At 42.2% G+C, this 72,089-nt stretch overlaps 1 non-coding gene and 2 pseudogenes across 1 annotated transcript; 2 read left to right on the top strand and 1 right to left on the bottom strand.

Moving 5' to 3' along the window:
* The first annotated feature begins 24,028 nt into the window (after positions 1-24,028).
* LOC129070964 (mitochondrial import inner membrane translocase subunit TIM16-like) lies at positions 24,029-54,181 on the top strand (annotated as a pseudogene).
* LOC129071024 (U6 spliceosomal RNA) lies at positions 44,455-44,562 on the bottom strand. The gene has a single exon (XR_008529185.1). It is a non-coding gene; the product is annotated as a U6 spliceosomal RNA (small nuclear RNA).
* Positions 54,182-56,609: 2,428 nt separating the features above from the next.
* LOC129070963 (GTP-binding nuclear protein Ran-like) lies at positions 56,610-57,794 on the top strand (annotated as a pseudogene).
* The last annotated feature ends 14,295 nt before the right edge of the window (positions 57,795-72,089 follow it).

Genomic DNA, 72,089 nt, shown 5'->3' with positions numbered 1-72,089 from the left:
ACAGGGAAGGTTCCTGCCCCCCAGCCCTGCACTGCTATCCGTGCCAGAAATGCAGCAGTGATTTTTCTAAAGAGCTAACTGCCAATTTTAACAGAGCAAGTTTGAAAATCTGTGCATGGATTTTGCTCAAGAGAAGGGGCCTGGCCTGGTTCACATTGCAGAGCCTGGTGGATGTCCCAGGAGAAGCATGTCACAGCCCCTGAATCCGTGGAGATGTCTCCCTTTATAGTGACCCTGCATATGAGACAATTCCTTCCTCCTTCACCTTCCAGCACAACCTGAACCTTCCACCCTCCCCCACCAGGCACCTAAGTGGATCCTGGGGGCCTCCTTCCAAGGACAGACCACACCTGAGGTGTGTACTCCCCTGAGCTTAAGGAATAGCCAAGAGCTGCTGCTAGGAGGGGTCTGGAAGGAGCTTGGACCGAAGGCTGGAGTATTCAGGCACATGGCAGCAAGTTTCCCATTGGTGTGGAATGCAGCCGAGAGTGGAAGGGAAGGAGAATAAGTGGGGGTCACAAGTTAAGAGGTCTCTTATCTAGGCACCAGTATGTTTTGGCTCAGAAATCCAAGGAATACAAGAATTCTGACATTGAACCTGGCCCTCCAAGTGACTCTAGAGATATACAGAAGATAAAACATTTTATTTACAGTCTGTTAGCTTGATTTATAACTTTAAGTATTAAGACTAACAGTTTGAGGGCCTCTATTTGTGTTCTTTCTCCAAGCCTCACAAATGTCCAAAGCAGGCCTGTAATTATACTAGGGACACGGAAGGAGCAGATCAGTGCCCATTTGGGTGTCCCCCTGGGTATCTGTGATGAGAAATCACAGGGGCATCTCCCAAAGCAGTGAGCATTTTAGGTCGGACTTGTTAACTCTGGGTCAAATTTTAGGCAGCTGCCAGCTTGAGATTAATCTTCCAATGCTCTCTCCAGCCCAAATTACATTTACTCATTTATTTTTTTTTATAAGCATGGTTTTCCAACCCCAGAATTTCATCTGAACAATACTGTGTACCTCATTCATTGATTTCAAATTTCCTGTACCTTCAAAATGACACAAAATCACCAGCATGGATCACTTTTTTATTAACAATAGGAGACAAGGAAAATTGAAGCAAAGATTTATTAGACACAAGAAGCCTTTACTCAAAGAACAAAAAATGAAAATGATGAGAGTGGGATTCCTGGGGATCAGAGGAGGAGGGGGCCGGTCTGGGGAAGGGCATACTGCAGGAGAAGCCTAAGAATCTCAATAGAGTCCCTTTTCTTATTTTTAATTTTTAATATATTTTATTGATTATGCTATTGCAGTTGTCCCATTTTTTTTCTCCCCTTTATCCCCCTCTGCCCTGCATCACTCCTCCCACCAGCATCCTCCCCCCTTAGTTCATGTCCATGGGTCGTACATATAAGTTCTTTGGCTTCTCCATTTCCTACACTATTCTTAACCTCCCCCTGTCTATTTTGTACCTATTACTTATGCTTCTTATTCCCTGTACCTTTCCCCCTATTCTCCCCTCACTCCCTTCTGACCTTCATTTCCATTATTCTATTCCTGTTCTTGCTGTTTGCTTAGTTTGTTTATGTTTTTGTTTTCTTTAGGTTCAATTGTTGTTAGTTTGTTGTCATGTTATTGCTCATAGTTTTTGATCTTCTTTTTCTTAGATAAGTCCCTTTAACATTTCATATAATAAGGACTTGGTGATGATGAACTCCTTTAACTTGACCTTCTCTGGGAAGCACTTTATCTGCCCTTAAATGATAGCTTTGCTGGATAGAGTAATCTTGGATGTAGGTCCTTTTCTTTCATGACTTTGAATGTTATTTCCAGGCCCTTCTTGCCTGAAAGGTTTCTTTTGAGAAATCAGCTGATAGTCTTATGGGAACTCCTTTATAGGTAACCATCTCCGTTTCTCTTGCTGCTTTTAACATTCTCTCCTTATCTTTAGTCTTGGGTAATGTAATTATGCTGTGCTTCAGTGTGTGCTTCCTTGGGTCCAACTTCTTTGGGACCCTCTGGGTTTCCTGGATCTCCTGGAAGTCTATTTCCTTGGCCGGATTTGGGACATTTTCCTTCATTATTTTTTCAAATAAGTTTTCAATTTCTTGCTCTTCTTCTTCTCCTTCTGGCACCTCTGTGATTAGGATCTTGGAACATTTAAAGTTGTCCCAGAGGTTCCTGAGCCTCTCTTCATTTTTTTTGAATTCTTGTTTCTTCATTCTGTTCTGGATGAATGTTTATTTCTTCCTTCTGCTCCCAATTGTGGATTTGAGTCCCAGTTTCCTTCCCTTTACTGTTGGTTCCCTGTATATTTTTCTTCATTTCACTTTGGATAGCCTTCACTTTTTCCTCCATTTTGCGACCATATTCCACCATTTCTGTGAACATCCTGATGACCAGTGTTTTGAACTGTGCGTCTGTTAGGTTGACTATCTCTTCATCTCTTAGTTCTGCTTTTGGAGCTTTGATCTGTTCTTTCATTTGGGCCATATTTCTTTGTCTCAGCAAGTCTGTTACATTGGGAGGGACAGAGCCTTAGGTATTTGCCAGGAAGAAGCAACCTAGTTCGCTGTATGTGGGGGAGGGGTCAGAGCGGGAACAGTGCCACTTGCTGGGCTTACGGCTGGCTTTCAGTCACTTCCCATGCTACCCACAAGCAAATTGTGCCCTTCTGGTGCTGACTCCTGGGTGCATGGGTTTGTGTACGTTCTAGGACCCCATGGGTCTCTCCAACAAACTCTCCCATGAGACTGGGTGTTTCTCCCGTTGCTGCCACCCCACAGGATTTTACAGCCAGAGATTTTAAGGCTTTCTTTTCCATGCTGGAACCCTAGCCTGTCTTGCTCCTCAGCTGTTCCTCATGGTTTATCTGCACACAAATGTGGGATGGCCCAGACCACCAGCCACAGCCTTGCCAGCCCAGACCTCTAGCCTCAGCCTTGCTGCATGTCCTCTCTACCCTGGCTGCCCATCTCTGCCTCTCCCACTAGTCTGGATGAATGTTTCTTCTTTAACTTCTTGTTGTCAGACTTCCATACAGTTCTATTTTTTGGCAGTTCTGGTTAATTTTTGTTTTTAAATTTGTTGTTTTTCTTCTTTTGGTTGTGCAAGGAGGCAAAGTGTATCTACCTATGTTTCCATCTTGGCCAGAAGCTGCCCAATAGAGTCCTTTTAAAAAGCCTTATTCTATTTTGACTCATAGAAGACTTAAATATTGAAATGGTAAATTAATAAAATCAAATATAAAACTACCAAGAGTAAAAGCACTGATGAACCAAGGCTAAGTGTTTCTGGATAGGGATCCAAGGGAAGTATTGTCTAAGGCAGATGTACACTTAGCACAAAGTAAAGGCAAGACATGAACAACTGCTCCATGACCACCTATCCATGAACTTTTGCTAACCAAGGTGTGTGCCTCAGACTTGCAGAATCAGCATCAACTGAGAGGTACTAGAAATGCTGAATCTTAAGCCTCATCTCCGACCTGCCAAATCAGAATCTGCCCTCTAACAATATCCACAGTGATTCCCATGCACATTAAAATATGAGAAAGCTGCCCTCAATCCTTTGAGATTTTTGTTTTTCAGCTCTGACTGCATTGTGCAAACTATAAAAATAGTCTGACTACAGGCTATAAAAATAACAGCCATTGAATGGAAAGCACCCCTCCCACTTTCCCTCACTATTTTACCCATTACCCTGTCAATATCTTTACTGCACCTCTAACCCCACTGCCTAGAATCCTGGACCCCTGGGCAGTAAGGTGGAGGTATTCTAGAGAGCAGGGCAGAGGGTCTGTCCTGAGGGCTTTTTGTCAGGCTGATAAGTCAGTCTGATCCCTGACTGTCTACCACAGAAATGGACACCCTGTACCCCCATCATTACATTCTTTCTGATCCTACGACCCTCCCTGTAATGAGGAAATCTCACATTGCAATCATCCAACAACTTCTAACAAGGCAGAAGAGATGACCAAAGCAGCAGCAATACTATCGGAAGATTCAGATACCTTCATGCCACAGAAAATTTTAAGAAAGATGCCCCTGATTTGAGCTCAGTTCAAAAGTCCTTGGAACAGTAAAGAATGCCTATTTTTGCTCCAGGGAAATTTCACTCAAAAAAAAAAAAAGACACCTCTATTCTAAATCTCATTTAGCTCATATTTTAAGTTACCTTTTCCCTATAGCTATTGCAGAAATGGCCACCCAATTTCAAATTTATAACATTAGTTTTGTATTATTTGTTTCTTTCTAATTAATACATCTTTGCCATATGTGTATATTTTGTTTTATTTTTATCATCAATTTTTATAATTTTGTGAAATCAATGGAGTCCAGAAACTGAACTCTAGTTTATAAAACTTTGTGCCTCTAGGAGATAAAGGTTTGATTTATGAAGTCTTGATCTGCAGCCATGGTTTGGGAATTTAATTAACTCATAAGTCAGGTGAATTGTGTTTCCTCTCCTAGCCCAGAGCCAGTCCCCGCATAGGCAGAGGGCACTGAGAGTGAATAGTGCTCTGAAGGGACCCCACATGCAAGCAGTGGGCCATCTGGGAAAGTGCCAAAGCCCTGTATCAGGACTGCAAGTTCTAGGGTCTGAGGCCACCTTTTTTTTTAACTTTAAATAATTTTTATTTTTCAATTACAGTTGACATACAATATTATATTAATATCAGATGTGCAACCCAGTGATTAGACATTATATAACTTGCTAAATGATCATCCCAATAACTTTTTAATAGCTATGTCTCCCCTCCATTTCATTATTTCTAGGATGAAGATATTGGTCAATGCAGTTACTAAGTAATGAGATTATCGATGTGAAGTGTTCATCACAGCACCTGGCACTTAAAAAATGTACAGTAAGTATCAGCTATTAGCCACCCTCCCCAGAGGGTCAAAAGCCATGTTTAAAAGAGAAAACAGGTTTCCCTGCTGCCAGGCACAATCCTGTACAAATACTCCCTTACAGAACTGAAATCTTGCATCACAGGTCTTGACAAAGTAGAACACTTTGCCTCATTCTTCTTCAGAAGTGACCAATGACAGATGGCCTCTAGGTGTCCCTTGGCCAAACCAAACACCCAGGCTGCCACTTGTTCTGTGTTGTCATGCAAGTGCCTTCTGGGGATTACAGAAAATTTGATGGAAGAGCTCTGGATGGAAGAGCTGTAGCTTCCCTGGATGGGACTTCATGGTTTTTGGCAGGAAGCAAACAAAACCTTTTCCCTATGACTGGATCAACACATATCTCACTATCAAATGCCCCCTGGGGCACCTGTATTCTAAAATGGTCTGCCCACAGTTTCTGGGATGTTAATCTCACTGAGGATGTATCCTCAATGTCTCCTTGCAGTGGACTCCACATGAATCGTATGGTAACCAAGTATCTGGGCTTCATTTTCCAGCTGCCTCTACTGAGACGGAAAGCATCCTGAGAAGCAGTAAGGGAGCCTTTGGGGAGCTGGAATGTTCCATATCTCAATTTGGGTGGTGGTCACATAAGTGAGTCCATTTGCAAAAAACATTTATTGAGCTCTGCACTTAAAAAATACATATTTCATCAGCTATACTGTATATATGTTAATAACTCAAACAAAAAAAATTAAAGAAAAATAAGGAGACCTAGAAAAGCTGTGAAAATCACCAGGCAGCATGAAAACACCCAAAACAAGGGCAGACTATCAGACAGAAGCTTCAGAAATTTGAGTGCTAATCACAGGAACTCTGGAGCTTTGTTTTTGGCTTTATTTTTGATTTTCATGGATTCGGCTTTTGACCTTAATTGAAAGCCAATGGCAAAGTTAACAACAAAGAGAGAGGAGCTTGTTGCTTCTCTGACAACTTGTTCCAATGAGACACTGAAAACGGTTCCTCTCCATACTTGAGTAATCCCCACCAAATTACTTCAAGAAGAGCTGTGGCATCACAGCCTCCAGGAGTTCTGATGAATTCAGAATCAGAAATCATTAGGACTTGAACAGCTACTTAAGCATTTTCTGTTAGAAGTCCTTTACCCCACACACAAATGGTGGGTTATAAATTATTTATGGACCCAATTAGGGATGTAATTGGAATAATCTGGCTGGTTGCCATAGCACTAATGCATCTAAAGTTTGCTTCTTTCAGTTAAACTTTTTTTCTGCTTTCTGTTACATCTCCTAATATCCTAACCTGCATTCTAGAGGTCAGTGAAAAATGTTCATGATTCTTTCAAAAATGTGTATAAAATTCAGCTTTAGTAAGGAGTCATTGACTATCAATGAGTTATCTCTGCTTCTTCATCTTCTCACAAGTATTAGCAAAAAGCACTGAGCTCAAATCACTTATGAAGAAATGGCTTCGATATGTTTATGGAGCCTCCTTCCTCCCTCCCTTTCAGGACTTTCATGTCACTTTTAACTGTCCTCATGGACTGTCTTGCTGTGAACTTTGTGAGATGTGCCAGTCCCTTGCAATGATATCCCTTGATTTAATTTAGCTTGGGTTTGGGTTTGTTTGCAACAAACTGTCCCTATGACAGAGTGAGTTTAAAAGTAATTTGTCCCATTTAAAACTCAAGTTGCTTCCCTGGCTGGATGGCTCAGTTGGTTGGAAGTTGTCCCATACACCAAAGGGTTGTCTGTTGGACCCCAGTTAGGGCACATATGAAAGAAAACCCATTGATGTTTCTCTTACCTGGATGTCTCTCTCTCTCTCTCTCTCTCTCTCTCTCTCTTCTTTCTCTAAAAATCAATAAACATATCCTCAGGTGAGATTTAAAAAAAAACAACAAACCTCAAGCTCTTTCATCTTTTTAATGCTCATTCCCATACTGACACATTCAATGGTCCCATGCTGACCTTAACTACTAGCACACCTGCCTACTCAGGGACATCTTAACCCATGGGGATTTTAATCATCATTGCTAGGATGCACCTCTCTTTGTCTGGATCCTTCTTTTCCATGAATTTCCTATAATTCTTGTTACCTGCATGGTTGGCTTCATCAAGCCCCACCTGGCTCCGCAGGGAGGAGTTGCTAAGAGGGACCATGTCTGTGGTAAAGGACTGGGAAAAGTGTGCTGGCCTCTCCCACAGCTCCCCACAAAGGGCCATTTCCTTGGTCTGGCCCTCAGGCTGCCAGCTCAGAAATTTGATCTTCTCATTTTCCCATAGGTGATGAGATTTAGGAATGTGCATGCCTACACAGTCCAGGGAGGGGCTGACTTCTCAGGACAGAATGCTACCACATTTATTTGGTCTTTGCAGCCTAGAAACATGTGAAGCCCAAATGCCCCCTGGGGACCTTGTGCCTAGATCAAGGCACTTGGTCTGGATAAGAGGAAGGCTGCCTGGTACTGGGCTGGGAGGGTCTTTGCAGCCATCTTTGGAAAGGGATACTAGTTATGCATGGTACATCTCTTCTATGGATAGTGCCAGCCCCTGTCTCGAGCTGTGCTTCTTTTATGCCCCCATCTCTATCCAAATTTATCAATCCAGGCTGGTTAATACACCTATTCTTTAAAAGTGTTAATAATGTTGTGGTGGATGCTGGAATTCACTTCCCAGAACCAACCACCACAGAATCAAGACACTCAATCCCCCAGCTACTGAAGTGTTACCTGCTGAGGGCTCACAGTTCAGTCCCTCCTTGGGAAGCTGCTTTGCCCAAGGTCATACTCCTTCCCTAGGGATATCAAGCATCCAATGACTGGTCCATGCAGAAGTATAAAAGCCCAATCTTTCACCTCAACTCACACTGAAGGGCCTGCTGGCTCCAGAGCCACCCATGAGATTGGCTGAGGCCTTTATTACAGCTGTGTCACTAGCCAACTTCTCCACCCTGTCCTCTTCACTCCTTCATAGGTGTCAATCTTCCAGCACACAAATTCTTGGAGTCTGTTTCAAGTACATCATGACCTAAGAAAAATGCCATTCTGATTTCAAGCCTAAAGGACTATAAGCTGACTTTTCTATGTCTTCACTTGGTCAGCATGGGTGCATTTAGAAACTGTTGTTAACTGTTGTTTCATCTTTTCACAGTCTTTGGGAGCACCCCTCGATGTTGGCTCCGGCATATGTCCAGAAGCCCTATCTGTATTTCAAGTGTTATATCTCCTTACTTATGTAACCTTAAACCAAGTTATTAACTTCTCTGTGCCTCAGATTCATCATCGATAGGATAGAGTTCAAAAGAACTTCCTCATACAGACACAATTTTGAATGAGATAGCAACAAGACAAGTGGTAGGCAGTGCATGTGTTTGTCCTATAAGTGAATGAATGAGTAGTATTAACAGTGTTAAGCAGATAAGACAGCCAGTTCTCCTTGTGGGACTGGAATCAAAAGGCTTGAGCCTCAGCTTGCTCTTAGGCATTTATTGATTCACATACTCACTCATGCATTTCTTAATTCATTCACTCATTCATTCAACAAATATTGTTTGAGCACAATGCTTGATGAACCACACAAGGAAAACACAATTCTTATTCTCAAATATAGTTGGGAAGCAGTAATCATACATTCTTAACACATTTTTACATTTACCAAATATTTTATATGTATTATCTCATTAATCTTTTTAACAATTTAATGAGGTCAGGACTATTATTTACATTTTCAGATGCAGTTAAATAATTTTCTCAAGACCTTGCAGGAAGAGGTTGTATATGGAAACCACAGTTTGGAATATAGGTCCAGAGGGCTTTCCATGACCAAGCTCCAGACAAACAGATGTAAAAAATTAACGAGTGTGTGGTTAAGTGCCAAGTGATTGAGCCAAAAAACATTTCAGGCAGGCAGACAATAAGTGGTAAGAGAGTTATATAAGGGATGGATTTCAACATTTGTCCTGCCTTCCTGCCATGACTATAGTGGAAACCACCCAGTTGTGATATTCTTTCCCTGCAGTGCCCAGACTTCCCTTTCTCAACAACCAAGATGAACTCTGAAATCTTGATTCATCTTTTAAAATGAATACACCTCCATATTTTTAGCTTTTCCCACAAATTATTCTGGCATTCTAGTTAGAAAGCCTATAATCTTTAAAAATATGCAAAAACCATTGATAGTAATAAAAGGTAAAGGCCAAATCTGAGAGGTTTAAATAAGGTCAAGAGATAGTTTTGGTGGAGTCTTTGATAGAAGGTGGTGGTTACAGAATATAATGTTTCAAGTAGCCATTTCAGAAGTCACGATGTAGGGTTTCACCATGGGACTGGATGTCCAAGTTGACATGCAGAAGTCTTTGGGCATGATTAAATTAAGAAAGTAAAGATCCAGGGTGGTAGATGATTCATTCATATGGGAGTGGAAATCATCCAAAATGAAGCAAATGTTGAAGGGAAAAGACCATGATGACAAAACACCACTTCTTTGGCAAATAAGAGAAAGTGATGAGGATGGTAGTGAATTATAACAATGAGGAAGCAGTGAGAGGAAATCAAGTGATCCTCAAAGGAACAAGGGCCTTCTAGGAGAAATGGTTAGTATGTGGAGATGGGAATTGAGAAGAACCTCAACTCTACCTCATGGCCCTAAAGAACTTGTGCTGTGTGAGGGAAAAAGAAAGAAATAAAATCCAGCCTCTGCTTAATAGAACTATCAGGAGAAAAAAAGAGTCCTTGAGAGAGAGCCTATTTAAGTCCAGAAAGAAGGAATGGTTTGAGGCCTTGATGACAGGAAGTTTCTTGGTATACCAGAGGGCAGGAGGAAGGCTATGGGATAGTGAGGGCATTTGGAGGTGTGTCTTTAGGACAGAACTGGAACCAGGACACTGGCCTTTTGGAGACCAGAATGTGGTTCAGGAACTGAAATGCCATTTGGGTACTCCTGCACTATTTTGTTTCTCCCTAGCTGGTTGTACATACTCATAGCTTTCAACCTGGATGTTTCACCATTATGATCATTCCAGGCCAATTTATCCGTGCTTTGTCCTTTGCTACTACTAAGTGCTCTGCCCCTTCCCTCTGCTTCTTGTCTCCTTTTGTCTAAATGATTTTCTGCTTCTGCTCCCTGCTGTCAACTGCTCATTATGTCTCCCTCTCTTATTAAAATGTCCCCCAAAGAAGCGCTCTGATGAGTTGAGCTAGTCAGCATCCAGTGTGGGCTTATAAGGGGTTTGAGGAATTTGGGGATGATTGAAGATAAAGATATGACCACAAGAGGCAGTAATATACATAGAGCTTCACTGGGCAGCTCTTGGGCATGGTTGCATGAGAACACATTTTTCTCATAGCAGGCTTTCTATCCAGAGGCTTATGGTGCAGGAACCACCATCTAGAAAGAGAGAAAGATAAGGGAAGTCTCAGGGAGAGAGGATTGGCAAGGAGGCTTACTTGTCTGGGTGATGTCACTCAGCAGCATGGTGGGAGTCTCTGGATTAGAGAGCTGTGAGGGACAGGAGCAGTTTTGGGGTCTTATAACCATAAGGCTCTGTCCTATCAATTGTCAGTAGATGCTGGCTGTAGTTTCACAGGGTATGAAAAGCAGGAGAACCTTAAATGTCTAAAAACCTGCTCATCTGGGCTATTTTTAAAATAATTTAAAATTGAGTTTAATGCCTGTGGGCTTTTGGGTGAAGGAGTCTCTGACTGCTGTGAAGACATAAACAACCTGAAGGCCAATACACAGAGGCCATTTTGGCTCACTTATAAAACAGGGCTGCTTTCATGCCAGGCCTCTCTTATGTCTCTGGCCAGCCTGTAGAATGGTTGTGTATCTGAACAAAAATAGAGGGTCAGCTGCCTATTGCCACAAAAGTCAAACTCATGAGACAGGTGCTGGTGCAAAAAGAAAGGGGTTTTATTCAGGTGTGTGTGATCTGGGAAAATGGTGGACTCCTGTCTCAAAGCCCATCTCCTCAACAAGACCAAGACAAAAGGCAGTGTCCAGAGTTTCTGCTCCAATTTAAAGTACAGTTCTTTGGAGCCTGCAGGTGGCTGCTAAGCGGTCATAGTCCTCATCCAGGTAGTTTAACTTATTCCTGGCTGTTCTCCATTTCAGGCTCCCTCCTACAGCCTATGTGTGGACCCTGCATGACCATGGTCCATGCGGCTGTTAAGGCTGAAAAGTCGTGTATTCCTAGGAGAGCACATGAATGCACTGGCAAAGGCATTGCCAAGCGAGAAAGAGAGAGCAATAGGCTCCCTCCTGGAGGCTATGGGCCTCTGCTAAGGGCACATGGCCTATGAAGAGCATGAGCCAGAGTCCTATGCCAGTGCAGGTCACAAGCCAGAGTGTTTCTTTGTTCCCCTGGGATTATATTAGCTTGGGTGCAGAATGGACCAGGTGCTTTCTAAAAATGATCAATCAACTTACCAAACTTTGGCACACTTCAGGTGGGTCCACCACCTCCAAACCAATTCTTTCTTTCCCCAGGCTAGACTGTCAGGCCTCTTTGGTCCAGTAACTCCCCTTGTGCCATTTTGACTGCTATGGTGCATGTGCCTGCCTTCCTGTGGTTGCACCGCCAATCTAGTACTGGAAGGGAGGGAGAGCTTTTTTATGTCCAATTATCTTACTAGCTTTTCACTCTTGGGTCCTATCCATTGAGATTTCTAGCTTTCCATGCACTCAATGTAAGAACCTCTCCCTGTTGTTGCCATCTTGGCCAACTGGGGAGACTGTGTGGTACTCTGGACAGATGGTCTACCAATAACAGATCTGGTACCCAGTACTGCTCTAATCAGCTGAGATCAGAGTGGGACAGCTGATGTCCTGGATGTGACATCTCAGAAAGCAGTTGCAAGTTTGACAGACCTCAGACACTCTTTGTTTTGAAATCCCAGAAAGCCTTGTATTCCTTATGATCTTTGCCTGTTCCATTCACTCATGAACAAAGTTAAATGCCATTTCTTACATGTTGCCTTTTCCCCTGACACCTGCTCACCATTGCCCCCACCTTAGCATTCAATTTAATCAGTTGCCTCTCACGTGCACTCCAACCAGGGACCAGGCCTGCATCCCAAGTGTGTGCTCTGACCAGGAATCAAACTGGTGACCTTTCCCTTTGTGGGATGATATCAGCCAACTGAGCCACAACAGTCAGAGCTAGATAGGGTTGTTTTGGTTTTTTTTTTAATATCATTTCATCTCATCTATGAAACTGCAAAGTATGAACTGCCAGAGTCACTCCTATGTCCCCAGGATATCTCAGAGTTCCTGGTACAAAGATACTTGGTAAGAAGCTGCTAAACAGATTGCTTTTAGAAAAAGATTAAGAAGGATCCACAGAGAAAGTGGTGCCAGAACAGTACTTTGGATGACTGTGTAGAAGTGACCCAGGAGATGAAATGGTGGATTTCAGAGAAGGAGAAAACAGCTTGGATAAAAGCCCAGGGGTATGAAACATGACATGATTGAAAAACCATGTACAAGTACTAAGTAGCTTGGGGTGAGAGTGGAAGTGGATGGTCACCAGAGGCTTCGAAGAATAATATCATCTGGGTGGATGGAGTCAGACCTTTGGTTTTGGCAGCATCTCAGATTCATTAATCCCAGGCAGGCCGAATTGCACTAACAAAGCTAGTTTAATAAAAAGGTATAAAACCAGAATGCCAATTTCTTAATTAACAAGAAGTATAAATGCCAGACAGAACAGAATGCTTGTGTCAACATGACCAGTACATTCTCTCCTTATATTAGAAGAATTCATATGTGAAGCCAATTTATAAACATAATCGATTTGGTAAGGATGAGATTGAGGCAAGTGCATTGGGATTTGAATGCTTAATGATATCAGGCCCTGATCAGGGACTCAATAGGAAACAGAAGGCACACTCAAATCAGGTAACTTGGGGAGCAGCACAATACCACCATTACTACCTGTAGGCCAGAAGGAATGGGGGATGGGAATGGCAATTGGAAGTCAGAGGGAAAGAGTTGTAGGAGAAGCCACAGTGCAGAAGCTGTGTTATTAAGTCAGGACAGTGAGCATGGGGTGGAGTTAGAAGAATCAACAATCCAACCTCACTCTACTCTCTCCCTCTGATCTCCTGACTATGTTCTCTATTAACTAATTCCAATGCATAGCCAGAGGACAAGGGGACCCATGGGTTCAATTTATTCAGGCCAGCCTCCCAAGGCTACAGCTGGGTAGAGAAGCCAACTGAGAATAACCTGAACATCCTATTTACCCAACAGAGATGCATCTGTGACAAGAAGTGAACAGTCATTCTGAAAGAGACTCAAACCAAAATTGCTGGCTCTCTCTCACAAACTCACTTTTCTATCATCTGCAAATGGTATTGTACCTCCCCACCCCTTGTGAACAACATTTTCTTCATAGACCTTCTTTAGACATGGACATGACCTTCACTCTCTCTGAGTTTGGTCTGGCTCATATAGATAGGTTTTGTTTACTCTTGCTGTTAGTGCTCTGAGAAATACTTTATCTTTGAGGAAGTTTCATATATATCATTCTCAATGATTATGGGTTGATATTTATAATTTAACTGTCAGAGAGTTCTGGAGTGCCTTACTGCACCTGCTCCCACTCTAATGACCTTGAATTAAATTTTATAGGAATTGGGGAGGGGGGTTGTTAATGGAAGCAACTGAGTGGCAAGGCATTTGAGATAAGCCAGCTAGGAAATCATTGCAGTGGTGATGGGAACGGAGAGAAAAAGGTGGTTTTAAAAACTATTCAAGAAGCAGGGCTGCCAAGACTTAGAAATATAAGAGTGAGAACACGATGTATAGAAGAAAACGAATCTTGTTTTGGAGGGTGAATTTTGAGAGGCCTGAAGGACAGCCCCAAAAAAACTTTCTCAAAAGCTGTTCTTATTCATTGTTTAGACTCTGCAGTGCTTCACAATCTCTGGTTAGTGCAAATTCAAAGTTAACCTTTCAGCACCACAGTTGAGAACAGCTCCAATCAGAGTTCTCACGGAGTCTCCCTTGAGAGTCAAGGTGCTGAACAACTGTTTGGAGGACCGTATCTATATCCTTCAGTACATTAAGGAGTGTGGTTGTTCAACTGCATTGATTCCTTGACCTTTTTTTTACTGGCACAAGTTAACTGGTTCTTCTACCTTGAGGTTTACTTTGGGGATAACTCCTTTTTATCTGCAAAATTTCCTATGCAAACTATCTTGAAGGTCCTGTGATTATCCAAATATGCCAACTAAGTTCCTTTGAAAACTGGGAGTTTTATAATTTCCACATATGTGAGTGTGTGATTCTCACTAGGAAAGTTCCGGGGGGGCGGGTAACATATGTTCTTCATCTTCAAGGAGCCTATAAAATCTAATTGAATGGACAAGACATTCACAAACTGAAGTGGTAATTATATAAAGCAACACTAACATTCTGAGGAGGGGGAGACCACCTTTAGGGATGGCTTAAAAGAAGATGCTTCTAGAACATGTAGAATTCAGATATGCTGGGAAGCTCAGGAAGGACAAGCATTCTAGGTAAAGGGAAGGACCTCAGCAAAAGTATGGAAATAGGGATGTTCTATGTCTTGAGGTATGGGAGGGTAAAGAGTGTCAGTAAGTAGACATCTATAATTAGGTCATTGAATAAATATGGTAATTATAGGAATCAAAATTTGATGATGTCCATGGACTTTGGTTTCTCTCACCCTAAATCTGATTCCAAGAAAAACAAAAAACAAAAACATTAAGCCTAGTACTGAAAGAGCTTAAGGGAGGGATTTTGAGATCACTTTATTTTTTATTAAAAATATTATGAGGACCTGCTGAATAAGGCTTCATGGACACAAAGATAAATGTAATTGAGTATTTTCGTATTTCTCTAACCCATTTGATTACAAAAATACTTTTGTAAGTAGATAGAAAGGAGAAGGTATGTACAAGTGTTCAGAGGAGAGAGATGAGCATGGAAAGTTTAAATGGCTTAACTAAGTCCATGAGGTTATTTAGGGACAGAGTCAATACCATCATCCGGGTCTCTTTTTTCCCACTGGGGTGTGATTGACCCCAAACTTCACAAGCAACCATGAGCCTTTCTAGAGAGGAATGGGTGGCCAAAAAGTAAGAAATGGTTTCTACTAAACACCAATAGGTCATATCGAGTGCCTACTATGGTAAGAGGTGTGGGATTCAGGTGTGAACAAAGGATACCATGGTCCTGGCATCATAGGGTTTGGTTTAGACTTTAGCCTAATGTAGGATTCTGTATTAATTGTTAATCCATACAGTGGTAGACTCTTGCAAAGTCTGACACATGTGTTCTACATAGTTAGGGCATGCTGGGATATGGGACAGTCACAGAAGCTGATGTCTACCTCTTTCCTGCTTGGCTCTTTGCAATCAGCCAGTTTGGAGAGACCTCCCCAGAGATGGCATCAAACCTTACACTCTAATTGGCTTGATCAACCATACAGACATCTAAAGAGATATGTTCCCCAAGTGAATTGATGCCATGTTTAAAGAAGGTTGGACATATGGGATTCCCTTCTCTTAGGTCTAGAGTCAATTGGTGATTGTGCAGGAGATGTAATTGATCCCTCAGGATTCTCCATGCTTTTGTAACTCAGTCCTATTATCCACTGCTTGCTTTTTTTGCCATTTAATTAGCACAATCAATCAAGAGTAGTCAAGGACATTAAAGTGAGGAAGCCATGGTATCCATTTCAGCACAAGCTTTGGCAGTGCCACCACCAAATCCTTTGAATCACAATGCATAGGCAGAACTGTTAGCTACATGATTTCTTGAAATGACTTTTAGTAGAGGAGTATATTAAAGCAGAAACCATGTCATATTCTTCTTGCTTACCCCAGAACCAATATTTTGTTTCATTAGTAAATTTTTTTAAAATAATAATGAGAAAGTGATGAGAACACCTAGTAAGAATTGTCTGAGCAAATTACAGAATTTAGGAATCCGCAATCTGAGATCTAACCTACCACTTCAAATTTAAAAGAACCTTTCTTATTGGCTCACCTTTATATTAGTCAAGATAGAGCTATGCTCCTATTTCTTAATAAATTTTTCTAGAAACACATGCACCCTTGAATTATTGAATTATTTACATAAGTGCCTCACTAGATTAAATATGCAAACGTCCTAAATCTAATATTTTCCTTAGGTATATTTTCTCCCACCATGGATGTGACCAAAACAAATTGTTATGCAGACACAGAGAATTTTAGAACTAGAATGGATCGCTAGTCTCAACTTCCATTTCTAGTAAGTTACCTGGTTAAACACTCTAAAATGATTTTTAAGAAATTTTCCCTTTGATTTTTTTTTTAACATACCTTAATCTGTCTCTGGGCATGGAGACAGAAAAGGGAGTCAATGTACTGAGTTTAGGGCATCTCTAATTCCTTGTCTTCAGGCTGCTGTCTCTTTACCAACTCATATGATCCCTTAAACAAAATAGATTTTTTCATAAGCATCTTTAAAAACTGCAGAGTTCTTCTGCGGAAGTCAAGACAGGTAGTGTTATCTGAGTTCCTCTAGCAACCTAGTTATTAGAACCCAATTCAAAATGAAAGTCTAGCAAGAGTGGCTCAGGTAACTGAGTTGCTCTTATTTGTTGTTCATGGTTTTATTGTCACTCAGAGCAGGAGATTGGAGCTCAAGGAAGGGAGATGCTAGTAGAATAAACTCACAAACTTAGGTTTTCTGTCCAACAACTCTATATTGCCTGTAGATTCAGGGTGTAAATTATTGTAAAAAGAAAAAAGAGAGAGAAAGATTACTGTTAATATATCAACCAGTAGATCACTGATATTTTGTTTTGGTTTGGTTTACCAGCAAAAGGTTCCCTCTCAGCTGGCCCCTAGGCTGGGAAATTTAGAAGAAGAAGATGGTTAGAACGTTGGTTTTTAACCTTGGCTGTGTATTACATTCACTTGGAGAAACATTTTAATCCCCTGTGCCCAGGCTGCATCCCAGATCCATTAATCAGAGTCTCTGGGGGTGGGACCAGGCATCAGTATTTTTTAAAGCCTCCCAAGAGATTCTAAATGTATAACCAAATTTGAAAACTACTGTCATCAAAACCTACTGATTCCTAGGTCCTATTATAAACATTCAGATGAAGATAAGTCCCAGCTGGTGAGGCTCAGTGGACTGAGCACTGGCCTGTGAATCAAGTATCACTTGTTCGATTCCCAGTCAGGGCACATGCCTGGGTTGCGGGCCAGGTCCCCAGTAGGGGGCGTGTGAGAGGTAACCACACATTGATGTTCCTTTCCCTCTCTGTCTCCCTCTGTCCCCCTTTCTAAAACATATATAAAATCTTTTTTAAAAAAAGAAAAGAAAATGATCTGGGGTACAGCCTGGGCACCGGGATTCCTACAGGCTTCCCAGGTGATTTCAATGGAGTAGCCAGGCTAAGAACCACTGGTTTAGAGAAGAGTGAGCAATGCAGTGGCTGTATAAAATGAAAGACGTTCTATATGTTGTGAGCACACCTTGTCCATGTTATTCACCTCCCTTTCTCCCAGCCAGGAGAAAATAACTATGCATTAAGAACAGTAATTTTGCATAGAGCTTTTCCTTATCAAGCTATTGAGAGAGAGCTTTGAAACGTAATTGAGGAAGCGGGTAAATAATTCTACTATGTATATCTTCTGAGGATTTCCAAGAAACTACCGCTAGCAATATAGGCTATATGTGAGTTTTAAGCTCCTGGGGAAAAGGGAAAAGTTTCTACCCAGAGTAGAGGTGTTAAAAGCCTCTCAACCTGTTCTTCCTATGTAGGGACTTTGAGGTCCTGTACCTGGCAGAGACCAGATACCTCTAGTTCACATCAGAGGCCACTAGAAGCTGCAGAATTAGTAAGACCCAAGTTGGGGTAGGATCATAATGCTTCCTGCTGGAAGGGAAAGAAGAGTTTGAATCTTCAGGGAGGATGAGAAGACAGAAAGGTAGAAGAGAAACTGCCAGGAAAAAAAAGGGTCGTGCATCTCTGTTGGGCACCTGGGAGTAGAGAGGCCAGGTGAGTGATCAACTTAGTGACATATCAATATTGAAGTTGGTTCCAAACTCTGTTACGGGAAAATCACAACCAAAGAGCCACAAAGCTGACACTTGGGGCAAGGCTTTCAGGCCTTTCCCCCACTTTGTTCCATTTATCTATGTATTCATTGGTTGCTTCCCGCATGTGCCTTGATTGGGGATCGACCCCCACAATGTTGGTGTATCAGGATGCTGCTCCAACCAACTAGACTACCTAGCCAGAGCCCTCCTTCTTCTCTGAATAGAAGCAAAGCCCTGGAGACCTATTGAGCAAAGGAAAATGTTTGAGTCAGTACTTGGATGTCATCGGAAAGCTGCAGGATTTCACACAGGGCAGGAGGAAGAAAACCTGCTGTAGTTATATTTGTTGTTTCTTCTCAACCTGCATAGCTTATGAGGCCAAAACACAGAACAAAAATTCTTTTTTCAATGCCCCAAATACCTGTTTTCAAGCATAAAGTGAAAGTGTGATACTTGAGTGTAAATAATGCTTTTTTGTGTTCTCTCTGAGATAGCATGTGGCCAGAGGAGGCCTTTCATACAAGCCCCTTTTTCTCCCTGCCCTGCTCAGTCAGTTGGTTTGGCCTTGGGCCCAGGTGGCATTCTTGGTGGGCAGGGCCTCAGTCTTTGGAATGGTGAGATGGTGATGTGGCAAAGAAGACTAAGAGAGGTGGCTGGCATTATGATGAGATGAGAGTTGTGCCATAACTCACTTTAAATAATACTCTCATCCTGGACTTCTTTACTGACGTGTGTTCAAAGCCAGTCGTTAGCTAACACCATGGACATCGAAGACACTGTTCTACCCTCTCACCTGCTCTCCCCAACATTACTCATTAGGCAGCATGATTTTCAGGACTTTCCTTCCCCTTTTGATTAGCTTGTTATCTGCCTTTGAAGCGAAGCCCTCATTATTGAATTCCCAGATGGGAGAAGAAGCCTACCCATTGCCAGCATAATCTGTCCCTTGGGGAATCCTTTCCTTTCCATCAGAAAGGGGCAAACGTTTGGCTACTGTCCAGCCTAGGGCTTTACAATTCCACTTTGATAAAGCCTTGAAGAGTTTCTCTCCCTCTCTCCCCCCGCCCCCCCGCACCTCCTTTCTCAATCACAAGCATTTCAGGGCTAATTACACTGATTTAATGCACCTGGCTTTCTCTTACACTGAAAAACCTCAATGGGACAGAAAATAACTCTGATCAGCATTTATCGGAGAGCCAGAGAATCAATGGTGCAAGTCAGTTTCCTGGCATATGCTAGGTCAAAGGGAGCAGTAGTCACCCTCAGCCCCAGAGAGAGTTTCTACCTTCTAGTGCTAAAGGGTCATAAATCATTCTGAGAGTCTTAGTGCTCAGGCATTTGTGGGCTCTAACACGTGAGGGTCTTCATTCCTCAGTTAGCAATAATGGATTATAAGCTGGTGTCATCTCTGTGGGAGGCCACAGAGAACAGTGGTTAAAAGAATGGACTCTAAAGCCAGACAGCCCTGGGTTCAAACACTATCTCCACTGCTGACTGTATAGGATTTAAGATAAAGTAATTACTCTTTCTAAGCTTTAGTTTCTTCAGCTGAAAGGCAAGGGGACCCGTACCTAGTGCGTAAAGCAGTAGTTCTCAACTTCGGCCTGTATTAGAGCCCCTTGAGTCTCACTCCCAGGGAAGCTGACAGGATTAGTAAGGCCTGCAGCAGAGGATTAAAAGGCTCCACACCCTCCCACCTTCGCCACCACCAGGTGCAGTTAGGATGGAGTCCTGTGGGTTTATTGTGAGTCTGGATCAAGGCGGTGCATATAAAGCTTTTCTACTCTAAGTGTGGTCTGTGGACCTACAGAGTCAGCATTAACAAAGAATTTACTTGCTTGAAATATAGACTCTCAGGCCCCATCCAGACCTGCTGAATAAGGTGATTGGTATATTTTAACAAGATTCCCAGGTAATTGATGTGAATATCCCAGCCTCAGAAGCACTGGCATAAAGCACTTAGCTTTAGCCTGGCCCAGGCAAGGCAGTGGCAGTGTAACTATTACTAATGTAAATGCAGGGCATGAATTCATAGTGTATTAGATGGAGAGCCTGCTTGGAATAAGAGGCTCTGACTGGAGCCTGACAATTTCCTGGCTCTAGAGCCTTAGCTTTTCTGAGCCTTTTTTCCCTCAACTCTACAAAGGGAAGAATCACAACGGCCAGCACCCCCTCTCACTTGTTGAAGGGCTGTCGAGATGAGTCAATGAAAATAAATCTGCTCATAAACTGTCCAACTTCATCATAATGAAAGGACAAAGAGCTGCTAATAGGGCAGTCTTGTCACTTTCCCCCTTTCCTAGTGCACCAAAAGAACCCTAAAACCAAAGCCTCATTCCCCCACCTTCTCTTCAGGAAGAGTCTTTCATCCTGGAAGAGGACTAAGTTGATCTATGTATGTAAAGAAGTGGCAAGAGAGAAGAGATAAGAGGGGCAGTCCAATGGTGTTGAGACTGGGGTGGCATGGAGATGCCTCCAAACAATGAACATGTAAAGAAAGTAAGTAGGAGAAGCAAGGCTTTTCTGGAGATGTGGTGTATTTAGAGCTCTTTCATACAGATTGGATTTTGTTGTTGCTGATTTTACTAGACTCTAATTTCTGGAATGGAACATTACTCAGAGGTTTGACTACAAGAGTCCCACGGTTTGATTCATGCAATGACATCTGTGAGTGCCCACCAGTCAAAGACGACCAGATACATTCTGTAGTCAAAGATAAAATTAGATTTTCTGGGCTCAGTACAGCAAAAAAGGATACATACCCAAGGAATCATAGAGGAATCATGGGGCACCCCAGTAGGAGTGAGCTGGGAGGAGTTTGCACTTGGAATTTATAACAAGGGCTTAAGAAAGCAGGGCCAGTTCACGAGTGGGCTGCTTTTCACCTTCTGAGGTTGTTATGGACTTTGCTGCCTATCAGAGTATGGATCATTCTTTTCCTGGCTCATGTTCATTACAGGCTTGGTTCATTCATCAAAATAAAATCGTTTTTCAGAGTACAAATGTAATATCATCAGCTTTTCTTTTCTAATTTGTTATGATAGTCCTGATAAATCACGTTTTAGGAGAAGGGTCTTCTCAAGGTGTCTAGGACATCACTGCAATTTATTTTGATCACTTTCTCTATGTAACTATCTATCATAGAAGATTTATGATAGGCTTTTAATACTTCCCCATTGGAGTCGCTTTGGTAAATTGTATTTTTCTAGAAATGTATTAATTTCATTAAGATTCTCTAATGCATTTACTTAGAGTTGAGCAAAGGAGCTTCTTAATGGTTTTTTAAAATTTCCTGTTTTGATGGTTTTTCCCTTTAACATTAATGTTATGTTTGTTTGCTTCTCTTTTTTACTAATTAGGTTTGCAGTTTGTCTGTTTTATTGATTTTTTTAAAGTATATTTTATTGAATATGCTATTATAGTTGTCCCATTCTTTTCTTCCCTTTATCCACCCTTGCCCTACACCCCTGTCCTACCAGCATTCTCTGCCACCTTAGCTCATGTCCATATAAGTTCTTTGGCTTCTCCCTTTCCTATACTATTCTTAACCTCTCCCTATCTATTTTGTACCTACCAATTATGCTTCTTATTCCCTGAACCATTTCTCCCTTTCTCCCTCCACCCCTCCCTGCTAATAACCTCCATGTGATCTCCATTTCTGTGATTCTGTTCCTGTTTTAGTTGTTTGCTTAGTTTGTTTTTGTTTTGTTTTTAGGTTGTTTTGATAGTTGTGATAGTTTGTTGTCATTTTACTGCTCATAGTTTTGATCTTCTTTTTCTTAGATAAGCCCCTCTAACATTTTAGTTTTCAGGCTGGCACTCAACCCACTGAGCCACACCAGCCAGGGTTATAATGTTTTATATAATAAGGGGGTGGTGATGAGAAAATTCTTTAACTTGACCTTATCTGGGAAGCACTTTATATGCCCTTCCACTCTAAATGATAGCTTTTCTGGATAATCTTGAATGTAGGTCCTTGCCTTTCATGACTTTGAATACGTCTTGCCAGCCCCTTCTTGTCTGCAAGGTTTCTTTTGAGAAATCAGCTGATAGTCTTACGGGAATTCCTTTGTAGGTAAGTCTCTCCTTTTCTCTTGCTGCTTTGAAGATTCTCTCCCTATCTTTAATCTTGGGTAATATAATTATGATGTGTCTTGGTGTGTTCTTCCTTGAGTCCAACTTCTTTGGGATTCTCTGGGCTTCCTGGGTCCCCTGGAAGTCTATTTCCTTTGCAGGATCAGGGACGTTTTCCTTCATTATTTGTTCAAGTAAATTTTCAATTTCTTGCTCTTCCTCTTCTCTTTCTGGCACCCATATGATTCAGATGTTGGAACATTTAAAGTTGTCCCAGAGGTTCCTAAGTCTCTTTTCATTTTTTTTTTTTTAATTCTTGTTTCTTCAATCTGTTCCATTGAATGTTTATCTCTTCCTTCTGCTCCCAATCATTGATTTGAGTCCCAGTTTCCTTTCCTTCACTGTTGGTTCCCTGTGTATTTTACTTTATTTCACTTTGCCATTGCCTTCACTTTTTCCTCTATTTTATGTCCATATTCAATCATTTCTGAGCATCCTGATTATCAGTGTTTTCAACTCTGCCTCTGATAGGTTGGTTATCTCCTCATCACTTAGTTCTTTTTCTGGAGTTTTTATCTTGTCTTTCATTTGGGCCATATTTCTTTGTCTCAGCATGCCTGTTATATTTTAAGGAGAGGAGCCTAAGTATTCACCAGGGTGGGGCAACCCACTTCACTGAGTTGTGGCACTGTATGTGGAGGAGGAGTCAAAGAGGGAAAAATGTCTCTTGGTCAAGTTTTGCCCCACTTTCAGTCACTTCTCCCCCTTCCAACAAGCAAATTGGGTCCTTCTGGTACTGATCTCCTGGTGGATTGGTTTGTGTATGTTCTAGGACCTTGTGGGTCTCTCTAACAAACAACCCTGTGAAGCTAGGAGTTTCTCCTGCTGCCGCAACCCCCATAGATTTTTACAACCAAAGGTTTTGAGGTTTTAGTTTCCTGTGCTGAAATCCTGGGTTGTGCAGTCTGTCTTGCTCCCCAGTTGTTCCTCCTGGCTTATCTGCCATGAATGTGGGGCCTCGTGGTCTGCCAGCCACTGCCTCACCCACCTGGTCCATCACCATGCCAAGTGTCCTCTCTGCCCACCCCTTTCTGACCCTCCTACCAGTCTGGATGAATGTTTCTTCTTTAACTCCTTGGTTGTCAGACTTCCATAAGTTCAGTTTTCTGGCAATTCTGAGGGGTTTTTTGTTTGTTTTTAAATTGGTTGTTGTCCTTGTTTTGGTTGTGTGAGGAGACAAAGTGTATCTACCTATACCTTCATCTTGGCCAGAAGTCCTGATTTTTTTTTTAAAGAACCAGTTTTTCTTAATTTATTTCTGCTTTCATCCTTATTAATTTCTTCAGTCTGCTTTTTCTGGCTTATTTTTTGTTCTTCTTCTGTGTAAACTTGGTTACTCAATTCATTTCTTTAAATTTTTACTGATATAGTTATATAAATATATTTTTCCAAGAAATTCTAGTTTTATTTAGTATTTCTTCCTTGACTGAAGCATTTAACAGTGGGTTTTTAAATTTCCAAGTAGGAAATTTGATAATTAATTTATAACATTTTGATCAGATTGCAGTTCTTTAGAATTTCTTGACTTTTTTTGTGGCCTAAGATGTGCCCACTCTTTGTGAATGTTCCATGTAGAGTGGAAAGTTATGTTTTTCATTATTGACGTTGAGTTAGACATTTGTAAGATCTATTTGTTATGTTGCATAAATCTTCCACGCTCTTACTGATTTCCCCATAGTATGATGTGTTTGGAATTGAACAAGTTGTGTTAAGAGTTTTCTACTGTCAGGATAATTTTCTTTTCTCCTCACATTTCTTCTAGTTTTTGCTTTATGGAAGTTGTTAAAGTAGCATTTGGTACTTAAATAGTAATAACAATTATATATTTATAAAGACTTTAGCCTTATAAAGTATCCTTTGCTCTTTTTTAAATGCTTTTGGGGTCCTTTGGCCAGAACAATAGAGCCAGGAAGCCAGAGCTGGCACCCCAGGGACAGAGCAGTCGCCATGGCCAAGTGACTGGCTCAGTTCATTGTGATGGGAGCACAGGTGGTGGGCAAGGTCTTCACCCGGCCTCTGCGGCAGGAGTTTGCAGCCACCTGGACACAAGTCTGCAGCCTCCTGTAACCTCTCTGGCCTCAGCCTCCACGAGGCACAACAGATTCTCAGCATCTCCAAACTGAACTCCAAGAAATCCAGAAGCTTCCCCTGCCTCTGCAACCCAGGGACTGCACAACCCTCACTGTCTCCCCTTCTCTGCAAAACTATGAACACCTATTTAAAGTGAATGGTAAAGCCGTAGGCGATTCTTAATACCTGCAGTGAAAGGTGGTCAGAGCAAAGAAGGCCTTGAGGAGGAGCTCAGAACCCTGGCCCAGGAGGACAGAGAGATAAAGCAGAGGCCCTCAAACATGACCACTTGTTATAGCTCGGTATTCAATGTCTTTTCCACAACTTAAAATACTTTTGGGTCTTAGTTATTCCTTGTCAGATATCAAGATTAAGACCTCTACCTTCTGAGGGAGGGGGTAATGGGGAAAAGAAGGGAAAGGGCCAAATCAAGGAACATGTATAAAGAGCCCATGGAGACAGACAAAGTGGGGAAGGATTGAGGGTGGGAAGTGGGGATGGGTGGAGGAGGAGTAAGGGGTGGGGGGGAAAGGGAGACAAATGTATCTCAACAATAAAAAAAATGTTTTTTTAAAGTCACAAAACAGAAAAAAAAAAGACCTCCACCTTCTTTTAATTTGCATATGCCTGATAGATTTTTGTCCATCCTTTTATTTTTACCCATTTGAATCTTTTTGTTTTGTCTTATATACAAAATATTGTTAATTTAATTTGTTGTTCAATTAGAAAATCTTTTTGATTACATTTATTAACATAATTAATATATTTGAACTCAAGTTTTATATTGTTTTAGTATGTATATTTAAATATTTGTGCCTTTTTAAAAATATTTTATTTATTTATTTTTTAGAGAGGGGAACAGAGAGAGAAAGAGAAGGAGAGAAATATCAATGTGTGGTTGGCTCTCTGTGGTTGCCCTACTAGGGACCTGTCCTGCAACCCAAGCATGTGCCCTGACTGGGAATTGAACCGGCAACCCTCTGGTTTGCAGGTTGGTGCTCAATATACTGAACCACGCCAGCCAGGACTGTGTCTTAAATATAGTCTTTATATGGTTTACTTTATCTGCTCTCTCTTTGGGAGAGTATAAATTTTGCAATTTTGAAAAGTGTGCATTATTGTTCTAATGTTTACCTTTATATTATTATCTTTATGCAATACTATTAACCCCCTCTTTTTTTACTATTGTCTATTGGTTTTCTATTATGAGCAATACTGAAATTATTTAATAATCTCATTTTCCCCATCCCCTTTCTCTCTTCCAGTGTTTGATTTCAGGTACTTTTTTTTTAACTTCCAATTAATACCCATAAGGCAAGTAGTATGTTTATTTTATTCTCAGTATGTATATATTTCCTCAAGACCCCTTATTTTTTATAGTTGAACTATATTTACACTGTTAGGTAATCTAGCCATTACATACTATTCTACCTTTAGTCTTAGTTCCACAGGTGAATGAATATATGTTTAATGTTCATCACCAATCCTTATGTCTATAATTCCTTCAATCATTTTGGTTGTATAAGCCCATTCTATAGTAGATTCCTCAAAAATGGCTGAAGGGAACTATGCTTTCTGAGTTCTTACATGTTTGTAAGTTTGTTTGGAGCCTTTGGAACTTAAAGGTAATTTTGACTGAATGTAAAATTTGGGCTCATATTGTCTTTCCTTGACTATCTCAGCTATATTATTTCATTGTTTTTAGGCATTAAGAATTGCATCAAAAATCTAATGGCAGTATTATTTTCTTTCTTTCTTTATAAGTGACTTGATCTTTTTGCCTGGATGTCCAGGGTTGTTTTTCTTTTTTCTTTTTGTTTTTTTAGTTTTGGCCATTCTAGGTTGATTTTTCTATGTTCATGATGTATCCACTCAATATTTAGTTTCTTACAAATTTTCTTGAGTTATAGTTTTAGTATTTGTCTATTCCATTGTATTGGATTTCTACTTTGGGGCTTCCTATTGTGCATATGTTGAATCATTTTTGCTTGTCTTCAATATCTATCACTTTCTCCTGAATCCTTCTTATCTTTTTATTTATTTTAAAGATTTTCTTCCTTTGCAATTTTTCTCTTAAACCATTATCTATGGTAATTTTTTAGTCTTGGGTTCCTTCTAGTTTAGTCTTTAAGCTTCAAAAATATTTTTTCTATTTTTAATTTGCACTTTGTTTTGTCCCTTTCTTTTCAAAACTTTCTTTTGTTATGTCATGTATTTTCTGAGTTTTTCTAACTTTGATTTATGCTTTTATCATTTCATTATTTCCTTTAGCTTGTTTTAAAATATAGTTACAAGTGTTATCTTCTTTTGAGCATGTATTTCTGGCACACCTTTGTTGCTTATGAAAGCATTATTCTGTTCCACATTCTCTTCTTTCCTTATAGTAATTTTTCATAAGAGTCAAACTTAGTTCTTTTCTGTGGTTCATTTTCAAAAGTGATTGAGTTGTCTCTTAAGAGGAAAAGATAGGCCAGGATAGTTTTTATCACTTCACAACACTAAAGCTTGCTTTTCTGTTGTCTTTGTCATAAATTTGGTCTCACTCTGAGAGAGATATGGCTGCCTCTCCCCTCCACCACTTTTATCTAGTCCTTCTCTTTCTTTTGCTCCTATCACCCCTGTTCTGATCAATTTAGATTCTATTGCCAGTGTTTTTTCTCAGCACAGACTTTCCCTGACAGAGAGTCTAAAGAAAGCATCTGAGCCTAAGGGTCAGTCTTGCAGAGAAGTGACAATTGGGGCCAAGATGGTGGAGAACTGGACAACACAGGCATGAAGCTAGAAGGAGCCCTACAGTACACCTAGAAAAATAGGAGAAAAGACCCACATCCCATGTCTGGGGAGAGGAAAAATGGGGAGGCCAGGGGCCCAGGGCAAATAGGACAGAATATCCCTGCATGTTTTGGGTGACTGAGGTCATTTCGTGAGCCCAGTCCCTACCTCCTTCTCCCTCAAAACACAGTTCTCCCTCTTTCCCTCCAGAAACCCACTCTATACCTCTTTAGATATACTTCTTCTCAAAGAAGAGAAGTTGGGTGAAGGGGCACTTTTGAACACAGAACATGCCACAAATGTACCGGTAAATGCCCTTAAAGACAGTGGTGTACGTTTTACTTATTTAAATGTATATTAAAATCATACTGTGTCCCAAGCACTGCCTAGGTGCCACAGATTCAACCTTTGATAAGATAATTGTCTAGAAGAAGATAAAATACTTTTGTAGTTTTAGAAACAATTCTTTTTCAAAAAATGCAAATAAAAGCATATCTATTTAGTGAACAACTAATATATGACAGGCATATATATACATCATCTCTTTTAATAATCCTCAACAGTCCTGAAAACCAGATAATATTATTCATATTTTGTCACTCATAATGGGTTCAGAGAGGTTAATTAACCAATCCTAGACCATAGTAGGTAGCAGAGCCTGAATTTCAAAGCCAGATCTGTCTGATTCTAGAATCTGTCCTTCTGCCATTTCATCAATTTGCTTCCCCACTGGTCAACATAAAATAATATTGGATAATAACTACACGAACTTTACCTCATTAGCATCCTTAGTTAACTATCTGGACTAACTGAGCTAAAACCAGTAAATTACAAAATACCCTAAAAATGGGGTTAGGGAGATGGTGGGTATTTTTGAAAGTTGTTTTGCCAAAGCCGACATTAAATGACCAGCCTGAGGTTATTGTTCCATTGCTTTCCCTCTCCCTGACCTTGCACTGAAAATGGCTAAAAGCCTTCCTCCCCTTCATTATGCAGGAGCAGCCACCATGGAGAGCTGTGTTCTAATGCTTATTCTTTGCTGCTATAATAGGCTTGAAAAGAATAAAATAAAACTATACCTACACATGAAAAGCCCACAGTTGCGCGGAAAGAGTCTGACTGGTTTCTTACTATCAGATTTTTTCACAACCTTGCTGCTTTTGTTATCTTACTGCCACTTAGTAAAGATTGACAGTGAAAATAACTCCCCAAAATAAAAAATATTGAAGATTGATGCCATGGGGAGAAAATTGCCCCAATTCCATATAAGCAGAGGAAGATTAACACCAGGTACAGGTACCAAGTTGAAAAGTCCAACAGGCTGCTGTTAGAAACCTAAAAATGCTTTCAAAATAAGAAGTCATATTCTGGGGCTGTTCTAAAACAATTTAATGATGGTGAGAAATAGCTCCAAGAGCCTAGGCACTGAGGGGCTGGGTGCCCATGAGAAGGGAGTTATTAATAATACTAATATTTTAAAATATTAGAGGCTTGCTAGGTGATGCAGTCTGGAAGCCCTGACACTTGTTCAGAATACTGAACCCCCCAAAGCCATTCATCTGACCACTCACTCTAGGCTCTGATGATATATAATATGACTTAAACTGTTCTGTATTTCTTCCAAATGTGCATTACTCAACAGGGCTTTATTTTCTGATTCTTTTGTTTCCTCCAGGCATCTACACACTATTCCAATGCCCTTCATTTATGTGCTTTTACCCGCACAGTCCCACTTCTCCTGGGGCAAGAGGACTTTGTAGGGGGCCACTTTGAGTGGCATTGGTGACTGTAGTCTCGCACAAGCTGGGCCTGGGAGAGGCTCCAGAAGCCTTGGCCGGAACACTGAAAACACGGTTGACAGGCAGGACTCGATAACAGCTCCGAGGGCCCCCGGGGGAAATCAGGCCTGAAAGTAAATGACACTCCTTGAAGCACGCTTTGTTTCTCCCTCAAGCTCTGTTAATCTTATACCAGATAACAAGTTTAAGGCTGGGAAGGAAACTTACAAAATTCCTGGACCTTGACCCAAATCCCACTTGGAGCCATTATGTTTACTCATCTCAGACCCAAGCAATTCGATGTGTTCCTGCCATTGTCTTCTTTAAACATCACCTACTCCCTGTAAACTTAAGATACTGATGCAATTAGATTACCTCTACATTCTTGCTACCTATCCCCCTCTGGTAACTCTCTCAATAAAAGCCATTGAGCAGAGGGACTCCAGACATTCTCCTTGAGAGAGAATCACCTCCTTCTCTCCTTGAAAGGCAAAGTGTCTGGAACAACTCGTTTTTCCAACTGCAGCGAATCTAGGGACTTTGTGGGCCAAGTCCCCCATAGGACTTGGTTAAGGAAACTGCATCTATCTAACAACTGTCCAAGGTGAAGCAAAATGGTTTCAGATTACTGGAATGCTTGGCAAAAAAAAAATGCACATGATGGAACAATCTTATGGTAACAGATTAGACCCCTCCTGCGTGTAACACTCCATACTACCTGCATATATAATACAGGTATTATATAGCTATTTACCTGCATCTTTACTTTTCACACTTTATAATAACAAAAGCTATTAGCTATTGTGCATGTAATATGTATCAGGCTTTTTTTAAGCATTTACATCTTGTTATATTGACTAATATAGTTCTAATACATATGTTTAAAGACAATAGGACACTCCTGGAAAGAATGAATTACCATTTATTGAATAAATCACCTGTTAATGTACATTCATTATGTTTCAAACATTTCCCCCCCTAAAAAGTTTACAGTGTATTACCAGTAAAAATATCCTAGTAGTGGAGTTTCTAGTGTGAAAGGCATGTATACTTTGAATTTTAACTATATCTTTTTACCCTGTTCACTGAGGTGGGGACAGAGGGTCTTGTCCCATCCAGCAGCTCCTGTGACCTTCTGTAGACATGACTTCCAGAGCTCCACCACATTATGCAAAAGTGCAGTGAGCAGACACACAGACAGGAGAAAATGTGGTACCTTCCAGCCTAGTAACGCCTAAGGCTACGCCAGCCAGGACCCTGCACAGAAGGACCTCATTCTCAGACCTGCATCTCCTCATACACAGCCCAAATTCACTGCAGAATATGGACCTCAAGACCAGGGGGGACCAAATAAGTCACAACTCAATTCAGTGGTGATGATGAATCCTAAAAAATAACCCTGTGAAGATAGATATATCGACCACAGATACTGCCATGAACAATTTGGTGTTGTCCAAAGCTTCCAAGATGTACCTTCTAGACAATGCATTGAGCGTTCTCCAGGACTCCATGAAACAAAAGCTTTAACAATGTTGACATGTCAGACACTCTACCTAGTGCAGAAACAGTTATCTGATTCTGAAGGACATGCAGCAGGCATGAGGATCTGGATAGTAGTTCATTCTAGCCAGAGACTGGAAAACAAGGTGGCAAGAGCAGCTGAGGAGCCCTTCAATGATGGCTCCTACGAGAAGCCCCAAATTACACAAGACCACAGAGAAAAAGAACTCCCCATCCCAGGAGGGACTACTCAGCAGCTATGTATTCCCCAAGAAGGCTGAGGGGACCACAGAAGCACTACTGTGGTAGAAGTTTGGCTTCCCCAGACAGAATCCTAACATCTACCTCCTGATCCAAAAGATGAAGATGCTTAATGCACTCACCTCCAACATGCCTCAAGCTGCTTGACAAGGTGGACCTACTTCCCATGGAGTTAAGCAGAACTAAGAAGATGTGAGCCTGATGGAGACGAAGCCTAAATCCCAGGCACCCCATGCCCTATAGACTAGTCATGGCCGTTGAATTCTAACACATTGTGGACTAGACTTGTTGGGTGATGTTCCTGTTATCTTTTACTATATTTAAAACTAAAAACTTAGTAGTTCAAAAGAGCAACAGCCATTATGCTCATGAATCTGCCATTTAGACAGGGCTTGACAGGTGCAGTTCATCTCTTCTTAGTGGGATATCAGCAACTAGACCAGGGCAGAGTATCCGCTTTGAAGATGGCTCGTGAAATAGACTGACAAGAAGGCACCAGCTGTCAGCTGGGAGCTCAGCCAGGGTTGGCATCCTGGGGCTTCAGTCCCTTTCCGTGTGGGCTTTTCTACAGGTCTTGTTAAGCTTCCTCACGTGGCATCTGGGTCTCAGAGTGGAGTGAGTGTTCTGAGAAGCTAAAGCTTTCCTATTACCTTGGCTCAGGAGTTCCAGAACATGACTGCACAGCATTCCTTAGGACAAAACAACCACTAGGCCTGGACTTAAGGGGAGGAGAATTGGCAGCTGCCTCACAATGGGAGGAGTATGAGCGTTCACTGCCATCTCCAACCTACCAGTGGTGGGACCTGCATCTGGCTGTGTAGTCTTCTAGAAGAAGCCTCAGGTGTGTTTAAGCTCTGTGTCATCATGCGTCATCAGCAGAAAGCTATGCTCACTCAGGAGGGAACACTGGGTGATGATATCAGTGCAGACAGACTTTGAAACCCACGTTCACCAATTTATCATTTGAGCTGTATCTATTCACTGTCCCATACCCTTACAAATCCTCATAAACATTATTTTCATGTACATACTTTTTAAGGGCTTAATGCCCAAGAGGTCAGAGAATCACTCTAATCTAAACTGAATACATTATAGCAGAAACTTGGAACAATTAGTGGACTCATGCAAGGAGTTCACAAAATTCTTGTGGGATTTTACAAATTTAATAACCTAATGGTTTAATATTTTCACTAGCATAGAATGTAGCTATAATTAAAAACAATCTGGGAATTATCTTTATCCATCCAGTAAGGACTTCAGTTCCACTGGTTACATGACATCAACTTCCTCTCTACTCACAGCAGTCACTGTTCATTTGCACAGCATCTGAGATTAGGATGTCTCATGTGCCGTGTAAGGCATTAATTTTAACAAAATTATTTTTGGAAATTATGTATGGATTATTTCTATGGAACTTGCAAACCCAAGTTAATAAAATTTAGATATGCACAGGGATTTCATGAAGCACTCTCTCTAGTTCATCTTCCTTATTCACACGCACATACCCTAAAAGCATAATTATATATTTCTCTTTAATGAAAAAAAGTCCCACTGAAATGAGATAGAGGAGACCGCATTCAGGTCCTTTGTAGGTGGACAAACGAAAGAGCTGGAGCAGCTATGACATCTCCAACCGGTTTCCCATTTGGGCCCTTGTCTGCACTGAGTTCCTCCAACAGAGACACACACGGGCCCTGCCATGGAAGCAGCTTTGGCCTCTGAGACATGCCCAAAGAGCATTCTAAGTCTTAAAAAAAAAAACTGACTTGATTTCTAGAGGATAAAGCATGGACCTACAATTGCAGAATTGTTAATTTATAAAAATCACATCTACCCTTGTCTAGAGAAATCAGTAGGTTTTAGAAATGAGAAAAGAATCCCTTTGCAACCTGGAGAACACTACAAAATTTCTGAAACTCTTGCTTGGCTCTTTTCCTTAATGCCATTACTACCTCCTGCCCCCTAGTTCACCCCATCAGGAAATGTCTTCAGGTCACCTTCTGCTTTCTTAGCTGTCTCTGTATCTCTATAGGTGGCCCCAAGCAACAGTAGAACAGAATACTACTATTTTTTTTCTGAATCTAATATGTTCCAGGAAATCAGTTATTGGGCATCATTTTCCCCTTTTTAAATAGTTTAATTTGATTGTTTGATTTCTTTTCTTTGTGTCATAAAGACAAAAGAAGAAACACAGATATATGAGGGGGGAACCCCCAAAAACTGAAATTATCTTCTGCAGGGTAGGACCCTTGTAATACAGGCCTACCCCACTAGGTGAGTGTTCTAGGAACACATCTGTATCAGTGTACCAACTGGCATTGTTGTGAGAGGCTGCATTTGGCTTACTGAAATTTTTTTTGAAGACTCTGTCAACACATTTGCCCATTTCACAATGGGTGATTTACAAGCGCACCTGCCCACACTGCGCTGAGTGTTCAGCAGTTTTTGACCCAAAACGGCATGACTCTTGTACCCCACCCTCCCTATTCACCTGATCTCACCCCAAGCAACTACTTTTTGTTTCTACAGATGATAAAAGTCTTCAAAGGGAAATGTTTTGCCAATGTGGATGAGGTGAAACAAAAAATGGCAGAAGCACTAAAAGGCATCAAAATCAATGAGTTCAAAACTGTTCTGAGCAGTGGAAAAATGTCTCAATGCATATATCAAATGAAAAGTCAAGGTGACTGAAATTTAAACATGTAAGAATAAATACACAATTTTTTATAGATAAATTCCATTTTTGGGGGGTCCCCCCTCATATTCTGAAGTTAAATAAAAGTACAATAAAGTCACCATAAGTGGCATAATGATTTCTTCTGTTTGTAAGTTTTAAAACATTGTTTCTGAAGTTGATTGTGCATGTGCTAATTCTTCTAACCCCACTTCAGTTCACTTTGACTGTTTCTACAGAAACTTTCCTCAGGCCAGTTTTCCTTGTGTGCCTCTTGGGGTGTGCAGGTGACAAAGGAAACTGCATTCAGGACCCCCTTCCCACCTCAACTGTAGACCCCTGACTTACAGCCCCCTAACCTGGTCCCAGGCTGCGCAGGCTCCTCACAGGAGGCCCTGGCCGCTGTGCATCTGGCCCTTTGTTAGGGTGACAGCGACGTAATTGCATGTTTCTTTTCTCATTGAAGTACAATTGTTGGCATTCTGCAGGAGCTGTTTGCTGTATAATGTACCATCTGGTCCTCTGTGATAAGGAAATAATCGATTATTTTGAAGACTCTTAACTCATCACGTCTGCAGCATTGAATGAAGAAAGAGGGACCTAAATTTGCATGATAGCCCTACTTTCACTAAAATGAAGTAAGTGGTGGCAGCTTCAGGAAGCCAAAGTTCCTTTGTAATTAATTTACTTTTTCACAAACACTAATGAAGTGATTACTATATACCAGGCACTGTTCTAAGGGCTTTACAAGCATTAGCTCATTTATTCTCAGCACAGTCCCATCTATACTGCAGAGGAGCGGGGAAGGAGGGTCTTAGGAAAGTTCTGATTGTTGATCAGGGTGCTGGTTACCTGAGCATGTTCAGTTTGTGAAAATGTGTCAACTGAACCCTTGTAGTGTATATGCTTATGTATGTTATTCTTCAAAAGAATTAAAACAAAAAATCCCGTGTATTAGATGCTATTATTTTTACCCTTTTACAGAAGGGAAGACTGAGACTTGGAGCCTGCTTTTGGTCACATAGCTCAAAAATTGGAATTGGAAGCCAGACAGTCCCCAGCTGGACTCCAAGCTCTTACTGTCCCTCTGTGTATGGTGTGAGGAAGGCAGGAATGCAGGCAGCATGGGGAGCTCTCCGCAGGGCAGGAGAGCACTCAGTGGTACAGATGTGATAGATTACCATGAGACAGGTAATAAATTGGTCAGAAGAGGCCCCAGGGAGAGCAGCAGATGTCAGGTAACTGGGACTTCTACACTGGAGCCTTTGACTCACCAGATCCTTCCCTCTCCTTTGTCCATGTTGACTTTTGGTAAAATGAGACTAAAGACAATTAGATCAAGTTGACCTAGAGAGTACTGAGGCAGATACCCACACTCACAACTCTATCCATTTCCATCCAGCTCAGAAAAAGCCCCACGACTCACCCAAGGAGGGAAAAATACTAATAAAGAGAACTTCCAAGGCATATCCTGGGATTACTAAGAGCTGAGAGCAGCTTCTTCTACCCTCTCTGGCTTATCTTCAGATATGGATTATTCTCTATATAACCATTTCATCTTCATCAACAATAACAGCAATGGCATTGAGGTCATGCTATGTGCCAGAAATTTGACTTGTGTTTAAAAAAAAAAAAAAGAAAGAAAAAAGACTGAAAGCAGAGTATCTCCTTCACCATGCACTTAGGAGCACTTAGGAGCTAAAGCCCAAACCAACAGCAGTTACAGCACTGCAAAAGAAGTTCTTTTTTCTAAAAATGTAATCTTTATTGTATTTTTCCCATTACCATTTAGTCCTCTTATACACCCCTCCCCCCCCAGCAATCACCACTCTGTTTATGTCCATGAGTCCTTTTTGCTCAGTCCCTCCACCCCTTAGTCTCCTTCCCGCCACCCCCAGCTATCATCCTGCTCTCCAACTATGAGTCTGTTCCCGTTTTCCTTGTTGGTTCAGCTTGTTCATTAGACTCCACAAGGAGTGAAATCGCAAAGTAAGTTCTTATCAAGAGAGTCCATCTGAGCAGAGATGGGCCTGTTAGACAAAGAAGGCTCCGAAGCCACAATACACTGGACGCCCATGCAGGAGCTTACTCTCTTCTGCTGACTCTGAGATGAAGATTCAAGTGCAAATAGTCCATTTGGGAAGTGGTCCCAGGATGTGAGGAAATGAGACTGAGAAGGAAAGGGGGTCAACACAGGTAGAATGAAGGTGCCCCCTGTGGGCACCTGGAGCTTGTCCCACTGGGGGCTCTGGGGGACTGCACAAAACACCGGAGTTGTCCATCATCCTGTCACAGGTGGGCACAGGTAACCAGATTCTTGGGGATTGCAGACAAAAAAAATTGAACCGAACACGCAGAGTTTATAGCAGAAAGTGAGAAGAAGCAGATTTATTAAGCCACACAGAACGTGGGAGCAGGCCAACTCTGAGCAGAGCAGAGCAGAGCAGAGCTGAGCCTAACAGCAGCAGCAGCAGCAGCCCTGAAACTCAGGGGCTAGAGGGCTTTTATTCCTTAGGGTGGGTCTCCCATGATTTCCTTGACTGGTCACTGGGAAGGGGGTCCCACAATGCTACTTTATTATAATGCTATTATAATAAATGAAGCAGGGGTCAGGTAGCATCTTCTGCACAGGTGCATTCCTGATTCACTAGGATTCAATGCTTTTCCAGATGCAGAAACTACCAGTCTTAGAACAGGATCTCTGCCCTTTATCCATGTTCTTTATCTTAGCCCTGGGGCACCTCTGGAGTTTCCTCCTTCCCGACTATCTCCCGCCTCAATCCCACTGAGGACTAACGACCACACTATGAACAGCCCTGCCATAGACCAAAAGCGTGCTCTAGCAGGCAGAGAGCCACATGCTTGCAGAAGAAAACTCATGGAGCAAAGCAACAGCGAGTGCTGATGGGCCGTGTGTGGACAGCCACTGACATTCTCAGCTGCATCTTTAAACCCTAAAGGCCATCTGGACGTTACAGCCGTCTGAGTCTTGTTTAATGATCTAGACATCGTGTTTTGACTCCCTCTTATACTTCCTGTTCTGGGTGGGTCCAACCCTTCAGGTAAAGCGAGGCCTGAAAGCCAGGCCGGCAGCTGACAGGGGGGCTCTGAACCCTGCCTCAGAGCTATATTCTCTAAGTATAAATTCAGCTGGAAAAAGTAAAGTCAGCTTTCCCTCGAGCATGCTGACTCAAGATAGATAACCCTTTAATACATGACATATTCCTGCCCATTCTAAGTCTGTCCCTGAAGTACATCCCTCTCAAACCCTCCCAATGGCTGGCAGCCACTGTTCACTTCATTTGCATGTTATTTTCCTCCTCACCATTCTACTGACATTGTTGGGGCTTAGGGCAGTGGCCAGAAAATATCCCACAATGACATAGTGATTATTTCAAATTAAAATCACTTGAGAAGCAGCAGGAGTGGGAGTCGCTTGCTCACTGTCCTCTGTCTCTTTAACTGCAGGAAGTAAATCTCCATGCGAAAGGTGCCCCCCTGCCACAGAAGGGCTGACAAGCAATCCAGTTAATGAAGACTCAGACTTCTTGCCAGAGAGAATCCAGAGCTGAGAAGCCTATGTAAACAAACCCTTGTTAATTTTACTAATTTACTGCCCTCAGCCTACCTTCTACTTAAATCCTTATGAACTATGTGCCCCCAAAACCTATGCTCCTTTGTCTTGTCAAATCCCCACATATGTATGTTTCTTTATGACAACAATATGTAAATAAATGGCCTTCTCCCCTTCTCTCCTGGAGAATTACTCTTTTAATTCTCCCCTGTAAACATAACAAAACATGTTATTATTCTCCCAATATTCTGCCTTATGCCAGTTTTATTAGTAGCCCAACCACAAGAACTCAAGAAGCATGGAAGGGGAATTCCTTCTCCCCTGCACCATAAAGGCAGCTCTCTACAGAGAGGGCATATGTAACAGGGTCCAGAAATCTAAGAGTGGGGCATGAATCAGGGGGCTACAACCAAGATCTGCCTCAGAGAAAAAAATTCTGGTTAACCTGCAAATTCAAAGAACCAGAACACCCCTCACTACTGAGATTCAGGTTGTTCCTCAACTGGAGAGGAGACATTCAGGCTGGCACACACATGCCATGGCGTACTGACAGCGCAGCCGAGAAGCGTCTCAGATGCGAGTGCACAACGTGAAAGGATCCAGGCTCACCACAGTCTGTGTGGTCCATTTATATTGCATTCTTGAAAAGACAAAACTATGGGGACAGGAAACAGATCAATGGTTCTCAGAGGTTAGAGAAGGAGGGAACCGGTGACCACACACCAGGGCCAGCTTCGGGAAGAGTGGCCTGAGGGCTGCGTGCTCGGAAAGGCCCCAGGCTTCCTTGAATGCTCTATTGTTACTGTCTTGAAACTTTTCACCATTTTATCTTTGAATGGGTGTTTTGTGAGTGAAGTCTGGTGGATCAGTGGGGTATGCCTGTGAGCAGAAAAGATACATACAATATTCTTGTAATGGGGCACAGACAGGGCCTCCAAAGGGTATTTGTAACGGGGTCCAGAAATTGGGGTGTCCAAGAAAAATATATTCTCCCCATCACAAAACAGGCCGCCATGGGGGATGGAAGACCTGGAGCAGGGCCACTGAGAGTTACTTTGTGTATCAGTAACAGGCCATCTTCTCACTTGAAGTGGAGCAGGGCCGGTGAGAGTCATTTTGCATGTCGGTAACAGGATAACTTCATTCCTCCTGTGCAAAGAGGGTTATTTTACATCTCAACAAGGCTAACCAGGAAGGTCTGAAAAACTTTTAATACAGAAAGTAACTGAGAGAGGAAGGAGGAGGGACAGGGCCCGAGGGAGAGACAAAGGGACACAGACTCTGGGGAACAATGTGAAGACCACACGAGAAGAGGGGAGAAAGGACTCTTGCTAGTGGGCCATGAGACGGTGCCACATGGTTATGGATTAAGAGCTGGAGATCGCGGCAATGCAACGGATGGTGCTGAGACCCGCGAGAGGCCTGCCTAGCCGAGCCCCAGACTTCCGTTCTTTTTCTCCTGAAGGATGGTGCCCCTGGCTGGCCTGACTGGGCAAAGGGGGGAAGGCAGGACTGTGTGTATTGGTGGGTGTTTTAAATGGTGGGAGCTTTAAAGGGATTTTGAGATTTAAGAGTGACATTTAGCCATAAATCAAACCTGTATAACTTTTGAATAAATAGGTCCTTTCCTTTTCACCAAACTGCCATTGAGAACTATAATTCCAAGGGCAGCAGGCAAAGGACCTACAACCAAGGGACCCGGGGGAAAGGGGGGAGTCGTTGTTTCAGTAGTAGCATCTGGACACACCGCCCCCTCACGGGTCCATTGTTGGGTAACATTCTTACCCACCACCAGCCCTTGCTGCCCTATACACTAGAATGTTCACGATGTCTTGTGAGCACAAACCCTAGGGTCCACGATGTCATGGGAGAACAGCGAGACTCAAAGAGAGTATAAGGAAAGTATGCAAAAGAACCGACCGGCTCCACAAGGTCTTGGTAGAAAGTGTGTGCCTCAGGAAGTGGAATAAAAACAACTGAGTTAGCTTCATGCAGCCTTCCATCATTCTAGTGAGAATGGAGGACATATATATCCACAAGCTATGAAATACAAACAGGATAACTTCCGTGATTCACCTACCGTTAAATGCTCTTATAGTTACCTTTAAAACTAGCATTACACAGTATAAAAAGGAACAATAACATTTATGGCCAGTAATGCAAATTTTTAATTTTTCTTTACTTAGAACATTGAATAGCAAATACAAAAACACCATGACAAGTCAAAACAAAAAGCAGAAGAAATAGGAAAGTTTATAAAGTACTATCTTTACTGGCCCTTTCTTCCTGCATTTTCATGGGGCCCCCAAAATTGTGGAGCTGGCCCTGATTGCAAAGCAGCACTGGGGAGTTTGGGGATGTGATGGACTCATTTTATATCTTGACTGTGCCTACAGTCATGAAAATGGGTGAGTTTTACTGTATATAAAGTATACCTTAACTTTTTTTAATCTTCACTGAGAACATTTTTTTTCATTGCTTTTAGAGAGAGATAAAGAGAGAAACATTGATGTGGGAGAGAAACACCAATTGGTTGCCTCTCATAGGCTCTCCAACTGTGGATTGAACGTGCAACCTAGGTATGTGCCCTGACTGGGAATTGAACCTGTAACCTTACAGTGTATGGGACAATGTTCCAACCAACTGAGCCACACTGGCCAGGGCTACCTTAAATTTTGTTTAATGGGAAATTTTTTTTAATAGTAAGATCTGATTGTACAGCCTTTTATGGCTTTTAGAGTTAAATCCAGTGAGCCTGCTTTTGAATTTGAAATCCTTAGAAAATGTTGCCCCGTATAACAAAATAATGGCAAAGTGATGGGTTCTGAATGGCTGAACACCCCTTAAGCTTTCGGAGAATCATGCTAACCGAAATCTGCCTCCTCAGGATCCCTGCCCAGCTTTGCTTGATTGTCCTCAGGCAGAGCTGGCTGGTGAAGACCATCTTCTCCCAAGAGCACAGCACCCTTTGGACAGAGGGACACAGGGGAGGCTCATTGCAGTGGAGACGGTCTGCTCACAGCTTGATGCCTGGAAGCTTTATGGGACATTCCTCCTGCAGGGGAGGCCAGTGTTCTTTCAAAACTATGTGGGGGGACCCTCAAGGGCCTTCCTGTCCTCTCAAGACCTCCTTATTTAGTCTCAACTCTGGTCCCCCAAGTCTCCTGTTAGACACATTTGAACCTGAAGAGCAAGACTCAGTCTGCTCATTGCCTTTCAGGATGGGGCAGAGGCTCTGAAGGGTGGAGTAACCTGCCTTTGTCTCATGCTGTCCTCAAGCCCAGAGGCCCATTTCTTCCCAGGTATCTTTAAAGGCTCTCAACCAGCTGGCGAATCTCCCCAATATGATGTGTTCTTGGCAACATTTGTCCGAAGAGGGGATGAATACCTCAGTCACAGTGGCTCTCAATAGTTAAGTCTTTATCTCATTCCCTCCCTTCTATGCTGGAGGATCCTGGGCTCAAACTTTGGCAAGTTTGGGAAGTTACTTGCCAAACATCATATGCTTGCCGCAGAGCGAGCCCCGAATTTGAATCAAGGCCTGAGTGACACGCCCAGCCCCAATGCACACACATCCCCACCCCGGCAGTCGTCAAGGCCGCAGCGCATCATCAGTGTGTCCACTGGTCCATTCTTTTTTTTTTTTTTTTTTCTCTGCAAGTTTCACCCAACTGATAAGAGACTCAGAAAGTCTGGAAGAAAATCTCAGCTCTATGAAGAGGAAAAGGCACTTACCTTAGAAAGCCTTCAAGGGTGAGCAATGACCACCCTGGGAGGACCGGACTGGCATCATCTGATTGGCTACTTGGCTCCCTCAGATCCAAGTGCATCTTATGTGAGCTCAGAGGAAACCCAGGCATGCATGGGGTCTCTGGTGGCTTCCTGGGAGAGGGGGACCCCAGCAGGATGGGCTGCACTAATGGGAGGGAAGGGGTAGGGAAGAAGCAGAAGACTACTCACAAATCCCAGGTGGGTTACATGCTACACTCTTCTTTCCTTTTAATGAGCCTTGCCTTTCTCTATCCTGACCCTGCCCAGTTTCCACCAACTGTGTGGGTATGTTTCTATCAGTGGAGGCCATGGTTGAGAACTCAGTCTCCTGTGTTTTAGGAAGATGTTTTTGCCCAAGATATTCATGAGCAACTGAGCAATGGAAAGATAAAAAAGCAAAATGAAAAAGCCAAATTAAATGCCAGCTTGGAGAGGAAGAGTCGATTCTCCCCCTTCCCTCCATGCCTCTATCAGTGTCCTACCACAGAGGCAGCTTCCAAAGCCAGGCATCCTGAGGTCAGTGGAGCTCCTCAGCCATGGAGGAAAGGTCACCCAGGGAGGTGGCCAGTCTGCCATATGGGTGTGGAGCACTCACCTGGTGTGGGCACTGGGTGCCCAGAGAAAAGTTGGGCAGGGTAGTTGAGTGGGGCCTAGAATGTCCAACAGATAATAACAAATAGGCTAGAAAGCCAAGCTCGGGCCAGGTAATGAATGTCAGGATGCTTCCTAAAAATGAGTGTTCTCTATCCAGCTCCAATCACCTTTGTGAATGATCATAAGACCTATGTTCAGAATCTTGGTTGTCCTCCCCCTAGGACAACAGGCTGGAGCCAGGGTCTGGGTTGGAATGCAGCACCCCAGCCTCTCATGCTCTACCCCACTTCTTATCAAAGTGGAGCGCCCCACCTCCACACTGCCCTTTGACTGACCTCACACCTCCTACTTGCTCTGAAGTAAGTGGAAAAGTCAGGAGACCCAACTTTGAGCCTTGCTGCCCTTTGGCACCTAATTGAGAAGCATGCCTCCCAGATGTGTAAGTATGCTGTAAAGGCGGCCCCTTCTCCCCACTCCTTTTGTGTATGTGTGTATGTGTGTGTGTGTGTGTGTGTGTTCATCTGCTAATTAGACTGAAATCACCAAGGACAGATTAGTTAAACTCTCTCTTTAGTATTTCATCAAATCATTTCCTTTTCACCCCTGTGGGTTGAGAGTCCAGCATAGAGGAGATAGAAGAAAAACAAAAGTTTTACCTGTTTCACCCTTACCCCCACCATCATTTCTTAAGTGATTACATTATTGGTAGAGAATGAGCACCTCCCATTTCACTGTATTTGTGATATTGAATTCCTATGGAGCAAACTGGCCTTTCTGAAAGGCCATTTGGGGTCATGTTTCAGAAGCTTTGGAAAGGTGCAAATCCTTTGGCTCAGCAAGTTTTTAAAGAATTTATTGTAAGAAAATAATTATTAGACTATATGAGTTATATGAGAAATGTAACTATAGGAATGTCAGCTATTGTAGAAAAAAATGGACATACCATTTGAAACCTACATCTGTAAACAGATGCAGAAGAAAAAAGACTTTAAAGTATAAACACAAATATGTTAGCAGTATTAGCACAGGATGAAGAAATTTTAATTTTCCTCTTCTCATTTGTCAGTATTTCCTAAATTTTATATAGTGACTGATGTTATTTGGTTTATTATCTACAGATTTCCTTTTTAATCTGTAATTCCTAGGGTGTGAATTTTCCTGCTGTTGAATCTGATGATTTATTCCCAGCAGTTTATATCCTAACCACCTGATTTCCATCCTCTCTGCACACTCCGTCCACAAATATATGTTGACTACTTACCACTGGAGTTAGAATATCTTCTGGGGCAGCTGGCAAGGGCAAGAAACTGAATATTAATTTTATTTAATTTGTTAAATTTAAAAATTGATGCTATAATCAGTTATGAGAAGTCTTTGCCTAACTTTGGCACTTTTTCAACTATAAATTTTATGAAATCTAAACACAGATTAAACATTTCTGATGAAAATCAAGCACCTAAATCAAACTTTGCAGTTAGACTTATTGTGGTGATCACTTTTAAGGTGTATAGATGTTGAATCACTATGTTGTACACCTGAAACTAATATAAATATGATATGACAATTATAATACATTTTTAAAAATAATAAAAACAAATTCAAATATGCAGTCAATGTAAAATACACACTTATCTCAAACACATTGCAGAAACAAAGAATTTAAAATATCTCAGTATTAAGTTTATTGTTTTTCATTTTTTGCTTTCTTTTTGTTTTAATTTATTGTTGTTCAGTTACAGTTGCCCTGCCTTTTTCCCCATTGCTCACTCCTACCCTGTCCCCCTGACTCCCACAGTCAATCCCCCGCATTGTCCGTGCCCATGAGTCCTCTGTTCGTGTCCCTTTGCTTTCCCCTTCCCCTTCTTTCCCCCATTATCCCCTTCTCCCTTCCCCTCTGGTCACTGTCAGATTGTTCTCCACTTTCAAGTCTCTGGTTCTATTTTGCTCTTTTGTTTGTTTTGTTGATTCGGTTCCACTTATAGGTGAGATCATATGGTATTTGTCTTTTACCCCCTGGCCTATTTCACTTAGCATAATGCTCTCCAGTTCCATCCATGCTGTGGCGAAGGGTAGGAGCTCCTTCTTTCTTTCTGCTGTGTAGTATTCCACTGGGTACGTGTGCCACAGTTTTTTGATTCACTCATTTACTGATGGGCGCTTAGGCTGCTTCCAGCACTTGGCTATTGTAAACAATGCTGCTGTGAACAGTGGGGTGCACAGGTTCTTTTGAATTAGTGATTCAGGATTCTTAGGGTATAGTCCAGCAGTGGAATTGCTGGGTCAAAAGACAGTTCCATCTTTAGTTTTTTGAGGTAGTTCCACACTGTTTTCCATAGTGGCTGCACCAGTCTGCATTCCCACCAACAGTGTACTAGGGTTCACTTTTCTCTACAACCTCACCAGCACTTGCTGTTTGTTGATTTATTAATCATGACCTCAGTATTAAATTTTATATTGACTACATGTTGAAATGATATTTTGCATATATTGAATGGAATAAAATTTATTATTAAAATTAATTTCACTTGTTTTTTTAAGTGACTAATAAAAAATGTAGTCACATATGTGACTCATTACATTTCCCTTGGGCAATGCTGGTCTTGAGAACTGTGGGAAGATCAAGTATTACAGCATCAAGAGACAGACACTTAAATTTGCCAAGAGTAAATCTCATGTCATGTGTTTTATCACAATAAAAATGTCAGGCACTTATTTTTTTAAATCTGCTAATAATCCATTCTTTTGTTATTGACATTTTTATAGAACAAAACTTGTAACGAAAGGGTGAGTCACAAGGTTTTGGAAAAGGTACCAGGGATCAGTTCTGCTTCTCGCATTTGTATCTCCTCTGGCAAGTTTTTTAACCACTCTGTTCAATTTCTTCATCTGTAAAATAGAGATCAAAGAATGTCCCTCACAGGAACATAAGTGAGGATTGAATAGGTAAAGTGCTGATATACAGGTAACAGTTAGTTATTATTTCAGTTACCTTGGCATGCTCTAAAAATACGTTCCTAATTGTATTTTTACTATTTCCATATTGATTTTTATTCTCATGTGAAATTCTCCGCTTAATATGTGTTTGGATTAATAAGCACTCTCAAGAGCTCTTTCTATTCTCTTGAATTCATCCTTTAAGCCCTCACAACAGAATTTCCCATAATTGCTAATTGGCTTTAATTTAATATGCCTACATAGACACACATTCTAAAAAATAGCTTTGTGTTTGATTTTTGTTTCTCTTGGTACACTTACGTGCCTTTGTTGTGGACTGCGAGTTAATACGTCACAGGAGCACCAGAAGCCTGAGCTGCAATTAGGTGAAAACTTGGGTAGGGTCTTTAGCAATGCATCATCTGTATATTGCATTCTGAGTTTAAAAAATATGGAATGCTTCACAAATTTGTGTGTCATCCTTGTGCAGCGGCCATGCTAATTTCTGTAACATTCCAATTTTAGTATATGTGCTGCCAGATTTTATGTGTGCCATTAATTTTTTTTGAAAGTAAGTTTTTATAAGGACAACTACCCTCTAGAGGGCTATGAGTCAGAAAATAAGAACACCTGAGTCATCATCCAATTTGATAAACTCTGGAAGTTAAAAATGTGTGGTGAGGGAAGAAGGTGAACTTGTCCCATCAGTCAGAAACATCTGGGTCACACTTAGCATGCACGTGCCAGATCCATGTGCCAGACCCACGTGCCCCTTTCCTGGACTCTGAAGACCTGAAATCCAAATGGGGCTCAGCAGAGCCTCCACCAAGTACCATCCCTGCATTCCAGACCAGTTTGAGGCCACTGGTCTTCAATTTTTTTTTAATTGTAAACTTATTATACAATTTTGAATAACTGTGTCTCCCCCACACAAATATTATCAAGTTGACATCTAAATATTTTCATCATAACTTTAAATGTTAAAAAACAAAAACAAAAACAAAAAAACACCCTGAGGTAATTTCTGGCATATTGGACTAAATGGATATTTGAATAAAAATGTTAACTCCCTTTATAACCAATAACCTTCATTCATCCAGAGCACACTTGCCTTTTCTGCTTCCCCCTCCCAAACTGTCCATTGATTAAAACACCACTTGCCACCCTAAAAATAAGAGCACTGGCTGGTATGGCTCAGTGGACTCAGCACCGGCCGGTGAACCAAAGGGTCGGCGGTTCAATTCCCAGTCAGGGCACATGCCTGGGCTGCAGGCCAGGTCCCTGGTAGGAGATGTGCAAGAGGCAACCACACATTGATGTTTCTCTCCTTCTCTTCCTCCCTTCCCCTTCTCTGAAAATAAATAAGTAAAATACTTTAAAAAGAAAAAAGAGCTCACCTAGCTCCACCAAGATACCTCACAGAAAATAACTAAACACCTGCATAAACATTTGTTTATCTTTTCTTTATCAGCCACCAAACTTTGTGTTTCTAACTGATTCACTGATCTTGGCTTACACTCAGTAAACAACCCCAAAATGTATTGTACAATGGATAATGGACTCTCACTGATGCTAGCCCAAAACTATTACGTAAATGAAACCCCAACACAAGACCTGGCGTTGGTATGCAGTGCCCATTCAACTTATTGCCCACTTTTCTGTTTAGGTGTCCAACTTTTTCTTATCAATGTATTGAAGTTCTTTATGTATTCTGAATATTAGTCCTTTGACAGACATAAATATTACACATATCTTTTCCTACTTTGTGGCTTGCCTTTTTACCCTTTGTATATAGTCTTTTGGTGAACAGATATTCTGGATTTCAATGTAGTCCAATCTTTCAATGTATAACCTGTTTAAGAAAGTTTTTCTAATCCCAAGGTTATAAAGATATTCTCCTATATTTTTTCCTAAAAATTGTATTGCTTTACCTTTCACACTTACCTCTTCCATCCACCTAAAACTGATTTTTGTGTAAGGTAGGGAAGGTAAAATATAATTTCTTGGTACCTGAGTGTGGTGGTTGAAGTCAACGCCTACTGCTACGTGTGATTGCCAGCCATAGAACTGAGGCGGACGTGGCGCTCCGGCCCTCCCTTGAGCCATCAGGTGTACTTTGGGTGCTTCAGAACTAGAACAAGAATAGAGGGACTCTGAGAGTTTTTCTTTATGGGCCAATTCCTTGGAGAACTGATATTTTGGAACTGACTTATTTGTCTTTATTTCCCAGTTTCTCAGAAGAAAAACCGAGTGTTATCTGAGCATAAGAGCCAGAAAAGAAAAACCCCTCAATAGCGGAACTCAACCTCTCCCCAGATGGTTGCCCCACTCTGTGCATATAAGCTTTAAATCAGTAAGAGCAGTCTCCTTCAGGAAACAATTTTGTGACCATCAGTGGCCAGTGCAACAAAGGCGGCCACACCTCAACCCTAAGTTATTTCTATGAAGACGGTCAAGCCTCACAGATCTTTTCATCTCTACAACGCACCCAACACCCAACATATATATATGACAACATTAGGGAGTTGATGAAGGAGTAGGAGGGGCTCTGGCTTGTGAACCAGAAGACATCATTTCTAGTTCTGAGACCTGGGCAAGTCACTTAACATCCCTGAGCTTTGGTTTTTCTTAACTGTGAAATGAAGTGTTGGGGTGGGCAGTCTCCATGGCCCCTTCAATACTGTATGATTCCATGAGATTTGAAATGGCACTGAAATCAAGCGTGAGGACAAATGTTTCTAAAGTAGAAATTAGGCTTTTGGGAACCCCACCCCCAAGTGTTGTGTGTTTCGATGATTGTTCCTCAAGCCAGCGGTAACTTCCTATATACAATTAAAAAAATAAAATCTGAGAGCCACAAAGGAACTCCCAATTTATCTTTTCCTTTTGATGATGAAGAAACACAGAGCCAGAGTCATCATGAACTAATTCTCAGTTGATTCTAAGTCCTTCCACTCTCCTTCTGTTGCTCTTAGAACTAAGCCAGCTGGCTTTATTAAACTGCATTTTCCAAATGGGTAAATTGGATGATGAAAATATCACATTTATAGTTCTCTAGCTGTGCTTTGGCATTTAATAAAAGGAAAGAAAGATGTGAACTATGGTGTTTTGTCTTTCTTTTTACTTTTGTACCCACATTATTCAGGAAATGCCAGAGAGCATTTGCTTTGTGTTCTCCATAGCACCACCTAGACAAGGGCAAGAAAAATAGACCCCTTCCCCTGCCCAGACTTGGAACCCGCCAAAGGGTTGCAGACCATTTCCCCAAAGGCAGACTTAGTGTGAAAAGGTTCATCTCATCATCTTTTCCTGGTGAAAGCTTTGGTGCGATGCTGAGAGCTATGCCAGAGCATTTTCCTTCAGTTGTACTCCAGAGAGATAGGAATCATGGTCAGAAATTGGCCACATATGCTTCTGAATTTCCAAGAGTGAAACTGAGTGGTCTTACTGCAGGGGACATTGATTTCCATCTTAAACAATCAAGGGAACAAATTTTCTCAACTCATTGAGCAGAGCCACAGTATTGGTTTCCTATTATTCCATAACAAATAACTACAAATGAAGTGGCTTAAAACAATGCACATTTATTCTTTTATAGTTCTGGAGGTCAATAGTCTGAAGGGAGCCTTATAAGGCTAAAATCAAGGCGTCACTACAGTTATGTTCCTTCTGGATTCTTCAGGGAAAAATGTTTTGCGGTGTTTTCTGGCTTCTAGAGGCCTCCTGCTTCCCTTCATTCATGGTCTCTTCCTCCATTTTCAAAGTGCATCACTCCAGTCTCTGCTTCCACCATCCCATCTCCTTCTAACTCTTGACCTCTTTCTTCTTATAGGAACCCTTGTGGTTACATTGGGCCCACCTGGATTAGGCAGGATAATCTCTCCATCTCAACATCTTTAACTTAGTCACAACAGCGAAGTCCTTTTTGCCATGTAAGGCTAAAGTATCTATATATTCCAGGGATTAGGGTTTGTTTCTACTTCCAGCCAATATGCAGGCATAGGTAAATATACTTTGCCTTCTCGCACAACAGAAGAAGGACAACAAACTTAAAAACAAAAAATAACCAGAACTGTCAGAATATCGAACTCTGTGGAAGCCCAACAACCAAGAAATTAAAGAAACAGTCATCCAGACCAGTAGGAGGGATGGAGACAGGCAGCCTTGGCGGAGAGGACACACAGCGGGGCAGAAGCTGGAGGAACCTGTAGGCAAGGTGATGGCTGGCGGACCAAGCGGTCCCACATTTGCATGTGAAAAAGCCAGGAGGAACAGCTGGGGAGCAAGACAGACTGTGCAACCCAGGGGTCCAGTGTGGGAAAAGAAAGCTTCAGAACCCTGCACTGTAAAAACCTGTGGGAGATATGGCAGCAGGAGAAACTCCCAGCCTCATAGGAGAGTTTGTTGGCGTGACCCACAGGGTCCTAGACCGTACACAAACCCACCCACCTGGGAATCAGCACCAAAAGGGCCCAATTTGCTTGTGGGTAGCGGGGGAAGTGACCAAAAGCCTGCCGAGAGCAGAACAAGCAGCATTGTTCCCTCTTGGACCCCTCTCCCATATACAGGGCCACAACGCAGTGACCTGGGTTGCCCCACCCTGGCAAATACCTAAGGCTCCGCCACTCCCAACCTAACAGGCACTCTGAGACAAAGAAATATGGCCCAAATGAAAGAACAGATCAAAGCTCCAAAAGCAGAACTAGGTGATGAACAGGTAGCCAATCTATCAGATATATAGTTCAAAACACTGGTAATCTAGATGTTCACTGAATTGGTTGAGTATGGTCGCAAAATGGAGAAAAAAGTGAAGGCTATGCAAAGTGAAACAAAGAAAAAGACACAGGGAAGCAACAGTAAAAGGGAAGGAAACCGGGACTCAAATCAACAATTGGGAGCAGACGGAAAAGATACACGTTCAACCAGAACAGAATGAAGAAACTAGAATTCAAAAAAATGAGAGATTAGGAACCTCTGGGACAATTTTAAAGATTCCAACATCTGAATCCTAGGGGTGCCAGAAGGAGAAGAACAGCAAGAAATTGAAAACTTATTTGAAAAAGTAATCAAGGAGAACTCCCCCAAGCTGGCCAAGGAAATAGACTTCCAGGAGATCCAGGAAGCTCAGAAAGTCCCAAAGAAGTTGGACCAAGGAAGCACACACCAAGGCACATCATAATTACATTAACCAAGATTAAAGATAAGGAGAGAATCTTCAAAGCAGCAAGAGAAAAGGAGACAATACCCACAAAGGAGTTCCCGTAAGACTATCAGCTGATTGCTCAAAAGAAACCTTGCAGGCAAGAAGGGGCTGGAAAGAAGTATTCAAAGTCATGAAAGACAAGGCCCTACATCCAAGATTACTCTATACAGCAAAGCTATCAGTTAGAATGGAAGGGCAGATAAAACTGCTGCCCAGAGAAGGTCAAGTTAAAGGAGTTCATCATCACCAAGCCTTTATTATATGAAACATCAAAGGGCCTTATCTAAGAAAAAGAAGATATAAAACTATGAACAGTAAAATGACAACAAACTCACAACTACCAACAACTGAACCTAAATAAAACAAAAAACAATCTAAGCAAACAACTAGAACAGGAACAGAATCACAAAATGGAGATCAGAAGGGAGGGGGAATGGGGAGAATGTGGGAAAAGGTACAGAGAATAAGCAGCATAAATAGTAAATACGAAATAGACAGGGGGAGGTTAAGAATAGTATAGGAAATGGAGAAGCCAAAGAACTTATATGTATGACCCATGGACATGAAATAAGTGCAGGGAACGCTGGTGGCAGGCAGGGTACAGGGCAGAGGGGAAAAAAGGCGGGGGGGGGGGGGCGGGAATGGGACAACTGTAACAGCATAATCAATAAAATATATATTTAAAAAAAAGTTTCCAGGGATTAGGACATGAACATCTTTGAGGTGGCAGGGACAGGTTATTCTGTCTACCCCACCCACTAGACTCAATGTTTAGAGGAGAAGAAAATATGCCACAGAAAGTCATTACCTCTACTCACCTGCTTTGGAAAGTTACCCACTTCTCTCTTAGCTCGCGTTTGCCCAGCTATACAATGAGGTGGCGGTAGAAGCTGTTTCTAAGTCTCTTCTAATTCCAACACACTGTGGTTTTAGAACCTTGCTGCTGGGACAGTGGCCACTAGCCACTGAAGACTTGAAATATGGCTAGTGCTATGTGTTGGAATGATAATATTTTGAATATGTTAGTTTAAATAAGAGATGATATAGAAATTATCTTAAGTTTCTTTTCTTATTTTTTTAATATGGCTACTAGAAATTTTTTAATTACATGCATGGCCCGCCTTGAATTTTCATTGAACAGCACTGTCGTGGACCACCTGGAGCAACACGTGTGATAGGAATCTGCACTGAGGCGTCCTGGGAATGGGTATGTAGCCCAAGGACAGCAGGCCCACGGCATGCGGGAAGCGCTCCCCTTCCGCTCCTGTGACAGCACTCCCCAGCCTCACTCTTTCCACCATACCAGGCTTTGGCCCCAGGACCCTCGTACCACACAGTGTCATGGGAGGCCACGAGCGATTGATCAGAGTTTGCCCTGGTACGAAGTGTGACTCACTTTGTTGTAACTAACAGAAAACCCAATCCAAGGAAAACTGTTGGCTCATGTTACAAGGATTCAGGGTGGATTTGGCTTCAAGTACACATCGATTAGGACTTCTCCTTTCTCTTGGCCCCCTGCCTTCTTCTATGTCAGCTTCATTCTCATGTTTCACATGAGGGTCCCTAACTACTCCAGGCCCTTATTATCATGACACCAAATCTCTTAGTAGAGGTTTCCTTGGAGCGGACACTGTGTTTCTTGAATCCATGCTTTGCACATGAAGTTCCATCTGACTGGAACATGGTCCCCACACCAGCTATTCCCTGGTCTTCTCCAACTTAAACCCACTCATCCTGCCACTCCTTGCTTAGAGGAAATTTTTCAGAAGCTTTTCTCTGTCACCCTGGACTAGCTTTAAATCCTTGTTTTATACCTCTCATCACCCTACATTTCTCCCTTATTTTGATTTATTTATTATCTGTCTTCAGCACCACAAGGGTAGTGACAGCATTGTTTACTGGCAAATCCCCAACTTCTAGCTAGGTGGCTGGCAAGAACATAGCTCTCAAAATCTCATGCACTGAATTGTATAAGTAGAGAAAAATGGACAGAGGGAGAAAATCCACAGTCGACAGAAGGGATCCAGTCTGAATACGCTACAGTGGGGAAAAGAAAAAAACAAAAAAACATTTGAGGAGCCAGGATTGGAACACTCCAGTCTTCCATTGTGAGCCCATCCCAGTTCTGAGAGTGGCTTCCTTCTACTTTAGGCATTTGGGGCTCCCATCACTTGCTCCAAGACCAGCTCCCTGCTGGGCTTTCAGCTTGTCCATGGGAAAAGCCCAGGAAGACCGGTTCACAGACTGAGTCCAGCCAAGCGCCCTCATTAGCCAGGTGCACAGCGTTGGGGAGGCCACTCAGCGTCTGTGGGCTTCACTTCACCGATCTGTCAAAGAAGCAGATCACACAAAAGGACCTCATGTGTTCCTTCAGTCTCAGATCCCAGGAATCTAATTTGGACAGAGTGGTGTCAGGGTCTTGCATTAAACCTCAATCTGGTTAATACAAATAAAGCCAAGCCTCACAATACTCAAAAGGAGACATTATTCTTTCTTCAAATACCTTGGAAGTTATAACAGCGGAGGGCTCCACCATGCCATTTGGGGTTTGAATAAATGTTGATTATGTTGGTATGTTTTCCTATTTCACCTTCTTTTCTGATTACTTATCTAAAATGCAGGTTAGGTCATACATATGTAATAAGTATTTGTGCTTCTTGGAGAGAGGCTGTAATGATTTGTAAATGTTTTCGTTTGAGTATACCACATGCCTTAGAGGTTCATCTGACTCAATACAATTGCTTCTTCAAGAAGCTCTGCCTGTGTGTTTACTGCATAGGCTTACGGAGAACAAATAATCACACAGAATTCCAGACATGATTTAAGAGGGGCCACTAGCAAAACATGGTAAGATCACTATTTCAGAAAAACCTGGTGAAATTGTTCATGGATCAAGAAAATAAATTTTGAGATGTAACTGAGAGAGGAAGGAGGAGAGACAGGGCCTGCGGGAGAAACAATGGGACACAGACTCTGGGGAAATATGGAGAGGCCACGCGGGAAGAAGAGGGGAGAAAGGGCTCTTGCTCGTGGGCCATGAGAAGGTGCCACATGGTTTTGGATTAAAATCTGGAGATCACAGCGACGCAGTGGATGGTGCTGAGAACCTCAAGAGGCCTGCCTAGCCGAGCCCCAGACTTCTGTTCTTTTTCTTCTGAAGGACGGTACCCATGACTAGCCTGACTGGCCTAACTAAGCAAAGAGGGGAAGGCAGGACTGTGTGTGTTGGTGGGTGTTTTTAAATAGTAGGTGTTTTGAAGGGATTTTGAGTTTTAAGGCTGACATTTAGCCATTAATCAAACCTGTATAACTTTTGAATAAATAGTTTCTTTCCTTAAAAAAAAAAAAGAAAATAAACTTTATTGCAAAACTTTACTGAGGAACATTAGCAAGCTATATTTTAGAACACTTTATAAACTGCAAATCATTTTCCAGTGTCAACACTCTGTCCCAAGTGAGGTTTTGGAGATTAATTCAGACAACCATGTTGTCACTAACGTTCCTGATCCCATGCGTTGAAAACAAGAGATTGGACCAAAACCCCAAGTTACAGGCTATAAAAAAATATGCAGTAAGAAAATCAATCAGGGCTCAACATTTTACAACACCCACAAGTATTTTTCAAATTTTCTATGGAAATATAATAACATAGATATATAAAAGTGCATAAATGGTAAGTGCAACGAGATGCATTATTGACAAAATGAACGCACCAGTTTCCTGAGCATTCGGTGCAAGAAACAGAACATTACCAGCTTCCTGAAAGCCCCCTTGTGCCTCCTTCCACTTCTCCCTCAAAGGTGACTTCTGAATGAGGTGAGAGAGTAAGGCACCTGAAAAGGTACATGTACGCCAAAAATGGCAAGATAAGTAAAATTGGGACTGGAAAGAGTGAGGGAGCAGGCTGGAGTGGGGAGGAAGGTGGAGTACCTTGGGCAAAGACTGACTTCTCACGGCACTGATTCCTTTTGCCTGTGTTTGTACTTTACATCAGTGGAATCATGCAACACATGCTCTTTTGTGCCTGGCTTCTGTCATTCAACATTTAGTCTGTAGCTATAAATCATTCATTCACATTATTACATCTCAGTGTGTGAATATACCTCAATTTGTTTATGTATTATGCTATTGTGGGTTTTTGGGTTCTTTTCAGTTTGAAATGATCACAAGCAGAACTGTCCCACTGGTATTTCTATCAACTGGAGTCATTTGTACAGTAGTTGTGAAGATGAGGGAGTCAGCGGAATAAAACCAATGAACCAACACAATGGTTCTCAAGTGCAGCCATGCAGCAGCCTCTCCTCATGGCTTCTGAAAGTACAAATCGCTGGATCCCACCCCAAAGGTGTCTGATTCAGTAGGTTTTTCGTGAAGCCTGGGAAGTGGCATTTCTAACACATTGCTGGGTGATGCTGAAGCTGGTCCAAGGACCACACGTGGAGAACCACTGAACTGGAGATAGTCGTAAAGCTTTCCCTCCACAGGACCAGTGCCAGACGGAGGGCACCGTCAGTAGGCAGCAATCCCTGACGTCCAACACATTTTCCAAATTGGTCCAACTGTATGCAGCTCTTACACAGAAAATTATTTCTTCCCTTCATGGGGAGAAGAAGATCTTTCAGGTTGCAAAAAACAGAAACCCACTCAGCTTCCCTCAAATGATTCTGTTTTCATAAAGAGAAACAGGGAGTAAGAAGGCCAGGAAATAATACCAGCAGCCACCCTGTTAGGCCTTATGTAGCCGTGCTTAACAAACTTATTGAGCAAATGACCTACCTGGAGATCTTGTGAAAATGCAGATCTTAAGTAAGGAGGTCAAGGATAAGGTCGAACATCCTGCATTTCTAATGAGCTCCCCCAGGATGTTGTTGCTTCTGGTCCGCAGACTGATAAGACTGTGGAGAACGGAGCATCTTTCATCCCAGGTGCGGAATCTGCAGCTGTGCTGGGTATCCACGGGCAGCTCTGAGGACCTGAAAGCAACTCAGGAAGACTTCTCATCTCAGACTCAGCACCTCCATTTTGGCTTTTCTCCATAGATTCTCCCCGAGGCTCCTGTGCCAACGCCAGTGGTTTCTCCTGCCTTGAGCTTGTGCCCACTCCCTTCTCTCCAATTATGTACCTCTCACCTATCTCCTGATCATTGTTTCTATATGTTACATTCAAATTGTCCAGAAGAGAAGATCTGACTAGCCTAGAACGTAGTCTTTCCTATACAGGATGCTCCTGTTAGGCAAGGTTCTTCCACTTCAAAGGCCAGAGAATACCTACCTGTGGGTCAAAGGCACCAGTTATTGGCCTCATTAGTAGTAGCCTGAGAAACAGGGACATGGGTTACAAAAAATGATCACCTCATCGGTGGGTCTCAGCCTTGGCTGCACATTAGCATTACCCAACAGAAAGGAGGAGGCATTCAAAAAATACCCAGCCTAAAGCCAACACCATAGAAAGTCTATTGGTCTAGTAGCAGGGGGGTGGGTGTGGGCCTTAGTATCATCTATGAGCTCCCCAGGTATTTTTAAATACCACCCTGCACTGAGTCACTCACTATACTATGTTCCTGAGGCTGCTGTAACAAAAGTTCCCACAAACTGGCTTAAAAGAGCAGACATTTATTCTCTCACAGTTCTGGAGACAAGAAATTCAAAATCAAGGTCTTGACCAGGCCCAGCTCCCTCTGAAGCCTCTAGAGGAAGAAGCTTCCCTGCCTCCCCCAGCTTGTGGTAACTCCAGGCATTCCTCAGCTTGTGGCAGCGGAACTCCAATCCCTGCGTCCATCTGCACAGGACGGGCTGCCCTCTGTGCGTGTGTCTATATCCAAACTTCCCTCTTCTTATAAGAACACCAGTTTTATTGGATGAATAGCCACTCTAATCACTTAATCTCAACTTCATTATATCTGTAAAGATTCTATGTCCAAATAAGGTGACATCCACAAGTATCAGAAGTTAGCAGACAATCAACCCATAACACTGACCTCTGTATAGGAACCTTTCAGAAGCGGGTTACAGTTTAGGCGGACATGCTGAGAGTGTTCTGCAGGGGGGCGTGCAGGTGACAGTCACCTTGCCTGACCTGTCCTTCCCACATTCTCTCCCACCCACCCAAAATAAAGCCACCTTAGAAATAGGTAGTTTAAATTTTCCCACCCAAATTTGAGAGCACCCACCCTGACCCCAACACTCAAGAAAATAAAACCCATACCCTTGGTGTCTACATTTGGAAGGTGGTTGGCCCTGCCAGCCTAATTTATTCTCAGACCTATTTACAAAATTGCAGAGAGAGAGCATTTTGTTATCATATAATTAGCATCACATAACTTAGAAGAAAATCACAACTCTTCAAAATACCAAAGTAGATCAAGCTAAAACAAAATTTTTATGATGAGCAAAACCTTTCAGTTTCATCAGGCTAGTTCTATAAATGAATGGTTTTATGATTTTGCAGGAATTATGGGCTCCATCTATTAATGGAAAGATACAGATGTGGAGAGCTTCTTAAAATGTCACTGACTTTTTTGCACCCTGACATTGAAGACATTTGCAAATTATCTGAGAAGTGTAAAATTGTTCCAATAGTCCCTGAAAACTGAATCAATAATACTTCAAATGTAAATACAATTACTACCTCCCCCGACTCTTGCTACTCACCAGTTATGTAAGTAGTGGCCCAGAACTGATCCCAAGTGATTTTGGTTTAGAGCTGCTGGGGCCACAAGATTTCTCAGTTGCCACAGAAATCACATTTTCAAGACAAAAGCAAGTTTCTAGCTGTGGCATTGGCCAAACAACACACTCAAGATGTTTAATGGTCACTAAGCAACCTAGTCCAGCGTACTTGACATTGCATTTCGAAAGACCTTAGAACATGGTGGTTCTCTGAGCACACCCTGCAGTCAGTCAGTCCTGGGCTCCAATCCCGGCTTAGCTAACCGCTGTGTGCGGCCAGCGTCCTGGCTGGAAACTGAGAATCATACTCCCTCCCTCATTACATTGTTTTGAGCATAAACTAAAACAACAAATTAAAGTACTTAGCACAGAGGCTGCCACACAATAGAGATTCAATAAATATTAGCTATTAATGGCTATCATTTCTGAAATAACAGTCACCATTTGCTCACATAATTTATATCAGCATATGTTCAGTGTATTATCCAAGAATGCCCAAGTTCGCCATCCTTTCCCCCTGAACCCAAGTTCTGTTTTCCTCTCCATGGTGAGTTTCCAACACTTTTTCATGTATCAGGATCAACCAACCAACATGCTGTAAATTACCTGCACTTGCTGGGACCTTGAGCAATACAACGGAACAGAAGACACCATCCTGGCTTCAGGGGGTTTATAATTTTGTATGACCAGAGAACTGAGTATATCCAGTTAGGGATCAAAAGAGGTTTCATGGAAGAGGAGTTATTTAAGCTGGACGTTGAAGGTACGGGGTAGAGGGCTTGGTGGTAAGTGCATTTCAGACAGAGGAAACAGCATAAGCAAAGGTGTAGATTTCAGAAAGCAGAAACAACATAAACTCAAAGAAAAGTAGAAGGAATATTTTTTTTAAAAAAACAACAGAGAAAATGGTGCAAAAATACTGCTGAAGAGAGAAGGGTAGAGAATTTCTTAGCATTGAATAAAGACAGGAGTACATAAATTAAAATATTCTGATAAGAGCTCAGTAAAATAAGCCTAGTACTTTTTAAAAGATTGTATTCATTTACTTTTAGACAGAGGGGAAGGGAAGGAGAAAGAAAGGGAGAGAAACATCAATGTATGAGAGAAACCTCGATTGTTTGCCTCTCACACACCCCTAAACAGGGACCTGGTCCCCAACCCAGGCATGTGCCCTGACCGGGAATTAAACCTGCAGCCTTTCGCCACTTCCGCCATCTTCCTAGCTCTCAGTCAGACCGGCTAGGAGATGATTCTGGAAGTCACAGCACCGTGGCCGCCCAAGGAGAACCTCAAGTTCAGTTCACACTCGTGCTGGTTGGTGACCGTGGGACTGGGGAAACCGCATTCATGAAAACGCCATCTGACGGGTGAATTTGAGAAGAAGTGTGCAGCCGCCCTGGGCGTGGAGGTCCACCCAGGGCGTTCCACAGCCACGGAGGGCCCGTCAAGTTCAATGTGTGGGATGCGGCGAGCCAGGAGAAGTCCGGCGGCCTGCGACGGCTAGACAATCCAAGCCCAGTGTGCCATTATAATGTCTGATGTCACTTCGAGAGTTACTTACAAGAATGGGCCTAACTGCCACAGAGGCCTGGTGCGAGGGTGTGAAAACATCTCCATCATCTTGTGGGCAACAAAGTGGATATTAAGGGCAGGAAAGTTAAAACAAAATCAATTCCACCAAAAGGAGAATCTGCAGTATTACGACATTTCTGCCCAAAGTAACTACAACTTTGAAAAGCCTTCCTCTGACTTGCTAGAAAACGAATTGGAGACCCTAACTTGGAGTTTGTCGCCGTGCCTGCTCCTGCCCCACCGGAGGTGGTCATGGACCCGGCGTTGGCAGCGCAGTGTGAGCGGGACCCCGACATCGCTCAGACCAGCCCTCCCCCGGATGAGGGCCATGACGGCCTGTGAGGACGGGAAGCTGGAGCCCGGCGTCCGACGTCTAGTTTTGTAGACGCCGGTCCTGTGGTGTCGGTGGTGCAGCGGGCCTGCCGCTTCATTATCTAGCTAAGCAGAGCCTGTGCTTGATCTTTGGGTGCAGAAAGAGATGAATGGGCTTCGGAGCGACTCTGGCAGTTTAAAAATACCTTCACTTGTTGGACCTGCGTATTTCGCTGTTTTGGAACCCAGTTGTTTCCTTACTGAGTTTCAACTCTAAGACTGTTGCAGCCGCACCACAATATCCGGTGGTGAAACCTTGTCTGTTACCGTCATTCCCGTTCCTTTTCATTTAGAATCAGAATAAAGTTGTACTTCAAATATGAAAAAGAAAAACAACCCTGCAACCTTTCGGCATGCAGGACAACTCCCGACCCACTGAGCCATACCAGTCAGGACTGGTGTTTTTGTTTTTTTTTTTTTAATTCACACCTGTCAAAAGGATACCTTATGGGTGGATCACTTGGCTTCCATGTCAATGAAAGCCAGAAAATGGGCTAGCTATAAGAATGTGCATTGCAATTAATCATCGACACTTAAACGACATTTGCAGCCCTGGGCTCCTCCAAGGGCTTGTTAAAAATAAAAAATTGTAAAAAGATCAAGACAGAATCCAAAATCAATCAGAGTGGAAAGTAGGTTTGCTACAAAGGACATAGGTTTTTCTTTAGCAACTTAGCTACAGAAGTCACATAAGTAATAATTATCTTTAGAGTGCTGAAGAAAAATAATTTTAAAACAAATTGTACAAATGGCTCAATCCTTGAGCATTTGATTCTTCGCCAATTCTTGATGACTTTCTTTTCTTGTCAGAGAGGAAATCAATAGCATACTATCATTTTTATTTTAAAACCACATCCAAATGTTACAGTACACTATAAAGAATACTTTGGAACTAAATTCAACCAGACTGGATACAAATCCATTCTCGGTTTCCTCCCAGGATGAAAGACTTGACCATCCAGCCTTTAAGGGTCATGTTCTTGTTGACTTTACGTCCAACAAAATTCTGAGTGTGGTCTTCCAGGAGAATCCTCCATAATGTTTGTCTTCTTTCAATCCAGGTATGCAGATCCACCTGAAAGAGCCGCCAAATGTTGACTGCCATTCCAGTATGTACTCGCCTTGACCAGGTGGCTCAATTGGTTGGAGTGTTGTCCTGTGCATCAAAAATGTTGTGGGTTCAGTCCCTGGCCGGGGCTCATATAGGAGGCAACTGATGGATGTTTCTCTCTCTCTCTCCTAGCCCCCCTCACCATCTTCTTCTCTCTCTAAAAATCAATAAACATGTCCTTGGGTGAGGATTTTTTTTTAATAAATAAATAAGTAAATTTAGAAAGACTAGGAAAAGAAATAGATGCAATATATTGACACAACTCTTCTACCCTTGAGCTTTCATTGAAAGTGCAGAAAATACCACCTCACTGATATGAAACAATTATTTCATTTTTTTAAAAAAAGTATGCTTCGGTGTATTATTTTAAGATTGCATTGAATTGTTTCTTCTTAATTTGCCTACACTCAGTGATCCTTTTCAGTAACAGCATCCAACAAATGACTCACAAATGAAAAAAATGGGAAACTACAGACCCAAAGAAGGAAGTCTGAACTCCTTAACGGACCAGGAGGCGAGACTGCCTGTGGTCTGTTCCCTGTCCATCTCTTCCGGGTCACCTTTCACTGTGCCGTCTGCCTCACCCTACTCTCCAGCATCACCAAATCGCCTGCAGTTTCCAGAATGCTCCATGCTGCTTCACACCTCCACTCCAACAGTCTCAAGAGAAACTGTCTTCTCCTTTCCTATCCATTTCCTCCCCTCCTTTGGGCTATCAACTCATCATCCAAAACCAGTTCAGAGTCACCCCTACCCCCAACTAGTTTTGTTAACATGCAAAACCTGATGAATTTCTTTTCTTGTCAGAGAAAGAAAGCAATAGCATACTGTTATCTGTATTTTAAAACCACATCCAAATATTAAAGTAGAATATGGAGAATACTCTGGGACTGAATTCAGACCTGGATTTCATCAGTTCAGGGCCACAGCTGTTCATACCAGGAGCTACGGGGTTGGGCAGTGAGCACAAATCGGTGGTAGTTCCCCATTTTGGGAAAGTCACCCCAAGACCCTACAATGTGTGGGGAGAGAAAAAATTCACCACCCGGGGCTCAGAGACCCAGCTGGGTCTTCCCTTGGAAACAACCATAGGAGACAGGAAATTTTTAAGTTCTCAGTTTCAGGTCTTTCTTTAGGAATAATGTTGAAAAGTGATGCATGCCTGGCCAACATGGAATATGTGAGCCCAAGAGGGGCCAGGCAAAATTTCATAGGACAGTATCCATTTCCTGTTTCCTGACTGAATGCAGGATGAGTAATTTCAGAAGTGCAGGGATTGATGAGTGATAATGACAGTTCCCATGTCCCCTGTGGCTTCGCAGAGGAACACACAAAGCACCAAAGCAGCGTGAAGCCAAAACAGTCCCAGAAAGGGCAGTAGAAGGAAGAGCAGGGCACTTCCTGTGGCAGAACTGATTTCAAAAGCCAAAGTGAGCACCCAGGCCTGATGGTGTGCACATGGTGAAGTCTTTAAGCAGAAAGATGCCCCCGGGCAGGATAGGCAAGTCTCCTGGAGTGCTCCCTTCCCCTGGCCTCCTCAGGGACTTGTGTCCAATGATTTCCTGGCATGCAGTACAAGAAAACCTCTGAGGTTTTTTTGCTCTTGTTTTTGTTTTTTGGCCTAAAAGCAAGCTCAAAAAATTCATACCATGATGGAGAATGAAAATTTATCTTTTCAGTGTTAATGCAAACATCCAAAACATTTTCTCCATTTTTTTACCCTGAAAGTTCAAACCTATTATAATTCAAAAGACTGGAGCAATGAACAACCATATACCATTTACCCAGAATCACCAGTCATTAATATCATGTCACATTTGCTTGTTTCTTGCTGAAACTAATGGAAAGTAAGTTGCAGATATCATGACAGTTGACCCTGAAATATTTAGTTTTGTCTCTTCTAAGAGTATTCTACACAGCAATGATACCATTAACACACCTTAGAAAGTTAATATCAATTTAATAATATTTAATATACAGTCCATATTTAAGTTTTCCAAGATCATCCCACCAATACCCTTACAGATTCTTTTTCAATCCAGAATCCATTCTAGGATCACATACTGCATTTGATTTTCATGTTTCCTTTTTTTAAAAAAAAAATTATTTATTCTTAGAGAGAGGGGAAAGGAGGGAGAAATAGAGAGATAGAGACATCAATGTGTGGTTGCCCCTCATGTGCCCCTCCACCAGGTGCCTGGCCTGCAACCCAGGCATGTGTCCTGACTGGGAATCGAACCAGCAACCCTTTGCTCTGCAGTCCAGCACTCAATCCACTAAGTCACACAGCCAGGGCTGATTTTCATGTTTCTTTAATCTTCTTTCATCTAGAATAATTCCCCTGTCACTCTTTGTCTTACATGATATTGGCATTTTGAAGTGTCCAAATCATATATATTTTGTACAATGTACCTAAACAGCATTTGTGTGGCTTTTTCCCTCATAACAAAATTCAGTTTATGCATTTTTGGCACAACCACAGAAACAAGGTTCTGCCCATCTCAGTGCATCAAATCAGAGGTCATCTGGTGTCCCTTTGTCCTATGGTTGAAAATGTTAAAGATTGACCCCTTGCCCTCTAGATAACTCTGTTGTAAAGCTATCTTTCCTCCTTTAAAATTAACAAGTAGACTGAAGGCTGATACTTCAAGGCTGAAGTCTAGAAGAAGAGCAAATCCTGAAAGTGGAGTGAAAACCCATGATTCATCAACAACTCTGTGAAAAAAGAAAATTAACACAGGAATGTTGGGAAGGAAAGTAAGTGATTCCCTCTTACACCACTTTACACACACTCTCTCTCTCTCTCTCTCTCTCTCTCTCTCTCTCTCTCTCAGAATTCTTGGAGTTGTTGGGAAGAGGAATAATGGAATACCCAAGGTTTATGGGATAAGGGTTTGAGCCATTCTATTTTCAACTTAAAGGAAAAGGTAACCCAGAATGCTGGAAGAATTGGTGACATTGAGGTGACAGACATCTTGGTGCATTGCTTGCAGTAATGAAACCAATTTATTCTACAGTCCCCTATAGCTATGCCCTTTGGTAGTGTTCTCTCAACTAGGCTATGTGACTTGCTTTGGCCAATGAAACAGTAGCAGACAACACAAGCACAGACTGAAAAAGCTCTTGCTTGCACATTGGGACTTGGCCTGCTGCTGTTCTTGGAACCTTGAAACTACCGTGTGAGTGAGGCCAGGCTAGCCTGGTGGAGGGTGAAAGGGAGTTCCCATGTGGGAGTTCCCACATGGCCCACTCACTTCTGTCACGCAGTCTATAGCTAGAACACCAGCAGACATAGGAGGGAAACCATCCAAGACCAGCTAGTCTACATCTACCTGGCAAGGTAACCTCGGGACACATGAACAGGCCCAGTGGAGATGAGTCAGGCCTGGCCAAGATCAGCAGAACTGACAGCTGACTCATGGACTCATGAGAAATAACGATTAGTTCTTGTTTTAAGTCACTAAACTTTGGGACAATTGTTATGCAGCGAAAGTTAACTGATATACTTTGGAATCACTTTAATTCACGAAGTCATTCATGATATGAACTATACCTTGTTTTTTTAAAAAAAAATGAGACCCTTTTTCATCAATTATAACCTTTTCAAAAAAATTCGCACTGAATCTTTATTAAAACTCCCAAAAAAACTTAAAATGATTTTAGCAAATTCTAAATTCAGTTGAACTCAAAATCAATATCTTGTACATTTCCAGACACACTTACTTTAGTATAAGATAGACACGTGCAGATGAAGAATACATTGGAACATTCTAAATGCATTGTTAACACAAACACACTGTTCAGTAGAAATGCTAAGCCTCAATAAAGGCCAATCAATCTAATCTCAAGGAGTAAATTTTTTGAAAATGTTTAAACTAACAATAAAATTCCACAGAGTGCTCAGACTTTACTGCATATTAGAATCATCTGAAGAAGATTTTAAAAATCCTAATACCCAGGCCACACTCTAGACCAGTTAAGTCAGAATCCCTGGTGTAGACCCTAGTATCAATATTTTCTTTATAGCTCCTGTGGGTGATTTCAGTGCACAGCCAAGACTGAGGGGCAGACCCACTGAATGTGCTTGTTTCTAAGTGTATCAACAGATGCAAGTCATTCTTCAGTCTGGGTAATGGAGAAGAACACATTCACTAATACATGTTCTATGATACCCTTTACAAAAACATCAAAAGGCATATTCCTTCATCTCCATTTTCTACTCTTAACAATTTCATAATCTAGGGAGGGTAATGTAAAATGAGCGCTCTGACACTCAACCTTCACAATTATCCAGTAATGCTTAATTAAATTTTTCTCTTCTTGAGCATATCCTGAATTCTGGAAAGTTATCCAAATGACCCAGAAGGTGTCCAGCTGTTTAATTAGAGGATTAAATCTGTAATGGTGTTCTCAATAGCCTTCATTACTCTGAGGATCCCTTTTTCTGTCTCTACCTGCCTGGCAGAAAACACTTTTAAATCTCTTTGGAAGACTATTTTTGGCTTGCTCTCCTGAGTTCCTTGACCCCTACATCCTAAAAATTTTATGGTTCAACCATGGGACTCCTAAATCATGTGCACAAAAAGTCATTGCATCTACACTGTGACTTTCTTATAAGGGTATTGTGTTGCTCAGGGATTTGTCTACATTTTACAACCTGGCTCCTACAAGTCCTCTCCAGCTTTTGAAGCCAAGGACCTGTACAATGAGCCAAATAGTTTTTCTCCCTAGACTTTTAAAACCTTCCAAGCACTGCTGAACTGTTTGTTGCCTGAATCATGTCACACCTACAGCATAAGACATGTTGTGTAACTCAATATTCTCTAAATAGGAAGGTAACACCAGGATGATGGGGTTAGCAGACATACAGAAACTTCATCAACCTCCTGCTCCAGAAAGGGCTAATTAAACCAATTATGCCCAAGTCGTACATGTGACCATCCTCATGATTGCCTCATCCAGTCCAGAGCTGGTATTGACCACCTTGAATTGAATCAATTTGGGGTTATTTGGAGGCAGAAAATAGGCAACAAAATCTGAAACAGAAAACCAGGAAAATTCCCAATGTCTCAAAGAATAATCTAAGGTCAATTATAAATAGGTTGACCTCCAACTACAAGAGAAGAAAATGCTCTGTTATTTCACAGAGGCCAATGGAATGACATTTTGAAATGTGTGCCCAGATATATTGGGTCTAATGGGATGGTGAGGAGCTGAGGAAGGGCCATCAGTGGCAGCTGAGGTCAAAGGGAATTTGAAAATTTCATGTCACCAAAGGGCAGAAAAGTGAAGCCTGTGAATGATGGCCCAGCAGGAGTCTGCTCTGCAGGGAGAAAAGGGGACCAGGGAATTCCTGACCCAGCCTGGAGTCTTGTCAAATATAGGCGAGAGTGGGAAATGGGAAGGCAAAACAGATACAGAGGAGACCGGAGGCTTTCTCGAAATACAGATGTGTTTTTATGTCTAATATGAGAACACTGTTGACAGTTACAAGCGGAATTCAGAAAACCATGAGCCAGTTTATGGGAGTGGGTTCAAAGAGAGTTCCAAAAGGAAAAATCTGATTGCTTTCTCTGAGCCGGGTCCCCTGGTTTGATAGGGGCCCAGAGCGGCACACCAGACCTGGCCTCACACCCGCTCCCTCCCCCCGCAGACACAATCCCGAACCATTCCAGGTGCTTCCACATGCCTAGAATAAAAACCTAAACAACTTCTATTCCTTTCTTTAATAAACCATTTGTTTTTCGGCGGTAAGTCTCAAAAAATTATCTTATATTTCACTGTCACAGAATGATACAAATTGAGGCCAGATGATCTCTATTTTTTTTTCCTTTGCTTTCCAGAGGAACATACTCATCAACTTTGACCTAATCATGTTCTCTATGTTTACAAGCAAAAATTATTGTTTCTTCATGGAATATGCCAGTGCAAAGCACCTCCAGCCTCACTGTAACATGACCTGCCTGAAAGAGGTAGGGAGGAAAGTCCTAGAGCTGTTTCTGTTCCTGGGGTGGCGAGTCTCTCGACCCAACCATGGGCTTGGGAGAAACCATGTGACTCTGCCTGCTCCATCCCAGTCACAGCTGAGTGGACCAGCAGTGGGTGGGGCAGCCGTGTATTGTGGTGTAGGTTGTGCCCTGCACAACGGAAGGAGGAGGTGGGCACAAGTGAAGCCTGTGTGCCCTGGTTCAGGGCTGCATATGCCTGGAGGAAGGATGCTTTTCCAAATTACACAAACGCACCCTGTGGGCCAGTGGCCACCCAGGCAGATGCCCAACCCAAGCTGAGTCAGTTAAATGCTCTTTCTCGCCTAGGCATATAGGATTGGCAGGCTCTAAAGCTGAGAGGTCAGATGGTACTGGGTCTGAGACAGGGAGAGAGAAGAACAGAGAGAGAGAAGAGGACACAGAAAACCAGGCAGAGTCCCCAGAATATGGAGACATTAGCCTCTGATGACCCTGCAGCTGAGGTCCAGGACCACCAAGAGCTCTGACTTGGGTTCCATGACACGTGCCTGGCTCTCTGCTGCAGGTTACCTTCTCAGCATGAGCTGGTTCAAGTTGCAACGAGTGATGCTTGACTGAGGCAAAGACCTTGTGAAAAGTTGCTCCCCAGGTGACTTTGAGTTAAATCATCTTGAGTCCTGTGCCCAGTCAGAATAACTTTCCCTAACATTTCTCTACCGATGGGGCCCCCTTACTAAGGAAGGTCCACCAGTGTGTTTAGCTTTCTAATAGCCTAACAATTGGTTAAGAGCCATCTGCTCAAATAGAAAGCTTTTCACCACTTAACCATTTGAGCAGATTGTCCTTTACCAATTGTTTGGCTAGTAGAAAACATATGTGCAAAACTATCCGATTGGTTTAATTCATTCCCCAATAAGCTCTTCAAAAACACTGAATGTATCAAAAAGAAGTATTTTTGCTTACATAGTACCAAATATCTGGACAATTTATTGTTTTTGTTTTGTTTGTATCTATTCTTTGTTAGACAGGTAATCCAAGTCTTCCCTGCATCAATTTAAAAATAAAAACAAATTAAAAGCTCATTTATAATTTTACCACCTGTAGATAATCGCTGTTAACACATTACAGTATCTTTTTCTGAGATTTTTTTCACATATATAAAATAATCTGGAGTATAAACAGCTTTCTGTTACAGAACATTGACTTCTTAAAGGGCCATCCTGATTTGGTGTGCCATTTTTATTCATAACAGTTTTGTGTTTTTTTAAAGATTTTATTTATTTATTTTTAGAGAGGGGAAGGGAGGGAAAAAGAGAGGGAAACATCAATATGTGGTTGCTTCTTGCACACCCCCCACTGGGGACCTGGCCCACAACCCAGGCATGTGCCCTAGACTGGGAATCGAACCAGTGACCCTTTGGTTTGCAGTCCGGCACTCAATCCACTGAGCCACACCAGCCAGGCTATTCATAACAGTTTTTACAGTGAGGCTGAAAGAGGTTACAGGAAGAAAAACTATAACTAGAGGAACTTATTTAGCCACCATCAGGCACAATGAAGGCACTGTTTTGGCATTTGAGGTGGGTGTAAAGATGGTAGACTCTAGTTAAACTCATGGAACTAGAAAGTAGAAAAATGGTGTGTGCCAAGGGCTGGAGGGGGAGGATTAGTGTTTAATGGGTACAGACTGTAGTTTTACAAGCTGGAAAAGTTCTAGAGATCCGTTGTACAACAATGTAAATACACCTAATATGACTGAACTGTATACTTAAAATGGTTAAGATGGTAAATTTAAGGTTATATGTTTTATATATATTATAAGTTATGTGTATATATGTGTGTATATATGATAGACTTTCATTCACTAGTTCTGGAAGTTGCCACACTTCTTTTGCCTAAACCAGTCCAATTGCAAACTGGCTCACCTTCGAGTGTTAACTGCTGTTTGAAAACAAAAAGTAGAAAATAGTTGGTCCATCACAAACACTTTCTACCTCAAGAAAAACAACAATCACTAATTCAAGGCATAAGGTAAAAGCCGCCCTCCAGCTCTGGGAAACTCAAGCTCACCAGATGGGCCTCAGAAAGGTCACGGTGTTAACCAGCTTTGGAAGGTCCACGGAAGTAAATGGGGAGAGGTTGACTTTAGTACTCTGTGCAATTTAATATCCAGAGACACAGATTGAATTAGCTGGCCTTACGTAACAGGACAGTTGCAGTCTGAACCCCAACTTTGCCTTTTACAAGGCAAATATGGCATCCTATGGGAATGGACACACCATGGGAATCAAGCAACAAGAATAAAGGAAGGCCTTTGCCATTAACAAAGCAACGGTGAGGGGAATGCAACTAGAAGGAAGAGGATGGCTCCTGCTGGGCCTTCAGACATGGACAATGTCAGTGGCGGGCTCCGCACTCCTTCACATCTTACCTTTCTAGGGAAGTATAAACATGAACATTTACAATATCCCATCCAGCTGTCTCTTGTCTGCCTCTTCCTCTTTCTTTCACTCTAACCTCTTCTCCAGATGGCGGTCTTTCAGTTGAGAGACTGGATCTCAGCAAACACTGACTGCATGTCTGCATGGGACCTCCTTCAAGCCCTACTCCTGCTTTTGCCGGGGGGAAGCCGAGTGGCCCCTGCTGGTCCTGCCCACAGGCTAATCCTCATAATTCCCGACAAAGGGTTCCTAGTGGGACAGGGACAGTGTTATGTGGTGAAGAGTGCAGGTGTGTTAAGATGGGGCATGAAACACGTGTGCTATCGTGACTGTCACAGCCCTCCTGACTGCTACTTTCTTCACCCACCATTACTTCAAGTGAAGGCCAACGGCCCGTGGATGCCTTTGTTTAGGGACATCTTTATTCTCTCCTACTGAGAATGTTTGTGATGGGAGCAGTAAGATTTTGGAGTTTCAGGTTTCTCTATTCCCAGTTCATGACAAAGTGATATGAATGCCAAAAATGTGCCGCCCGTTGGACCACACGAATTTCTGAGCCTGAGAGCCACTCCAGCACCTCACAGCTGACATCTTTATGAAAGCATTTTCAGACTAAATACTAGATGGCTTCTGTTTAAAAAAGATACATGTGCATGATTCAGGCCATGTACAGGGTACAGCAGATCCCTAAAGAACGTTTCATTCAACGTCTTTCAATGTCATTTCATTATAACATTGACAAGGTGCCATAGGAGTTTAACTCTTGTTCATATCAATTAGCCTATGGTAAAATTGCTTTTGTTAAATATCGTTCTGCTTAAAGTCACAGACCCTGTAATAAAGCTAAGTGAGGACTCACTGGATATAGTTTCTCAAAATCTACTTCCAGTTCCCTGAATAAGCTGTGCCTTCAGATAAGCTGCTATCTCTCCCCTTCCCCCTCTTTGCCCCCACTTATCTACACTCCAAGCTGCATCTTTCAAAAGCTTACACTGGCTAGCAAACTGTATTACTTGGAGCTGGTACTCAAAAAAGCATGTTGAATTTGTCACTGATTTTTTTTTCTTCCCAGTTCCTGTGTGTTTTTAAGTGGCATATTCAACTGAATTAAATATAAGGGGGAAAAGGCCCTAACTGAAATTTTTATTAAAAAAAAGAAAAAAGAAAGAAAAGTATTCACGCAATCTTGGCTGATGCAAGAGGTTACAAGTAAGAAAACAAAATGCCATTCTGCAGGGAAGATGCTGTGCTGTGCTGTAGCAGACGCAGGAAGGCCCACGTCTTACAGTCAGTGATTTTCCATTTTTATTTTTGTGCTATTTTTTGTGGGAATGCTAATAAAAAATGAATGCTTGAAGAAGACAGGAAAATTTTATTGATTTATGGAATAAGAATCTTGGGGATTGACTGTGGGGGTGGGGTGGGCAGGGCAGGGGAGAGCCATGAGGGAAAATTGGGACAACTTTAATAGAACAACAATTTAAAAAAAAAAAAAAAAGAAAAGAATCTACCAGCATAGGGCCCAGGCATGCATATTTTGAGAAAGGTCTTGATACACACTCCCATTTGAGAACCGCCATGACAGCTAGAATGATACCGGGCCATCTGGGCTGGAATGCTCATGGCTCCCAGTAGCAAGCTCGGGTGCTGGCCATCTTGTTCACTCTTCTCCTGTTTTGTCCAGCTCTTTCTTCAATACCACACTCCCCACAAGGCTGGCAGAGTACATAAGAGCAAAAGCATGTGTGATGAATCCTGACCACGGCCCGGCCCGTCTCTCCCTTGCCTTAGGAAACCACAATTCTCAAGTGAAGGAGAAAGTCTGGAATTTGGAGCCTGAATTAAATCCCAGCTCTGCCACCCACAGGCCTTGAGACATTTGGAACTTAACCTCTCTGAGCCTATTCTCTCCTTCATGAAAATACAGGGATCCATTAGCAAGAGATCCATGTATTTTCTCTGGGTAAATTTAGCCAAAAAGGGAAATTATTGAGGCAATGAGGTGGCTCACAGAATCAGAGCAGCAGCTGAAGGCACAGGACAGGAAGAGCTGGGATCCAAGAAGTGGGTGCTAATTGTGGTAGATCGCATTGTCTGGCCCAATTCCTCACTCCTCTCTGTATCCGTGTCCTTTTGCCTTGTAACTTTGAGATACTCTCCCAAGGTGGGTATGATAACTTGTGCCAATCTGTGACTCTGTACTCAGCCATGTTACTTGTCAATGGAATGTTAGTAGATGTGATGCAAGAAGAAGCTTAGAGTAGTTTTGCACATTCAGTCTTGCTTGCTCTTGCACCTCTGCCATCACCGTGAGAAAGGCACACTCATACGAACCTGCTGGAGGATGAGACACATGAAGAACAGGGCCAGCTGAGAATTAAAGTCCACCCATGCAAATCAATGCCCATGTAGCAAATGTTCTCAGTGCTCTCCCTCAGACACACACACACTCACCATCACTATTTCACTGCAGGTCTTCCAACGGACAGAATGGGCATCTCTTTGCCTGAGGACAAGATCAGATTCTCTGATCACAAGATTCTGCTCTGCCTATGGGTAGGGCTGCTGGACAGATTGAGGATCAGCACCCCTCAGACAGTTCCCAGATGACTGAGCTCTCTCACGCCCTCTGCTGGTAGAGTTCTGGGGTGCTTGCCCCACACTCTGACCCAGACTTTCCCAGTACAGTGAAGTGCCATCTGCCCACAGTGGTAAATTGCCACTTGCCTGATTTCACATTCTTCATTGGCTGCCTTCCCTTTCCAGTCCCTTTTTTTTTTTTTATGTCGGTAACATTATTTCTTGGGATCACCTTTCCAGTAAACTTGGTGCACTCACATCTTTGTCTCAAGATTTCATTTTAGAGGAACCCAAAATAAGACAGCCTTCTTCACCTTGGGGCAAAAACCACAGTCACATTCCTTTTAATATTCTAATTATATAATTCAGAGTTCTATGTCATCCATAGTAAAATGTCTTTCCTCCCTCCCCTGCCTTCTCCCATAGGGAGTCCAAGCATCCCCAAAGCTAGTCTTGTTTGCATTTGAATGTATATAATTAAGTCCAGAAAACAGGGGTTGCCTCTAATGGACCAGATTGTGGAGGGAGGGCAGAGGATGAATTTAAGTTTTGACTTTCTACATTAGTGAATTTGTTCTAAACGCTTCCGAACCTCACCTCAGGTGAGATACCCAAAGAAGGAGTTTTGCATTCTTTCCTGAACTCAGATAGAGACAGCCTGTGAGTACCTGGATAGAGGAACTTTACCTAGAGCAGGAAGCACCAGAAAAACTGAAGGTCACATAAATCTATATCTGCATACCTCCCAATAAAACTAAACACTACCCAAACTCAACCAAATGTACCTTTGGATTTGAAAGCCTTCAATCTTATTAGCGTAGAATGAATGACAGTGCAGTCATGTCATTCATCTGTCCTTCCGAGAACAAGGTCATTACCACCAACTGGATTTCACTCACTGAACTCTCCATTATCAAGTCCAGCTTTGACTCCATTGATGACCTGCTTCTTACATGGACTTTGCTCACTCGACCCACCTTCTCCCTATCACTGCCTCCTCCTGAGGACTCTGGAAACTTTCTGAAACAGTATTAAAAACAATCGCAACCCTCTCTGGTGTGGCTCAGTTGGTTAGGCATCATCCTGCAAAGAAAAAGGTCACGAGTTCCATCCCGATCCCCTGTCAGGCACAGGCCTGGGTTGCAGGGTCAGTCCCCAGTTAGGGCATGTAGGAGAGACCACTGATGGATGTTTCTCTCTCACATTGATGCTTCTCTCCCACTCTTTCTCTGCCCCCACTTCCCCTCACTCTAAAATAAATAAATAAAATCTTGAAAAGCAATCACATATTTCTGACCAAAAATCTAGCTTTCGTGTAAGTCACCATGTCCTTGCGTCTTCCCCTATAGACAGAGAGTGTGGCTGGCAGGCACCTATCCTGATGCCTCATCTCCCCCTGGGCTGTCATCTTCCTGTCCCTGCCCCAGAGACATGTGAAAACGAGAGCGGGAAAAATAGTCTGTCTGGGTCAGATGAGCCAACCAGTGAGTCTTACAGAGCCACTCCCAGAATCCCGTGGAAGCCAGATGGACTGAATGAGAAAGAAGCCAGTGCCAGTCCACCTCGAACCATTAATTATGCTCCACATTTTTCAACTATAATTCATAGAGCTTAATTACATTTACTTTCAAAGTAATTAAAGAGCTTACCTAACTATGTGTCTACAGTCGATAACGGTTCATTTTTAATTTGATTATTAATTACTACAGGAGAAACACACAGACCACAGAAAAATAAGTTGTAACTTTCCCAGGAAGAGTGCCCCTCCCTACCATACTTTTAATGACTAAGAGGGCACCCGGCATTCAGAAATGAGGTGTGAGAGGACAGCATCCCTGAGAAATCATGCTTTTGAATATTGTTTTCTTTGGTCTCAACAGATATTTGATTGTTGATACAAATGCAGTCTCTGAAGTCACCTCTACCAAAGACTGCTAACTGTGAAAGTGAAAAATGGTTAGACTACTATGAAGTTCAATGTGGCAATATCTACACAAATTGCAAATCCTTTTATGAGTTGAGCAGTACTGCTTCTAGGAATTTGTCATTCAAATATATTTGTACATATACAAAAAGATGTTATATACAGAGTTATTCATTGAAGAACTATTAATTTTACATTATAGCACTATGTATGACACTGTATTTGCTAAAATTTGGGAAACAA

This window comes from Pteronotus mesoamericanus, unplaced genomic scaffold (genome assembly GCF_021234165.1).
Source record: "Pteronotus mesoamericanus isolate MK-2021 breed Mesoamerican mustached bat unplaced genomic scaffold, CSHL_Meso_final contig_25, whole genome shotgun sequence".
Lineage (NCBI taxonomy): Eukaryota > Metazoa > Chordata > Mammalia > Chiroptera > Mormoopidae > Pteronotus > Pteronotus mesoamericanus.
The sequence above is the reverse complement of the archived record's forward strand: the minus strand, read 5'-3'. Positions and strand labels throughout refer to the sequence as shown.